This window comes from Petromyzon marinus, unplaced genomic scaffold, assembly GCF_048934315.1.
Source record: "Petromyzon marinus isolate PM22_M1 ecotype Great Lakes invasive population unplaced genomic scaffold, UKy_Petmar_22M1.pri1.0 PM_G_Scaffold_17, whole genome shotgun sequence".
NCBI classification, from domain to species: Eukaryota; Metazoa; Chordata; class Hyperoartia; order Petromyzontiformes; family Petromyzontidae; genus Petromyzon; species Petromyzon marinus.
Genome location: NW_027422728.1, coordinates 1496142 through 1568230, shown reverse-complemented (window position 1 = coordinate 1568230; position 72089 = coordinate 1496142). Strand labels below are relative to the sequence as shown.

The 72089-nt window shown below is 51.1% G+C and overlaps 1 protein-coding gene and 1 pseudogene across 2 annotated transcripts; one reads left to right on the top strand and one right to left on the bottom strand.

Annotated features, from left to right (window-relative positions):
• Window positions 1-28916: 28916 nt before the first annotated feature.
• On the bottom strand, window positions 28917-38737 carry LOC142911175 (large ribosomal subunit protein eL43-like; annotated as a pseudogene).
• Window positions 38738-42070: 3333 nt separating this feature from the next.
• LOC142911133 (uncharacterized) lies at window positions 42071-68806 on the top strand. 2 transcript variants are annotated; one of them, XM_076060212.1, is made up of 8 exons: window positions 42071-42265; window positions 44057-44142; window positions 44898-45105; window positions 52693-54139; window positions 57173-57300; window positions 61973-62169; window positions 64332-64844; window positions 67743-68806. In XM_076060212.1, the coding sequence occupies exons 2-8, from the start codon at window positions 44065-44067 to the stop codon at window positions 67815-67817; spliced, it is 2646 nt and encodes an 881-aa protein (XP_075916327.1). In that variant the 5' UTR covers window positions 42071-42265; window positions 44057-44064; the 3' UTR covers window positions 67818-68806. The 2 variants fall into 2 exon arrangements, with proteins under 2 accessions (XP_075916327.1, XP_075916328.1); XM_076060213.1 differs by lacking the exon at window positions 42071-42265 and adding an exon at window positions 43146-43507.
• The last annotated feature ends 3283 nt before the right edge of the window (window positions 68807-72089 follow it).

Below are 72089 nucleotides of genomic sequence, written 5' to 3'. Positions count from 1 at the left end.
ATTATGGCCAGGGATATTAGGGTCAGGGATATTAGGGCCATGGATATTAGGGCCAGGGATATTAGGGCCAGGGATATTAGGGCCAGGGATATTAGGGCCACGGATATTAGGGCCAGGGATATTAGGGCCAGGGATATTAGGGCCAGGGATATTAGCGCCAGGGATATTAGGGCCAGGGATATTAGGGCCAGGGATATAAGGGCCAGGGATATTAGGGCCAGGCATATTATGGCCAGGGATATTAGGGCCAGGGATATTAGGGCCTGGGATATTAGGGCCAGGGATATTAGGGCCAGGGATATTAGGGCCAGGGATATTAGGGCCAGGGATATTAGGGCCAGGGATTTTAGGGCCAGGGATATTAGGGGCAGGGATATTAGGGACAGGGATATTAGGGCCAGGGATATTAGGGCCAGGGATATAAGGGCCAGGGATATTAGGGCCAGGCATATTATGCCCAGGGATATTAGGGCCAGGGATATTAGGGCCAGGGATATTAGAGCCAGGGATATTAAGGCCAGGGATATTAGGCCCAGGGATATTAGGGCCAGAGATATTAGGTCCAGCGATGTTAGGGCCAGGGATATTAGGGCCAGGGATATTAGGGCCAGTAATATTAGGGCCAGGGATATTAGGGCAGGGATATTAGGTCCAGGGATATTAGGGCCAGGGATATTAGGGCCAGGGATGTTAGGGCCAGGGATATTAGCGCCAGGGATATTAGGGCCAGGGATATTAGGGCCAGGGTTATTAGGGCCAGGGATATTAGGGCCAGGGATATTAGGGCGAGGGATATTAGGGCCAGGGATATTAGGGCCAGGGATATTAGGGCCAGGGATATTAGGGCCAGGGATATTAGGGCCAGGGATATTAGGGCCAGGGATTTTAGGGCAAGGGATATTAGGGCCCAGGGATATTAGGGCCAGGGATATTAGAGCCAGGGATATTAGGGCCAGGGATATTAGGGCCAGGGATATTAGGGCCAGGGATATTAGGGCCAGGGATATTAGGGCCAGGGATATCAGGGCCAGGGATATTAGGGCCAGGGATATTAGGGCCAGGGATATTATGGCCAGGGATATTAGGGACAGCGATATTAGAGCCAGTGATATTAGAGCCAGGGATATTAGGGCCAGGGATATTAGAGCCAGGGATATTAGGGCCAGGGATATTAGGGCCAGGGATATTAGGGCCAGGGATATTAGGGCCAGGGATTTTAGGGCAAGGGATATTAGGGCCAGGGATATTAGGGCCAGGGATATTAGAGCCAGGGATATTAGGGCATGGGATATTAGGGCCAGGGATGTTAGGGCCAGGGATATTAGCGCCAGGGATATTAGGGCCAGGGATATTAGGGCCAGGGTTATTAGGGCCAGGGATATTAGGGCCAGGGATATTAGGGCGAGGGATATTAGGGCCAGGGATATTAGGGCCAGGGATATTAGGGCCAGGGATATTAGGGCCAGGGATATTAGGGCCAGGGATATTAGGGCCAGGGATTTTAGGGCAAGGGATATTAGGGCCCAGGGATATTAGGGCCAGGGATATTAGAGCCAGGGATATTAGTGCCAGGGATATAAGGGCCAGGGATATTAGGGCCAGGGATATTAGGGCCAGGGATATTAGGGCCAGGGATATCAGGGCCAGGGATATTAGGGCCAGGGATATTAGGGCCAGGGATATTAGGGCCAGGGATATTATGGCCAGGGATATTAGGGCCAGCGATATTAGGGCCAGTGATATTAGAGCCAGGGATATTAGGGCCAGGGATATTAGAGCCAGGGATATTAGGGCCAGGGATATTAGGGCCAGGGATATGAGGGCCAGGGATATTAGGGCCAGGGATTTTAGGGCAAGGGATATTAGGGCCAGGGATAATAGGGCCAGGGATATTAGAGCCAGGGATATTAGGGCCAGGGATATTAGGGCCAGGGATATTAGGGCCAGGGATATTAGGGCCAGGGATATCAGGGCCAGGGATATCAGGGCCAGGGATATTAGGGCCAGGGATATTAGGGCCAGGGATATTAGGGCCAGGGATATTAGGGCCAGGGATATTAGGGCCAGGGATATTAGGGCCAGGGAGATTAGGGCCAGCATTATTAGGGCCAGGGATATTAGGGCCAGGGATATTATGGCCAGGGATATTAGGGCCAGGGTTATTAGGGCCAGGGATATTAGGGCCAGGGATATTAGGGCAAGGGATATTAGGGCCAGGGATATTAGGGCCAGGGATATTAGGGCCAGGGATATTAGGGCCAGGGATATTAAGGCCAGGGATTTTAGGGCAAGGGATATTAGGGCCCAGGGATATTAGGGCCAGGGATATTAGAGCCAGGGATATTAGGGCCAGGGATATTAGGGCCAGGGATATTAGGGCCAGGGATATTAGGGCCAGGGATATTAGGGCCAGGGATATTAGAGCCAGGGATATTAGGGCCAGGGATATTAGGGCCAGGGATATGAGGGCCAGGGATATTAGGGCCAGGGATTTTAGGGCAAGGGATATTAGGGCCAGGGATATTAGGGCCAGGGATATTAGAGCCAGGGATATTAGGGCCAGGGATATTAGGGCCAGGGATATTAGGGCCAGGGATATTAGGGCCAGGGATATCAGGGCCAGGGATATCAGGGCCAGGGATATTAGGGACAGGGATATTAGGGCCAGGGATATTAGGGCCAGGGATATTAGGGCCAGGGATATTAGGGCCAGGGAGATTAGGGCCAGCATTATTAGGGCCAGGGATATTAGGGCCAGGGATATTATGGCCAGGGATATTAGGGCCAGGGTTATTAGGGCCAGGGATATTAGGGCCAGGGATATTAGGGCGAGGGATATTAGGGCCAGGGATATTAGGGCCAGGGATATTAGGGCCTTAGGGATATTAGGGCCAGGGATATTAAGGCCAGGGATTTTAGGGCAAGGGATATTAGGGCCCAGGGATATTAGGGCCAGGGATATTAGAGCCAGGGATATTAGGGCCAGGGATATAAGGGCCAGGGATATTAGGGCCAGGGATATTAGGGCCAGGGATATTAGGGCCAGGGATGTCAGGGCCAGGGATATTAGGGCCAGGGATATTAGGGCCAGGGATATTAGGGCCAGGGATATTATGGCCAGGGATATTAGGGCCAGCGATATTAGGGCCAGTGATATTAGAGCCAGGGATATTAGGGCCAGGGATATTAGAGCCAGGGATATTAGGGCCAGGGATATTAGGGCCAGGGATATGAGGGCCAGGGATATTAGGGCCAGGGATTTTAGGGCAAGGGATATTAGGGCCAGGGATATTAGTGCCAGGGATATTAGAGCCAGGGATATTAGGGCCAGGGATATTAGGGCCAGGGATATTAGGGCCAGGGATATTAGGGCCAGGGATATCAGGGCCAGGGATATCAGGGCCAGGGATATTAGGGCCAGGGATATTAGGGCCAGGGATATTAGGGCCAGGGATATTAGGGCCAGGGATATTAGGGCCAGGGATATTAGGGCCAGGGAGATTAGGGCCAGCATTATTAGGGCCAGGGATATTAGGGCCAGGGATATTATGGCCAGGGATATTAGGGCCAGGGTTATTAGGGCCAGGGATATTAGGGCCAGGGATATTAGGGCGAGGGATATTAGGGCCAGGGATATAAGGGCCAGGGATATTAGGGCCAGGCATATTATGGCCAGGGATATTAGGGCCAGGGATATTAGGGCCTGGGATATTAGGGCCAGGGATATTAGGGCCAGGGATATTAGGGCCAGGGATATTAAGGCCAGGGATATTAGGGCCAGGGATTTTAGGGCCAGGGATATTAGGGGCAGGGATATTAGGGACAGGGATATTAGCGCCAGGGATATTAGGGCCAGGGATATAAGGGCCAGGAATATTAGGGCCAGGCATATTATGCCCAGGGATATTAGGGCCAGGGATATTAGGGCCAGGGATATTAGAGCCAGGGATATTAAGGCCAGGGATATTAGGCCCAGGGATATTAGGGCCAGGGATATTAGGTCCAGCGATGTTAAGGCCAGGGATATTAGGGCCAGGGATATTAGGGCCAGGGATATTAGGGCCAGGGATATTAGGGCAGGGATATTAGGTCCAGGGATATTAGGGCCAGGGATATTAGGGCCAGGGATGTTAGGGCCAGGGATATTAGCGCCAGGGATATTAGGGCCAGGGATATTAGGGCCAGGGTTATTAGGGCCAGGGATATTAGGGCCAGGGATATTAGGGCGAGGGATATTAGGGCCAGGGATATTAGGGCCAGGGATATTAGGGCCAGGGATATTAGGGCCAGGGATATCAGGGCCAGGGATATCAGGGCCAGGGATATTAGGGCCAGGGATATTAGGGCCAGGGATATTAGGGCCAGGGATATTAGGGCCAGGGATATTAGGGCCAGGGATATTAGGGCCAGGGAGATTAGGGCCAGCATTATAAGGGCCAGGGATATTAGGGCCAGGGATATTATGGCCAGGGATATTAGGGCCAGGGTTATTAGGGCCAGGGATATTAGGGCCAGGGATATTAGGGCGAGGGATATTAGGGCCAGGGATATTAGGGCCAGGGATATTAGGGCCAGGGATATTAGGGCCAGGGATATTAAGGCCAGGGATTTTAGGGCAAGGGATATTAGGGCCCAGGGATATTAGGGCCAGGGATATTAGAGCCAGGGATATTAGGGCCAGGGATATTAGGGCCAGGGATATTAGGGCCAGGGATATTAGGGCCAGGGATATTAGGGCCAGGGATATTAGAGCCAGGGATATTAGGGCCAGGGATATTAGGGCCAGGGATATGAGGGCCAGGGATATTAGGGCCAGGGATTTTAGGGCAAGGGATATTAGGGCCAGGGATATTAGGGCCAGGGATATTAGAGCCAGGGATATTAGGGCCAGGGATATTAGGGCCAGGGATATTAGGGCCAGGGATATTAGGGCCAGGGATATCAGGGCCAGGGATATCAGGGCCAGGGATATTAGGGCCAGGGATATTAGGGCCGGGGATATTAGGGCCAGGGATATTAGGGCCAGGGATATTAGGGCCAGGGAGATTAGGGCCAGCATTATTAGGGCCAGGGATATTAGGGCCAGGGATATTATGGCCAGGGATATTAGGGCCAGGGTTATTAGGGCCAGGGATATTAGGGCCAGGGATATTAGGGCGAGGGATATTAGGGCCAGGGATATTAGGGCCAGGGATATTAGGGCCAGGGATATTAGGGCCAGGGATATTAAGGCCAGGGATTTTAGGGCAAGGGATATTAGGGCCCAGGGATATTAGGGCCAGGGATATTAGAGCCAGGGATATTAGGGCCAGGGATATAAGGGCCAGGGATATTAGGGCCAGGGATATTAGGGCCAGGGATATTAGGGCCAGGGATATCAGGGCCAGGGATATTAGGGCCAGGGATATTAGGGCCAGGGATATTAGGGCCAGGGATATTATGGCCAGGGATATTAGGGCCAGCGATATTAGGGCCAGTGATATTAGAGCCAGGGATATTAGGGCCAGGGATATTAGAGCCAGGGATATTAGGGCCAGGGATATTAGGGCCAGGGATATGAGGGCCAGGGATATTAGGGCCAGGGATTTTAGGGCAAGGGATATTAGGGCCAGGGATATTAGGGCCAGGGATATTAGAGCCAGGGATATTAGGGCCAGGGATATTAGGGCCAGGGATATTAGGGCCAGGGATATTAGGGCCAGGGATATCAGGGCCAGGGATATCAGGGCCAGGGATATTAGGGCCAGGGATATTAGGGCCAGGGATATTAGGGCCAGGGATATTAGGGCCAGGGATATTAGGGCCAGGGATATTAGGGCCAGGGAGATTAGGGCCAGCATTATTAGGGCCAGGGATATTAGGGCCAGGGATATTATGGCCAGGGATATTAGGGCCAGGGTTATTAGGGCCAGGGATATTAGGGCCAGGGATATTAGGGCGAGGGATATTAGGGCCAGGGATATAAGGGCCAGGGATATTAGGGCCAGGCATATTATGGCCAGGGATATTAGGGCCAGGGATATTAGGGCCTGGGATATTAGGGCCAGGGATATTAGGGCCAGGGATATTAGGGCCAGGGATATTAAGGCCAGGGATATTAGGGCCAGGGATTTTAGGGCCAGGGATATTAGGGGCAGGGATATTAGGGACAGGGATATTAGCGCCAGGGATATTAGGGCCAGGAATATAAGGGCCAGGAATATTAGGGCCAGGCATATTATGCCCAGGGATATTAGGGCCAGGGATATTAGGGCCAGGGATATTAGAGCCAGGGATATTAAGGCCAGGGATATTAGGCCCAGGGATATTAGGGCCAGGGATATTAGGTCCAGCGATGTTACGGCCAGGGATATTAGGGCCAGGGATATTAGGGCCAGGGATATTAGGGCCAGGGATATTAGGGCAGGGATATTAGGTCCAGGGATATTAGGGCCAGGGATATTAGGGCCAGGGATGTTAGGGCCAGGGATATTAGTGCCAGGGATATTAGGGCCAGGGATATTAGGGCCAGGGTTATTAGGGCCAGGGATATTAGGGCCAGGGATTTTAGGGCCAGGGATATTAAGGCCAGGGATATTAGGCCCAGGGATATTAGGGCCAGGGATATTAAGGCCAGGGATATTAGGCCCAGGGATATTAGGGCCAGGGATATTAGGTCCAGCGATGTTACGGCCAGGGATATTAGGGCCAGGGATATTAGGGCCAGGGATATTAGGGCCAGGGATATTAGGGCAGGGATATTAGGTCCAGGGATATTAGGGCCAGGGATATTAGGGCCAGGGATGTTAGGGCCAGGGATATTAGCGCCAGGGATATTAGGGCCAGGGATATTAGGGCGAGGGATATTAGGGCCAGGGATATTAGGGCCAGGGATATTAGGGCCAGGGATATTAGGGCCAGGGATATTAGGGCCAGGGATATTAGGGCCAGGGATTTTAGGGCAAGGGATATTAGGGCCCAGGGATATTAGGGCCAGGGATATTAGAGCCAGGGATATTAGGGCCAGGGATATTAGGGCCAGGGATATTAGGGCCAGGGATTTTAGGGCCAGGGATATTAGGGCCAGGGATATCAGGGCCAGGGATATTAGGGCCAGGGATATTAGGGCCAGGGATATTAGGGCCAGGGATATTATGGCCAGGGATATTAGGGCCAGCGATATTTGGGCCAGTGATATTAGTGCCAGGGATATTCGGGCCAGGGATATTAGAGCCAGGGATATTAGGGCCAGGGATATTAGGGCCAGGGATATGAGGGCCAGGGATATTAGGGCCAGGGATTTTAGGGCAAGGGATATTAGGGCCAGGGATATTAGGGCCAGGGATATTAGAGCCAGGGATATTAGGGCCAGGGATATTAGGGCCAGGGATATTAGGGCCAGGGATATTAGGGCCAGGGATATCAGGGCCAGGGATATCAGGGCCAGGGATATTAGGGCCAGGGATATTAGGGCCAGGGATATTAGGGCCAGGGATATTAGGGCCAGGGATATTAGGGCCAGGGATATTAGGGCCAGGGAGATTAGGGCCAGCATTATTAGGGCCAGGGATATTAGGGCCAGGGATATTATGGCCAGGGATATTAGGGCCAGGGTTATTAGGGCCAGGGATATTAGGGCCAGGGATATTAGGGCGAGGGATATTAGGGCCAGGGATATAAGGGCCAGGGATATTAGGGCCAGGCATATTATGGCCAGGGATATTAGGGCCAGGGATATTAGGGCCTGGGATATTAGGGCCAGGGATATTAGGGCCAGGGATATTAGGGCCAGGGATATTAGGGCCAGGGATATTAGGGCCAGGGATTTTAGGGCCAGGGATATTAGGGGCAGGGATATTAGGGACAGGGATATTAGGGCCAGGGATATTAGGGCCAGGGATATAAGGGCCAGGAATATTAGGGCCAGGCATATTATGCCCAGGGATATTAGGGCCAGGGATATTAGGGCCAGGGATATTAGAGCCAGGGATATTAAGGCCAGGGATATTAGGCCCAGGGATATTAGGGCCAGGGATATTAGGTCCAGCGATGTTAGGGCCAGGGATATTAGGGCCAGGGATATTAGGGCCAGGGATATTAGGGCCAGGGATATTAGGGCAGGGATATTAGGTCCAGGGATATTAGGGCCAGGGATATTAGGGCCAGGGATGTTGGGGCCAGGGATATTAGCGCCAGGGATATTAGGGCCAGGGATATTAGGGCCAGGGTTATTAGGGCCAGGGATATTAGGGCCAGGGATATTAGGGTGAGGGATATTAGGGCCAAGGATATTAGGGCCAGGGATATTAGGGCCAGGGATATTAGGGCCAGGGATATTAGGGCCAGGGATATTAGGGCCAGGGATTTTAGGGCAAGGGATATTAGGGCCCAGGGATATTAGGGCCAGGGATATTAGAGCCAGGGATATTAGGGCCAGGGATATTAGGGCCAGGGATATTAGGGCCAGGGATATTAGGGCCAGGGATATTAGGGCCAGGGATATCAGGGCCAGGGATATTAGGGCCAGGGATATTAGGGCCAGGGATATTAGGGCCAGGGATATTATGGCCAGGGATATTAGGGCCAGCGATATTAGGGCCAGTGATATTAGAGCCAGGGATATTAGGGCTAGGGATATTAGAGCCAGGGATATTAGGGCCAGGGATATTAGGGCCAGGGATATTAGGGCCAGGGATATTAGGGCCAGGGATTTTAGGGCAAGGGATATTAGGGCCAGGGATATTAGGGCCAGGGATATTAGAGCCAGGGATATTAGGGCATGGGATATTAGGGCCAGGGATGTTAGGGCCAGGGATATTAGCGCCAGGGATATTAGGGCCAGGGATATTAGGGCCAGGGTTATTAGGGCCAGGGATAATAGGGCCAGGGATATTAGGGCGAGGGATATTAGGGCCAGGGATATTAGGGCCAGGGATATTAGGGCCAGGGATATTAGGGTCAGGGATATTAGGGCCAGGGATATTAGGGCCAGAGATTTTAGGGCAAGGGATATTAGGGCCCAGGGATATTAGGGCCAGGGATATTAGAGCCAGGGATATTAGGGCCAGGGATATAAGGGCCAGGGATATTAGGGCCTGGGATATTAGGGCCAGGGATATTAGGGCCAGGGATATCAGAGCCAGGGATATTAGGGCCAGGGATATTAGGGCCAGGGATATTAGGGCCAGGGATATTATGGCCAGGGATATTAGGGCCAGCGATATTAGGGCCAGTGATATTAGAGCCAGGGATATTAGGGCCAGGGATATTAGAGCCAGGGATATTAGGGCCAGGGATATTAGGGCCAGGGATATGAGGGCCAGGGATATTAGGGCCAGGGATTTTAGGGCAAGGGATATTAGGGCCAGGGATATTAGGGCCAGGGATATTAGAGCCAGGGATATTAGGGCCAGGGATATTAGGGCCAGGGATATTAGGGCCAGGGATATTAGGGCCAGGGATATCAGGGCCAGGGATATCAGGGCCAGGGATATTAGGGCCAGGGATATTAGGGCCAGGGATATTAGGGCCAGGGATATTAGGGCCAGGGATATTAGGGCCAGGGATATTAGGGCCAGGGAGATTAGGGCCAGCATTATTAGGGCCAGGGATATTAGGGCCAGGGATATTATGGCCAGGGATATTAGGGCCAGGGATATTAGGGCCAGGGATATTAGGGCGAGGGATATTAGGGCCAGGGATATTAGGGCCAGGGATATTAGGGCCAGGGATATTAGGGCCAGGGATATTAAGGCCAGGGATTTTAGGGCAAGGGATATTAGGGCCCAGGGATATTAGGGCCAGGGATATTAGAGCCAGGGATATTAGGGCCAGGGATATTAGGGCCAGGGATATTAGGGCCAGGGATATTAGGACCAGGGATATCAGGGCCAGGGATATTAGGGCCAGAGATATTAGGGCCAGGGATATTAGGGCCAGGGATATTATGGCCAGGGATATTAGGGCCAGCGATATTAGGGCCAGGGATATTAGGGCCAGGGATATTAGGGCCAGGGATATTAGAGCCAGGGATATTAGGGCCAGGGATATTAGGGCCAGGGATATTAGGGCCAGGGATATTAGGACCAGGGATTTTAGGGCAAGGGATATTAGGGCCAGGGATATTAGGGCCAGAGATATTAGAGCCAGGGATATTAGGGCCAGGGATATTAGGGCCAGGGATATTAGGGCCAGGGATATTAGGGCCAGGGATATCAGGGCCAGGGATATCAGGGCCAGGGATATTAGGGCCAGGGATATTAGGGCCAGGGATATTAGGGCCAGGGATATTAGGGCCAGGGATATTAGGGCCAGGGATATTAGGGCCAGGGAGATTAGGGCCAGCGTTGTTAGGGCCAGGGATATTAGGGCCAGGGATATTATGGCCAGGGATATTAGGGCCAGGGATATTAGGGCCAGGGATATTAGGGCCAGGGATATTAGGGCCAGGGATATTAGGGCCAGGGATATTAGGGCCAGGGATATTAGGGCCAGGGATATTAGGGCCAGGGATATTAGGGCCAGGGATATCAGGGCCAGGGATATCAGGGCCAGGGATATTAGGGCCAGGGATATTAGGGCCAGGGATATTACGGCCAGGGATATTAGGGCCAGGGATATTAGGGCCAGGGAGATTAGGGCCAGCGTTATTAGGGCCAGGGATATTAGGGCCAGGGATATTATGGCCAGGGATATTAGGGCCAGGGATATTAGGGCCAGGGATATTAGGGCCAGGGATATTAGGGCCAGGGATATTAGGGCCAGGGATATTAGGGCCAGGGATATTAGGGCCAGGGATATTAGGGCCACGGATATTAGGGCCAGGGATATTAGGGCCAGGGATATTAGGGCCAGGGATATTAGGGCCAGGGATATTAGGGCCAGGGATATTAGGGCCAGGGATATTAGGGCCAGGGATATTAGGGCCAGGCATATTATGGCCAGGGATATTAGGGCCAGGGATATTAGGGCAAGGGATATTAGGGCCAGGGATATTATGGCCAGGGATATTAGGGCCAGGGATATTAGGTCCAGGGATATTAGGGCCAGGGATATTAGGGCCAGGGATATTAGGGCCAGGGATATTAGGGCCAGGGATTTTAGGGCAAGGGATATTAGGCCCACGGATATTAGGGCCAGGGATATTAGAGCCAGGGATATTAGGGCCAGGGATATTAGGGCCAGGGATATTAGGGCCAGGGATATTAGGGCCAGGGATATCAGGGCCAGGTATATCAGGGCCAGGGATATTAAGGCCAGGGATATTAGGGCCAGGGATATTAGGGCCAGGGATATTAGGGCCAGGGATATTAGGGCCAGGGATATTAGGGCCAGGGAGATTAGGGCCAGCATTATTAGGGCCAGGGATATTAGGGCCAGGGATATTATGGCCAGGGATATTAGGGCCAGGGATATTAGGGCCAGGGATATTAGGGCCAGGGATATTAGGGCCAGGGATATTAGGGCCAGGGATATTAGGGCCAGGGATATTAGGGTCAGGGATATTAGGGCCAGGGATATTAGGGCCAGGGATATTAGGGCCAGGGAAATTAGGCCAGGGATATTAGGGCCAGGGATATAAGGGCCAGGGATATTAGGGCCAGGCATATTATGGCCAGGGATATTAGGGCCAGGGATATTAGGGCAAGGGATATTAGGGCCAGGGATATTAGGGCCAGGGATATTAGTGCCAGGGATATTAGGGCCAGCGATATTAGGGCCAGGGATATTAGGGCCAGGGATATTAGGGCCAGGGATATTAGAGCCAGGCATATTAGGGCCAGGGATATTAGGGCCAGGGATATTAGGGCCAGGGATATTAGGGCCAGGGATATTAGGGCCTGGGATATTAGGGCCAGGGATATTAGGGCCAGGGATATTAGGGCCAGGGATATTAGGGCCAGCGATATTAGGGCCAGGGATATTAGGGCCAGGGATATTAGGGCCTGGGATATTAGGGCCAGGGATATTAGGGCCAGGGATATTAGGACCAGGGATATTAGGGCCAGGGATATTAGGGCCAGGGATTTTAGGGCCAGGGATATTAGGGGCAGGGATATTAGGGCCAGGGATATTAGGGCCAGGGATATTAGGGCCAGGGATATAAGGGCCAGGGATATTAGGGCCAGGCATATTATGCCCAGGGATATTAGGGCCAGGGATATTAGGGCCAGGGATATTAGGGCCAGGGATATTAAGGCCGGGGATATTAGGCCCAGGGATATTAGGGCCAGGGATATTAGGGCCAGCGATGTTAGGGCCAGGGATATTAGGGCCAGGGATATTAGGGCCAGGGATATTAGGGCCAGGGATATTAGGGCAGGGATATTAGTGCCAGGGATATTAGGGCCAGGGATATTAGGGCTAGGGATATTAGGGCCAGGGATATTAGGGCCAGGGATATTAGGGCCAGGGATATTAGGGCCAGGGATATTAGGGCCAGGGATATTAGGGCCAGGGATTTTAGGGCAAGGGATATTAGGGCCAGGGATATTAGGGCCAGGGATATTAGAGCCAGGGATATTAGGGCCAGGGATATTAAGGCCAGGGATATTAGGGCCAGGGATATTAGGGCCAGGGATATTAGGGCCAGGGATATCAGGGCCAGGGATATCAGGGCCAGGTATATGAGGGCCAGGGATATTAGGGCCAGGGATATTAGGGCCAGGGATATTAGGGCCAAGGATATTAGGGCCAGGGATATTAGGGCCAGGGATATTAGGGCCAGGGAGATTAGGGCCAGCGTTATTAGGGCCAGGGATATTAGGGCCAGGGATATTATGGCCAGGGAAATTAGGGCCAGGGATATTAGGGCCAGGGATATTAGGGCCACGGATATTAGGGCCAGGGATATTAGGGCCAGGGATATTAGGGCCACGGATATTAGGGCCAGGGATATTAGGGCCAGGGATATTAGGGCCAGGGATATTAGCGCCAGGGATATTAGGGCCAGGGATATTAGGGCCAGGGATATAAGGGCCAGGGATATTAGGGCCAGGCATATTATGGCCAGGGATATTAGGGCCAGGGATATTAGGGCCTGGGATATTAGGGCCAGGGATATTAGGGCCAGGGATATTAGGGCCAGGGATATTAGGGCCAGGGATATTAGGGCCAGGGATTTTAGGGCCAGGGATATTAGGGGCAGGGATATTAGGGCCAGGGATATTGGGCCAGGGATATTAGGGCCAGGGATATAAGGGCCAGGAATATTAGGGTCAGGCATATTATGCCCAGGGATATTAGGGCCAGGGATATTAGGGCCAGGGATATTAGGGCCAGGGATATTAAGGCCAGGGATATTAGGCCCAGGGATATTAGGGCCAGGGATATTAGGTCCAGCAATGTTAGGGCCAGGGATATTAGGGCCAGGGATATTAGGGCCAGGGATATTAGGGCCAGGGATATTAGGGCAGGGATATTAGGTCCAGGGATATTAGGGCCAGGGATATTAGGGCCAGGGATGTTAGGGCCAGGGATATCAGGGCCAGGGATATTAGGGCCAGGGATATTAGGGCCAGGGATATTAGGGCCAGGGATATTATGGCCAGGGATATTAGGGCCAGCGATATTAGGGCCAGTGATATTAGAGCCAGGGATATTAGGGCCAGGGATATTAGAGCCAGGGATATTAGGGCCAGGGATATTAGGGCCAGGGATATGAGGGCCAGGGATATTAGGGCCAGGGATTTTAGGGCAAGGGATATTAGGGCCAGGAATATTAGGGCCAGGGATATTAGAGCCAGGGATATTAGGGCCAGGGATATTAGGGCCAGGGATATTAGGGCCAGGGATATTAGGGCCAGGGATATCAGGGCCAGGGATATCAGGGCCAGGGATATTAGGGCCAGGGATATTAGGGCCAGGGATATTAGGGCCAGGGATATTAGGGCCAGGGATATTAGGGCCAGGGATATTAGGGCCAGGGAGATTAGGGCCAGCATTATTAGGGCCAGGGATATTAGGGCCAGGGATATTATGGCCAGGGATATTAGGGCCAGGGTTATTAGGGCCAGGGATATTAGGGCCAGGGATATTAGGGTGAGGGATATTAGGGCCAGGGATATTAGGGCCAGGGATATTAGGGCCAGGGATATTAGGGCCAGGGATATTAAGGCCAGGGATTTTAGGGCAAGGGATATTAGGGCCCAGGGATATTAGGGCCAGGGATATTAGAGCCAGGGATATTAGGGCCAGGGATATTAGGGCCAGGGATATTAGGGCCAGGGATATTAGGACCAGGGATATCAGGGCCAGGGATATTAGGGCCAGGGATATTAGGGCCAGGGATATTAGGGCCAGGGATATTATGGCCAGGGATATTAGGGCCAGCGATATTAGGGCCAGGGATATTAGGGCCAGGGATATTAGGGCCAGGGATATTAGAGCCAGGGATATTAGGGCCAGGGATATTAGGGCCAGGGATATTAGGGCCAGGGATATTAGGGCCAGGGATTTTAGGGCAAGGGATATTAGGGCCAGGGATATTAGGGCCAGGGATATTAGAGCCAGGGATATTAGGGCCAGGGATATTAGGGCCAGGGATATTAGGGCCAGGGATATTAGGGCCAGGGATATCAGGGCCAGGGATATCAGGGCCAGGGATATTAGGGCCAGGGATATTAGGGCCAGGGATATTAGGGCCAGGGATATTAGGGCCAGGGATATTAGGGCCAGGGATATTAGGGCCAGGGAGATTAGGGCCAGCGTTGTTAGGGCCAGGGATATTAGGGCCAGGGATATTATGGCCAGGGATATTAGGGCCAGGGATATTAGGGCCAGGGATATTAGGGCCAGGGATATTAGGGCCAGGGATATTAGGGCCAGGGATATTAGGGCCAGGGATATTAGGGCCAGGGATATTAGGGCCAGGGATATTAGGGCCAGGGATATCAGGGCCAGGGATATCAGGGCCAGGGATATTAGGGCCAGGGATATTAGGGCCAGGGATATTACGGCCAGGGATATTAGGGCCAGGGATATTAGGGCCAGGGAGATTAGGGCCAGCGTTATTAGGGCCAGGGATATTAGGGCCAGGGATATTATGGCCAGGGATATTAGGGCCAGGGATATTAGGGCCAGGGATATTAGGGCCAGGGATATTAGGGCCAGGGATATTAGGGCCAGGGATATTAGGGCCAGGGATATTAGGGCCAGGGATATTAGGGCCACGGATATTAGGGCCAGGGATATTAGGGCCAGGGATATTAGGGCCAGGGATATTAGGGCCAGGGATATTAGGGCCAGGGATATTAGGGCCAGGGATATTAGGGCCAGGGATATTAGGGCCAGGCATATTATGGCCAGGGATATTAGGGCCAGGGATATTAGGGCAAGGGATATTAGGGCCAGGGATATTAGGGCCAGGGATATTAGGGCCAGGGATATTAAGTCCAGGGATATTAGGGCCAGGGATATTAGGGCCAGGGATATTAGGGCCAGGGATATTAGGGCCAGGGATTTTAGGGCAAGGGATATTAGGCCCAGGGATATTAGGGCCAGGAATATTAGAGCCAGGGATATTAGGGCCAGGGATATTAGGGCCAGGGATATTAGGGCCAGGGATATTAGGGCCAGGGATATCAGGGCCAGGGATATCAGGGCCAGGGATATTAAGGCCAGGGATATTAGGGCCAGGGATATTAGGGCCAGGGATATTAGGGCCAGGGATATTAGGGCCAGGGATATTAGGGCCAGGGAGATTACGGCCAGCATTATTAGGGCCAGGGATATTAGGGCCAGGGATATTATGGCCAGGGATATTAGGGCCAGGGATATTAGGGCCAGGGATATTAGGGCCAGGGATATTAGGGCCAGATATATTAGGGCCAGGGATATTAGGGCCAGGGATATTAGGGCCAGGGATATTAGGGCCACAGATATTAGGGCCAGGGATATTAGGGCCAGGGATATTAGGGCCAGGGATATTAGGGCCAGGGATATTAGGCCAGGGATATTAGGGCCAGGGATATAAGGGCCAGGGATATTAGGGCCAGGCATATTATGGCCAGGGATATTAGGGCCAGGGATATTAGGGCAAGGGATATTAGGGCCAGGGATATTAGGGCCAGGGATATTAGTGCCAGGGATATTAGGGCCAGCGATATTAGGGCCAGGGATATTAGGGCCAGGGATATTAGGGCCAGGGATATTAGAGCCAGGCATATTAGGGCCAGGGATATTAGGGCCAGGGATATTAGGGCCAGGGATATTAGGGCCAGGGATATTAGGGCCTGGGATATTAGGGCCAGGGATATTAGGGCCAGGGATATTAGGGCCAGGGATATTAGGGCCAGGGATATTAGGGCCAGGGATTTTAGGGCCAGGGATATTAGGGGCAGGGATATTAGGGCCAGGGATATTAGGGCCAGGGATATTAGGGCCAGGGATATAAGGGCCAGGGATATTAGGGCCAGGCATATTATGCCCAGGGATATTAGGGCCAGGGATATTAGGGCCAGGGATATTAGGGCCAGGGATATTAAGGCCGGGGATATTAGGCCCAGGGATATTAGGGCCAGGGATATTAGGGCCAGCGATGTTAGGGCCAGGGATATTAGGGCCAGGGATATTAGGGCCAGGGATATTAGGGCCAGGGATATTAGGGCAGGGATATTAGTGCCAGGGATATTAGGGCCAGGGATATTAGGGCTAGGGATATTAGGGCCAGGGATATTAGGGCCAGGGATATTAGGGCCAGGGATATTAGGGCCAGGGATATTAGGGCCAGGGATATTAGGGCCAGGGATTTTAGGGCAAGGGATATTAGGGCCAGGGATATTAGGGCCAGGGATATTAGAGCCAGGGATATTAGGGCCAGGGATATTAAGGCCAGGGATATTAGGGCCAGGGATATTAGGGCCAGGGATATTAGGGCCAGGGATATCAGGGCCAGGGATATCAGGGCCAGGGATATGAGGGCCAGGGATATTAGGGCCAGGGATATTAGGGCCAGGGATATTAGGGCCAAGGATATTAGGGCCAGGGATATTAGGGCCAGGGATATTAGGGCCAGGGAGATTAGGGCCAGCGTTATTAGGGCCAGGGATATTAGGGCCAGGGATATTATGGCCAGGGAAATTAAGGCCAGGGATATTAGGGCCAGGGATATTAGGGCCAGGGATATTAGTGCCAGGGATATTAGGGCCAGGGATATTAGGGCCACGGATATTAGGGCCAGGGATATTAGGGCCAGGGATATTAGGGCCAGGGATATTAGCGCCAGGGATATTAGGGCCAGGGATATTAGGGCCAGGGATATAAGGGCCAGGGATATTAGGGCCAGGCATATTATGGCCAGGGATATTAGGGCCAGGGATATTAGGGCCTGGGATATTAGGGCCAGGGATATTAGGGCCAGGGATATTAGGGCCAGGGATATTAGGGCCAGGGATATTAGGGCCAGGGATTTTAGGGCCAGGGATATTAGGGGCAGGGATATTAGGGCCAGGGATATTGGGCCATGGATATTAGGGCCAGGGATATAAGGGCCAGGAATATTAGGGTCAGGCATATTATGCCCAGGGATATTAGGGCCAGGGATATTAGGGCCAGGGATATTAGGGCCAGGGATATTAAGGCCAGGGATATTAGGCCCAGGGATATTAGGGCCAGGGATGTTAGGTCCAGCGATGTTAGGGCCAGGGATATTAGGGCCAGGGATATTAGGACCAGGGATATTAGGGCCAGGGATATTAGGGCAGGGATATTAGGTCCAGGGATATTAGGGCCAGGGATATTAGGGCCAGGGATGTTAGGGCCAGGGATATTAGCGCCAGGGATATTAGGGCCAGGGATATTAGGGCCAGGGTTATTAGGGCCAGGGATATTACGGCCAGGGATATTAGGGCGAGGGATATTAGGGCGAGGGATATTAGGGCCAGGGATATTAGGGCCAGGGATATTAGGGCCAGGGATATTAGGGCCAGGGATATTAGGGCCAGGGATATTAGGGCCAGGGATTTTAGGGCAAGGGATATTAGGGCCCAGGGATATTAGGGCCAGGGATATTAGAGCCAGGGATATTAGGGCCAGGGATATTAGGGCCAGGGATATTAGGGCCAGGGATATTAGGGCCAGGGATATTAGGGCCAGGGATATCAGGGCCAGGGATATTAGGGCCAGGGATATTAGGGCCAGGGATATTAGGGCCAGGGATATTATGGCCAGGGATATTAGGGCCAGCGATATTAGGGCCAGGGATATTAGGGCCAGGGATATTAGGGCCAGGGATATTAGAGCCAGGGATATTAGTGCCAGGGATATTAGGGCCAGGGATATTAGGGCCAGGGATATTAGGGCCAGGGATTTTAGGGCAATGGATATTAGGGCCAGGGATATTAGGGCCAGCGATATTAGAGCCAGGGATATTAGGGCCAGGGATATTAGGGCCAAGGATATTAGGGCCAGGGATATTAGGGCCAGGGATATTAGGGCCAGGGATATCAGTGCCAGGGATATCAGGGCCAGGGATATTAGGGCCAGGGATATTAGGGCCAGGGATATTAGGGCCAGGGAGATTAGGGCCAGCATTATTAGGGCCAGGGATATTAGGGCCAGGGATATTATGGCCAGGGATATTAGGGCCAGGGATATTAGGGCCAGGGATATTAGGGCCAGGGATATTAGGGCCAGGGATATTAGGGCCAGGGATATTAGGGCCACGGATATTAGGGCCACGGATATTAGGGCCAGGGATATTAGGGCCAGGGATATTAGGGCCAGGGATATTAGGGCCAGGGATTTTAGGGCCAGGGATATTAGGGCCAGGGATATTGGGGCCAGGGATATTAGGGCCCCGGATATGAGGGCCAGGGATATTAGGTCCAGAGATATTAGGGCCAGGGATATTAGGGCCAGGGATATTAGGACCAGGGATATTAGGGGCAGGGATATTAGGGCCAGGGATATTAGGGCCAGGGATATTAGGGCCTGGGATATTAGGGCCAGGGATATTAGGTTCAGGGATATTAGGGCCAGGGATTTTAGGGCCAGGGATATTAGGACCAAGGATATTAGGGCAGGGATATTAGGGCGAGGGATGTTAGGGCCAGGGATATTAGGGCCAGGGATTTTAGGGCCAGGGATATTAGGGCCAGGGATATTAGGGCCAGGGATGTTAGGACCAGGGATATTAGGTCCAGGGTTATTAGGGCCAGGGATATTAGTGCCAGGGATATTAAGGCCAGGGATATTAGGGCCAGGGATATTAGGGCCAGGGATATTAGGGCCAGGTGTATTAGGGCCAGGGATATTAGGGCCAGGGATATTAGGGGCAGGGATATTAGGGCCAGGGATATTAGGGCCAGGGATATTAAGGCCAGGGATATTAAGGCCAAGGATAATAGGGCCAGGGATATTAGGGCCAGGGATATTAGGACAGGGATATTAGGGCCAGGTATATTAGGGCCAGGGATATAAGGGCCAGGACTATTAGGGCCAGGCATATTATGCCCAGGGATATTAGGGCCAGGGATACTAGGGCCAGGGATATTAGGGCCAGGGATATTAGGGCCAGGGATATTAGGACAGGGATATTAGGGCCAGGTATATTAGGGCCAGGGATATAAGGGCCAGGACTATTAGGGCCAGGCATATTATGCCCAGGGATATTAGGGCCAGGGATACTAGGGCCAGGGATATTAGGGCCAGGGATATTAAGGCCAGGGATATTAGGGCCAGGGATATTACGGCCAGGGATATTAGGGCCAGGGATATTAGGGCCAGGGATATTAGGGCCAGGGATTTTAGGGCAAGGGATATTAGGGCCCAGGGATATTAGGGCCAGGGATATTAGAGCCAGGGATATTAGGGCCAGGGATATTAGGGCCAGGGATATTAGGGCCAGGGATATTAGGGCCAGGGATTTTAGGGCCAGGTGTATTAGGGCCAGGGATATTAGGGCCAGGGATATTAGGGGCAGGGATATTAGGGCCAGGGATATTAGGGCCAGGGATATTAAGGCCAGGGATATTAAGGCCAAGGATAATAGGGCCAGGGATATTAGGGCCAGGGATATTAGGACAGGGATATTAGGGCCAGGTATATTAGGGCCAGGGATATAAGGGCCAGGACTATTAGGGCCAGGCATATTATGCCCAGGGATATTAGGGCCAGGGATATTAGGGCCAGGGATATTAGGGCCAGGGATATTAAGGCCAGGGATATTAGGCCCAGGGATATTAGGGCCAGGGATATTAGGTCCAGCGATGTTAGGGCCAGGGATATTAGGGCCAGGGATATTAGGGCCAGGGATATTAGGGCCAGGGATATTAGGGCAGGGATATTAGGTCCAGGGATATTAGGGCCAGGGATATTAGGGCCAGGGATGTTAGGGCCAGGGATATTAGCACCAGGGATATTAGGGCCAGGGATATTAGGGCCAGGGTTATTAGGGCCAGGGATATTAGGGCCAGGGATATTAGGGCGAGGGATATTAGGGCCAGGGATATTACGGCCAGGGATATTAGGGCCAGGGATATTAGGGCCAGGGATATTAGGGCCAGGGATTTTAGGGCAAGGGATATTAGGGCCCAGGGATATTAGGGCCAGGGATATTAGAGCCAGGGATATTAGGGCCAGGGATATTAGGGCCAGGGATATTAGGGCCAGGGATATTAGGGCCAGGGATATTAGGGCCAGGGATATCAGGGCCAGGGATAATAGGGCCAGGGATATTAGGGCCAGGGATATTAGGGCCAGGGATATTATGGCCAGGGATATTAGGGCCAGCGATATTAGGGCCAGGGATATTAGGGCCAGGGATATTAGGGCCAGGGATATTAGAGCCAGGGATATTAGGGCCAGGGATATTAGGGCCAGGGATATTAGGGCCAGGGATATTAGGGCCAGGGATTTTAGGGCAAGGGATATTAGGGCCAGGGATATTAGGGCCAGGGATATTAGAGCCAGGGATATTAGGGCCAGGGATATTAGGGCCAGGGATATTAGGGCCAGGGATATTAGGGCCAGGGATATTAGGGCCAGGGATATCAGGACCAGGGATATCAGGGCCAGGGATATTAGGGCCAGGGATATTAGGGCCAGGGATATTAAAGTGCCACAATAAGCCCATCCCTCTTGAAACAAGACCCGGAAGAAAATCCCAGCTTGGACACTTTTAAAGGTATCGAGGTGAAATATGAAGAGGTGATGGTGAAGAGGGAAGAAGTGAAGGTGAAGAGGGAAGAAGTGTACACATAGTGTACACACTGTACACACATACAGTGTACACACGTAGTGTACACACAGGGTACACAGTGGACACACACACAGTGTACACACAGTGACAGTGACACACACACAGTGTACACACAGTGTACACACACAGTGTAGATACACAGTGTACACACAGGGTACACAGTGACACAACAACAAACGCCATTCGCCACTAAGTGGCGGTGACGTCACCACGACGTTTGTGCCAGGCACAGTGACACACACACACAGTGACACAGTGACACAAACAGTGTACACACACACGCAGTGTCCACACTGTGTGTACACACACACAGTGTATACACACAGTGACACACATAGTGTACATACACAGTGTCCACACACACAGTGTATACACAATAATGTCCACGTTGTTGCTGAGCTCACACACCCAAGGGAGGGAGCAATGTAAAATGAATCTAAATCAACTTAGACTTCAACTCTGTGACGTCACCACTCTGCATTCCCTCATCGGCGTGAAACGCCAGGGGGAGGTGTACCTCGCTAGTGACGTCACTGCGCTCTTGAGCGTGACGTCACCTCTGCTTGTGTCACTGCCGATATCGTTCCAGTGGCAATCCTTATTAGGGCAAAGCAACGCCCAGTGACTGGCGGCTCATTAACATAATGTATCCGTTAAAGCCGTCGCGAGTTTATTGCGACAGGTTGAGCGACCACGCACCCAGCCCTCGACATATGTGCCGGCCTCATTAACATAATTTATTCAGTTACAGAGCCGCTCTTGGGAGAGAAGTGACGTTATACTACTTCCTGCTGTCGCGAGGTAACAGGAAGCTTCCGTGTGCGCGCTTGCACTGAAATCTGAGGTGAGAAATTCTCATCGTTGTGGTGGTGGTTGTGGTGGTGGTTGTTGTTGTTTACCAAAGTAGAGCCTCTCTCTCTCGTAGGGATGTCAGTTGAGTAGCAGCGAGCATGGGAATCGATGTCCAGGTTGGAACTTTACAACGCGGGGCCTAGCCACGCGGGGCCTTGCCTCCTGCCCTCGCCTGATTGCATTCACTTTAATTATCTCTCTTAAGTTTAATTTGTCTTCACCCGGCTTGCCACTTTGTAACTTTGTTTTATTGTAAATATTCACGGAGTTTTTTATTTTCTTTTGTTAGCAGGCCAAGCCCGCTTGAGCTGCTATACCGCTCTTGTTATCAGAAGCGACCTGCCCACAACAACACAAGGTGAGGCTTTGTCAACGTGTGTGAATGTTTTGACTTAAAACTTTGGTGACTGCAGGAATTAATATTCTTGGTTCTTTCGGTAAAGTCACGTAGATAGGAAATAAAATAAAAAATAAAATAAAAAATTAAAATAAAGCAAAAAACCCACGACGTTTCGATCGCAACACAAGTGGTCTTTATCTTATTGAATTTAATCTGTTATTTTTATTTTCTATCTACGTGACTTTACTGAAAGAACCAACAATACGTGCGTCAATGTATCTATCGGTCAAAGACGCTAAGCGCGTGCCGCTGTTGACTCTGAATGTGTGGAAGGGAACACCTTCACCAAGGGGAGAGAGAGACAGAGACACGGATAGCCTCGGCTATGTTGATTGATCCTCGATTCATTACTTGGTGGAGTGAGGAAGAATTAATGCTGAGCAGATGAAGGTGGCCAGGCATGGTTCTGGTCACACCACCACCTGTTTACTCATGGCAGTGTGTGACAGTGTCAAGTTTGTGTTTGCAGTAAAGTCTATTAACTCTGTTAAACACGGAGGTTATATCAAAACAATAGTTTATTTTTCGTTTTCCTCTGGAACTCTTATTAGAATGGAAACAGGAGGTGAACATAGCACACACATTCAGCTGATGTCGGATCTGTTCATCCCAGCATTCAAGGACATCTGAGCCTGGATTCACACCTCTAAGTTGTGATTGAACATTAATTTCTGCATAACACAAATAGTATTGTTTTCATATTCTTAGCTCTTTCGGTAAAGTCACGTTGAAGGAAAACAATAAAATAATAAAATATATATAAAACTATAAAAATTATCATGACGTTTTGACCATAACACAAAAGGTCGTCATCAGGTGTGGCAGTTTATTTTTAAAACGGTGTTTTTATTTATAAAAACGTCAGCGCCATGCGCAGCGATTTGGCAGTTTATTTAGAAGGACGAGTCCATCTATGTTCTGAAAAGAGGAGGGGGGAGACGAAAAATTAATGTATGCTGTCTGAAAGGCACCGTAAGCGTGAACAATAAATTAGGACCTGAAATCGTTTATCAAATCCTTTCAATAATTGCTAAGCCAGAATCCATCTTCTAGGTTGAAATTGTCTCTGTGCTTGTATATGTGGATAGCCTCATGAACGAATCTCTCATGGTAGCCAGATGGCTTACAAAGAACCCCTGTCTTGGAAAAGTCAATGTCATGTGAGCCTACTGAATTATAACAATGATCTGCCACGGCCGAGGTGTTGGTCCTACCGTGGTTAAGGTCTGCTTTGTGTTCACGAATGCGGTCCGAGACATGGCGTTTGGTTTCTCCAATGTAACTACTACCACAGAGGCAACTTAGTTTGTAGACACCAGGGTACTGTATGTCCGGAATCACATCTTTTACAGACGGAACCAGATCACGTATTTTATGTAATGTGTTGAAACGGACCTGGATCTTGTGTTTATTCAAGATTTTGGAGATCTTTTTGTGAGCCCCGCAATGTAGAGTAAAGTGATGGTTTTGAAATGCTCCTCAAGAGGGTCCTTCTTCATGATTTGAGTGATAGCTTTGCGGATTGTATAGGCGGAGTAACCATTAGCCTTAAGAGCTTGGTGTACGTGCTTAGAGCCCAATGCATATCCGACCAGGAACACATAGGCAGTCACTTTACCCTACATTGCGGGGATCACAAAAAAGATCTCCAAATTCTTGAATAAACACAAGATCCAGGTCCGTTTCAACACATTACATAAAATCCGTGATCTGGTTCCGTCTGTAAAAGATGTGATTCCGGGCATACAGTACCCTGGGGTCTACAAACTAAGTTGCCTCTGTGGTAGTAGTTACATTGGAGAAACCAAACGCCATGTCTCGGACCGCATTCGTGAACACAAAGCAGACCTTAAACACGGTAGGACCAACACCTCGGCCGTGGCAGATCATTGTTATAATTCAATAGGCTCACATGACATTGACTTTTCCAAGACAGAGGTTCTTTGTAAGCCATCTGGCTACCATGAGAGATTCGTTCATGAGGCTATCCACATATACAAGCACAGAGACAATTTCAACCGAGAAGATGGATTCTGGCTTAGCAATCATTGGAAGGATTTGATAAACCATTTCAGGTCTTAATTGATTGTTCACGCTTACGGTGGCTTTCAGACAGCATACATTAATTTTTCGTCTCCCCCCTCCTCTTTTCAGAACATAGATGGACTAGTCCTTCTAAATAAACTGCCAAATCGCTGCGCATGGCGCTGATGGTTTTTTAATAAGTAAATACACCTTTTTAAGAATTAATAAATTAATGCAAACCGACACTTCTTTCTAATGTTTCTTGCCATTGGTTTTTTCACACCTGATGACGACCGTTTGTGTTATGGTAGAAACGTCATGATAATTTTTTTTGTTTTATATATATTGTATTATTTTACTGTTTCCCCTCAACGTGACTTTACCGAAAGAGCTAAGAATATGAATTACTGCACTCACGAAAGCTTTAAATCAAAAAGTATTGTTTTCAACACCCTTTGCTATGTCAGCTGAATTTAGCTTTCATAAATATTCCTTTTGTAGCCAGACAGCCGAAATTGTGTGCTTAGAGTTTTGAGTTAACATTCATCTTGAAGATATGAAGGCTTCCAGGCATATTAATGACATTTTCCCTCTCATTGTGTGACATAACAGCCCGTGGAGAGAAACCCTTCAGGTGCACTCTGTGCGGGAAGGCGTTTGCACGTTCATCAAATCTGATGAATTTGGGAAACTTTTCACTACATCATGAATATATTAATAAGTATAGACGTGTAAGTCACGTGTGCATTCCTCTGTGCCTGACGTGTAGATGGTGTGGATATTATTTTTTTCTGTCTGCGGCTGACGCTTCCTCTGCAGATTTGGTCTGATGAAGCAAAGGCACTCAGCGCAGCTCGGTACGACAAGTCAACAATGCGACCGGCGTGCATACAGCACGGACCGGACTGGAAATTTGACACGGCACCAGAGAACTCGCACAGGAGAGAAACCCTTCAAATGTACTGTGTGTAACAAGGCATTTGCATGGCCATCAGTTTTTCAGAACCACCAGAGAACACACACGGGAGAGAAACCCTTCAGGTGCACGATGTGCGTGAAGGCGTTTGCACAGTCATCTGATCTTGTAAAACACCAGAGAACACACACGGGAGAGAAACCCTTCAGGTGCACGATATGCGCGATGGCGTTTACACAGTCATGTAATCTTGTAACACACCAGAGAACACACACGGGAGAGAAACCCTTCAAGTGTACTCTGTGTGGGAAGGCGTTTACACTTTCATCCTCTCTTGTAATACACCAGAGAACACACACGGGAGAGAAACCCTTCAGGTGCACTCCGTGCGGGAAGGCGTTTGCACAGCAACCACATCTTATAGAACACCGGAAAACACAGAAGCATCAGATGATCCACAAGGAGTGGAGTCTGAAATCAGCTTGTGAAAGTCAAAGTGCCACAATAAGCCCATCCCTCTTGAAACAAGACCCGGAAGAAAATCCCAGCTTGGACACTTTTAAAGGTATCGAGGTGAAATATGAAGAGGTGATGGTGAAGAGGGAAGAAGTGAAGGTGAAGAGGGAAGAAGTGATGGTGAAGAGGGAAGAGGTGATGGTGAAGAGTGAAGAAGTGAAGGTGAAATGTGAAGAAGATGAAACTCTAAAATGGGACCTTCACATCGATGGAGGCAACGTGAAGCAGGAGGAGAATTCTGACTGTGAGGCAGAGCGAGGCAACTCCCAGCAGTTTGTGGAAGTGGAGGTGTGGGTGGACTTCCTAGACAATACAAAGTCAAGTGGAGACCCGGTAGATGTGTAAGCCAGAGACAATGTCGCTACAATAGATGCACCTTTGTCACAGGCCTTTAATGACAAGAACGTGAAGTTGAACACTCTGCTCCTAGTAAGAGCGGCCAGTCTTTGTGGACCTGTGGGTTGGGTCAATCTCTCACCAGGAGCGAGAGACAATAAGCCCCCAAGCATTCACTATGTTATCATAATAATTGCATTTACACGGTGCTTGCTTAACTGCCTCAGCAACTCGGGAGTTTTGTACCTCGTCTGAAGCACTCGAAGAGCATCCCCAAGTAGCAGCTGCCCCTGTGTGGCACAAGGTGGTGGCCCTGCACCGGCCTGCATGTGAACAAGAGCCTGTCAGTAGGGGGCGATGATTGATGCGTCATCTCAGTTGTGTTGTTTATAGGCAATCTTGATTCGACGCTTTCGTGACTGCAGGAATCCACACTCTTGAGTTCTTTCGGTAAAGTCACCACGTGGGTAGAAACATAACAGATCACGGCGTTTAGATCACAACACAAGCAATCGTCATCAGGTGGGACAACCACAGCAAGAGAAACTGCTGAAGTAGTAGGCGCCTACTCCAGCAGTTTCTTATTGCTGCTGTGCTTGTCCCACCTGATGATGATTGCTTGTGTTGCCATTCGAAACGCCGTGATCTATTATTTGTAGCGTAATGTTTAGAATTTGCTACATTTTGACCCAGACGCCAGCATGCAACGGCCTTCTCGTTTTGAATGACGCAACAATAGTTTGTTGTACATACACTGTTAAGCAGACGGTGCGTATTTGTAAAATTACTTCTTGTTAATACGATGTAACGTGATGCAGTCAATTTCGCTGCAGTAATTCAATGTTGTTAATATGCCCGTCAATGATTTAGAATGAATACTTGTCTGATTGTGCGCGTACATGTATCATTTTGTCTGAGGTCACACATTGAATAAGTGATGTTAGGACAAAGTGTGTGTGTGTGTTTTGGAAGTAACCTGTACAGAGAAGTCAGGTGAGACCCGTTGTTCTTGTGATACAGGTCAAAGGGTACTTTTGTGTTTCACGAAGCGTTTGCCTCTGGAGCAACTCATTTTCCTTGAAATAGGGAGCACGCTCGGATCATTCATCAGTTACAAGGCATACCACTTGAAGGTTACACGTATAGGAGGAGGTACATTCTCTACAACACAAATTGTAGTTTTGTCTTACGTGTTGACGTTGATTTTGTCTAACTGGGACTAGATATGGTCCTTGCTGATTCACGTCTGGATGTTCGTAACCATCGGTTGAAGCAAACCCCACTGCTGTTGTTGAGACGCTGTGCACCAATAAAGGTCCAACACGTTGACGGCCTTCAGGCCAGGAAAGTCACAACATTTGCACACGAAGGACGCATTCAACATTTGCACACGAAGGACGCATTCACGCAAGTACCCCATGCTCCGTTTTGAAGTTTTAGAATGAAACATCTTTGAATTGTGTTGTGTTTTGAGTTAGATGATTTTATTTCTTCATTAAAAGCTTGTATCAATTTACATCTGGAAGACTTCATTTCGTGTGAATTTTCTCTCGTCATTAAGTAGATGGCCTTGCCGGGGGTTCGGTTCAATGCGGACACACACTGTATACACACACACAGTATACACACACAGTGTACACACACACAGTGTACACACACAGTGTACACACAAACAGTGACACAGTGTACACACACACAGTGTACACACACAGTGTATACACAATAATGTCCACGTTGTTGTTGCTGAGCTCACACACCCAAGGGAGGGAGCAGTAGAAAATGAATCTAAATCAACTTAAACTCCAACTCTGTGACGTCACCACTCTGCCATACCTCATCGGCGTGAAACGCAAGGGGGAGGTGTACCTTGCTAGTGACGTCATGTCACCAAGGTATTCACCCCTCCTCCGTCCACCGAGCTCTTGAGCGTGACGTCACCTCCGCCTGGGTCACTGCCGATATCGGTCCAGTGGCAATCCTTATTTGGGCAAAGCTACGCCCAGTGACTGGCGGCTCATTAACATAATGTGTTCGTTAAAGCCGTCGCGAATTTATTGCGACGGGTTCAGCGCCCACGCCCCCATCCCTCGACGTATGGTCTGGTCTCATTAACATAATTTATTCACTTCGAGAGCCGCTCGTGGGAGGGAAGTGACGTCATACTACTTACTGCTGTCGCGAGGCAACAGGAAGCTGCCGTGTGCGCGCTTGCACTGAAATCCGAGGTGAGAAATTCTCATCGTTGTGGTGGTGGTGGTTGTGGTGGTTGTTGTTGTTTACCAAGGTAGAGCCTAGCTCTCTCTCGTAGGGATGTCAGTTGAGTAGCAGCGAGCATGGGAATCGATGTCCAGGTTGGAACTTTACAGCGCGGGGCCTAGCCACGCGGGGCCTTGCCTCCTGCCCTCGCCTGATTACAAAATCTAAACGTGTTGGTTTGTGATGTTTCAAATACTTGTTCATTACCAATGTCCTCAACACTTAATACAACTCTGCAGTACAACTTGAGATGCCTTGCACCAGCTCACCCAAGTGGCACCATGTGAATGAACGCAGCATCACTGGTCACTAAGTGGGCATTAGCGATGTGAGGGGGGGGGTGGCAGCAATGGTGCTTTGTCATTTCCCAATTCGCGAGCAATGATGCAGAAATGAAGAGCACACTGCACAGAACAAAAAACGCACAGGCACTGATGCTGGTTCATATACACTTTATTGTGATCTCCCTGGTGTGCTAGGACGGTGGTGTGAGCAGTGTGGGAAGGGTCCCTCGCTGGTCCTTCAGCTCACGCAGGCGGCGGATGGCAGACCTCACTGTGACAGCCGAGGTCGTGCTGAAGGAGGAACGGGCGGTTACACACATTGGGTGACATCGTAATAAACACTTCTAAACCTTCATCCTAATAATACACACCTTGGTCATTTTCAAAATAATTACCTTTGAAAATATTACAGAAAACGATAAGGAACGGTAAAAGCATCTTAGGCTTTGGCTCAACATAGCGTGCAAGACGTACTTGTAGGTCCATGCACCTCCTGCCACGGTCTTCGTGCACGAGCCGCAGTGCCAGATGCCCACCACCCTCCTCTTCATCTTGGTCTGGCTTTCACAAGGACAACACGAGCACCACAGGTACACTGAGCGGAAATCACCGGTCAAGGCACACAGTTAACAAGCGTGAGCACAACACGTGTGCGTGTACTAAAACACGAGGACCCCAATTTGTTAAGGACAACACGAGGGCAATTTATGGGAATTGTGGATGGAAATCTTCACTGGTAGTGCATTTATCATGAGCAACCACGGCAAATTGGTAGGGCAGAGGAAGCGATGGGAGTTGTGTCTAGCAAATGAGAATGTCTAGAAGAGTGTTTAATGAACAGTGATCGGTGTACACAGGCGACAAAACCCTGGGTTAGTCACGTGTAACGTCTGAAATTAAAATTGAAAGAAGCCATATCCCATTTACCCAGACAGAAACAGCCACTGCCACTCCTTGGGGTAACGACGTTTAACTTTTTATCGGTCCTTTAAAGTCTTGCTTTATTAGCCGATGACCTGTTATTGTAGTCGGTTTAAGGGTCGAGGCAGTCGTACCTGAGACTGCTTTTTCTGCCCTGCAACTCCAAGGACAGTAGTCCAGGCCCAATTTTATTCGCAAAAAAACCTATTGAGGCAACCATTGCCGGTGACGACCACCACCCAATTGCAATCTTGACCTTTGCAGGCTGGCACTCACAACTTGACCCAACCAGCGCGAGCCACCGGATAACGCCCAGACGTGCCCCTATTGCCACGTGGGTTGGCGCCCCTCACCTTGCCGCAGAAGGAGCACGTGTACTTGGCGTGCTGGCTGATCTAGATTTTCTTCACCATCTTACGCAGGGACGCGCCGTACCGCGTGCCATACTTGCCCACAATGCCAACCTTCTTCGTGCGCTTTGCCTAACGGAGAAAGAGAGCCGAAAGCAAAGACCACACAAAACGTCATTTTCCTGGACACGCAGCGTTTTATATCCGCTCAGATGCTTCGCACCAAGGTCACATTACGACAGACTTCCCAAACAAAACAATATTCAAGTTTATATTTTACTCGCCCTTATAAGAACAATTGCCACCCATAAGTCTACAATTACCTATGGCACGCTTTCAGCACGAAGAGGTTGGGCAAAATCGAATAGGTCGCAGTAGACAAAGGCTAAAGGATAGTTTAACGAACCACACCACCAGAACGGTTTACGTACAACAGTAAACATTAAGGTCTGGTGGCGTGGAATACCCTACACATCGGCAATTTACTGCATTGCAGATTAAACATTAAGTTTAACACGTAGGCTTTCGCGACCACTATCATCCATAGTAGAGTGTTTTGGGTTAGATGGCGTAAATATATAAAAGTGTCGATAAAACCCGCCACCACCCGACAGCCAACTAGTAAGGGTTGTCACGTAAACTGAACATGCCAATTCGTTACTAGTACAGCACTAGTGTATTGTATAGTGTAGTGTATTGTGTAGTATACTAGTACAGCACATCAGTGTTGGAGAGCCAAGCCACAACATTTACAATCTGAGTACGACGTTTTGCCAGTAATTACACCTAGCTTCATCAGGTGACAACCAGATTTGTGCCGTACTAGTAACGAATTGGCATGTTCTGATTACGTGACAAACCTTACTAATCGGCCGGTGGCAGGTTTAACGATACATTTGCATATTTACGCGATCTAATCCAAGAAGACCTGTACGGAGATTAAACATTGTCAACACTCGGGAAATTATTTAAATCCGCACAAAAACGTTAAATATATTATTCAGATGCCTGGTCTCGTGTGTTGAGCCATGTGCACATAAAACCAATCAAGAACCCAGCGAGGAATATTTTTGAAGGGAAACCTGCGGCAACTCTCCAAGCAGGTTTGGGACGCCAACAGTCATCAGGTCAATACACTGCTGGATCAGAGAATGACCGCGCCAACACGCACGTCTCGTGCTGCTGCTACTCTCCCACACCAAGTTGGAAGGTGTCGAGGCATCACAAGCACCGTACAAGGGTAGTACTACTGCACCGATCCCCAACCGAGTCCCGCGGCCTATATGATGCTTATGGCGTTTTCTGTCCACAGCTGCTGGACACGCGGTTTCTTAAGACGCCATCACTTGCGGTGCAACCTGCAGCCAAACCGGCTACTTGCGCGAGCTCGGTGGCGGGTTGAATACATGCTCGTCCAACCGATGAAATAGATCGACACCGTGGCCGTCTAAGCCACACTCGCAACCCAGCGAAGGCGTCTGTCACCATCAATCGTTTCGCCGCGCAACACAAACAGGCGAGTCGCAAGGTCGTTAAAAAGAGGCGGACTGCTTTCATCTAACAGTGGATAGACCACGGCAAAAACAACGCACATATAAAACTCGCACCAATGAATAAAGCAGCGCGGAACGTAATCGGCCCTAATATCCCTGGCCCTAATATCCCTGGCCCTAATATCCCTGGCCCTAACATCGCTGGACCTAATATCCCTGGCCCTAATATCCCTGGGCCTAATATCCCTGGCCTTAATATCCCTGGCCCTAATATCCCTGGCCCTAATATCCCTAGCGAGTGTCCATGTTGGTTAGGTCATTTTTCTAGTGTCCATGTTGGTTAGGTTATTTAGTGAGTGTCCATGTTGGTTAGGTTATTTAGCGAGTGTCCATGATGGTTAGGTTATTTAGCGAGTGTCCATGATGGTTAGGTTATATATTGAGTGTCCATGATGGTTAGGTTATTTATTGAGTGTCCATGATGGTTAGGTTATTTAGCGAGTGTCCATGATGGTGAGGTTATTTAGCGAGTGTCCATGTTGGTTAGGTTAGTTAGTGAGTGTCCATGATAGTTAGGTTATTTATTGAGTGTCCATGATGGTTAGGTTATTTAGCGAGTGTCCCTGATGGTGAGGTTATTTTGTGAGTGTCCATGATGGTTATGTTATTTAGCGAGTGTCCATGTTGGTTAGGTTATTTAGCGAGTGTACATGATGGTTAGGTTATTTTGCAAGTGTCCATGATGGTTAGGTTATTTAGCGAGTGTCCATGATGGTTAGGTTATTTAGCGAGTGTCCATGTTGGTTAGGTTATTTAGCGAGTGTACATGATGGTTAGGTTATTTTGCAAGTGTCCATGATGGTTAGGTTATTTAGCGAGTGTCCATGATGGTTAGGTTATTTAGCGAGTGTCCATGTTGGTTAGGTCATTTTGCAAGTGTCCATGTTGGTTAGGTTATTTAGTGAGTGTCCATGATGGTTAGGTTATTTAGCAAGTTGTCCCTGATGGTTAGGTTACTTATCGAGTGTCCATGTTGGTTAAGTTATTTATCGAGTATCCATGATGGTTAGGTTATTTAGCGAGTGTCCATAATGGTTAGGTTATTTAGCGAGTGTCCATGATGGTTAGGTTATTTAGCGAGTGTCCATGATGGTGAGGTTATTTAGCAGTGTCCATGATGGTTAGGTTATTTTAGCGAGTGTCCATGATGGTTATGTTATTTAGCGATTGTCCAAGATGGTTAAGTTATTTAGCGAGTGTCCAAGATGGTTAAGTTATTTAGCAGTGTCCATGATGGTTAGGTTATTTAGCGAGTGTCCATGATGGTTAGTTAATTTAGCGAGTGTCCATGATGGTTAGGTTGTTTAGCGAGTGTCCATGATGGTTAGGTTATTTAGCGAGTGTCCATGATGGTGAGGTTATTTAGCAGTGTCCATGATGGTTAGGTTATTTTAGCGAGTGTCCATGATGGTTAGTTAATTTAGCGAGTGTTTCATGATGGTTAGGTTATTTAGCGAGTGTCCATGATGGTGAGGTTATTTTGCGACTGTCCATGTTCGTTCGGTTATCTAGCGAGTGTCCATGTTGTTTAGGTTATTTAGCGAGTGTCCATGTTGGTGTGTATGTTGAACTTCTATCACACCGTACATAGCCATCCATGATCATCGGAGGTGCGGGGGAAGGACAACAAACTAAGCACAAAAGCAGTTCTCAAGAAAATTTATTTTCGATCGAGATTTTAAAAATGCGTAGCTCCAGTAACTTCCTAATATCGGAAGAACATTCCAGATGGCTGCAGAAGTGCATCTGAAAACGTGCAATGCAGCGACCGTCTTTATTCGACGACTAGCCAAAAGCTGGTGCGAGGATGACCAGAGTTTGCATGAGCGTTTATGCTTTTTGATGATACCAGCAAGGTATTGTGGTTCATTTGTGGCAAGCGCTTTGTGTGTAATGGGTGCAACCTTATAATGAATGAGTTCGGGAACAGGAAGCCAATGCAGTTCAGTGAGCACTGGACAAACATGGTCGGATTTTGCAGTTCCCGTCATGACGCCTGCCAAATAATTTTGTACACACTGCAGCTTGGCAATGTTTTTTGGCAGATGTGCCTAACCCCTAACCTTAAACCCTAACCGCCGACCTTAACCCCTAACCCTAACCTCTAACCCTACCCATAACCCTAACAGCTAACGTTAACAGCTAACCTTATCCCCTAACCATAACCCCGAACGCTAACTCCTAAGCATAACCCTCTAACCCTAAAAATTAACCCTAACCCCTAACCCTTTCCCAACCCCGAATCCAAATGAACCCTAACCCCTAACCGCTAACCCTACTGTTGTATATATAGGTGTTATGAAAATTGATGAAAATAATGAAAATTAAATGAAATTTGAAATGTGCCTAATTTATCCGAAATTATGTTAATCAGTGTAATTATGCACATAAATTATGCAGATTCGAGAGATAATCGTATTAATTTATGCGAGTGGGCGTGGGTATGATAATGCAGGTCGTTATGGATTATGTGGTCGAGCCTCGGTGACGAGGTTTGGTTATGAATTGGAATAACGCAATTGATCGTATGCAGTTCTGTAGGTGTTGTGAGCATGAATGAAAGGGAGTCGATTCATGGTTTTAGTCGCCGGACGTTGACCACCATCTCCCGGCCTCTCTCCCCCCCTTGAATCAGTACCGTCCAGGGGGAGATCTGTCGTCCCACGGTCCAGGGTCCCCGCCAGTAGGTGGTTAGCTTCCCCGCCTGCCCGGCCCTGACGCGAGGGGTGTGCAGCCATACCTTAGAGCCCGCCGAGTAGAAGGAGGGCTCCATTCGGGGTCGGGTCCCCTGCTCCTGCCTCTGGTGTGCGGCCTCGCCTTGCGGGTAGGCCCGGCCCCTCGCTCCTCGTAGGGTCTCCATCAGATGCTCCACGGGGCGGCTCCCTTCCTCCCATTGCGGCGGAGGGACACCGAACAGCAGATCTGTGGGTAGGCGAGACTCACGACCAAACATCATTAGGAACGGGGTCTGTCCCGTAGATGTGTGTACCGTGGTGGTGTAGGCGAACAGAGCATAGGGGAGGTGTTCGTCCCAGTCCCGTTGATTCGGGGCCGCCATGCGTTTAAGCTTCCCGGCTAGAGTCTGGTTCATCCTCTTTACCATCCCATTTGCCTGGGGGTGGTACGCCGTAGTTGGTCCTTCTGGATCCCGAACTCCCGGCACAGCGCCTGGAATAGCTCTGCCTCGAACTCACTACCCTGGTCGGTAATGACTCGTTCGGGGATCCCGTGCTTCAGTACGTAGTGTTCCACGAACGCTCGGGCCACTACGAGGGCTGTCTTATCGGGGATGGCCACCGCTACGGGATAGCGTGTGAAGTACTCCACCGCTACGAGAATATATCGGTTGCCCCGGTGGGATCGCGGGAATGGCCCTTGCAGGTCGATCCCAACCAGCTGATTCGTTCGACTGATGCGGAACGGTCTCAGGGGTACCTGGTATCGCGCTGGTTTCGGCCCGCATTGCTGGCACGCGCGGCAGCCCTGTACCCAGGCGGGCACGTCTTGTGCTAACTTGGGCCAGAGATACTGGCGACGCAGGGTTTCCCGAGTGCGCCATTCCCCATCATGGCCTCCGAGCGGGTGGTCGTGCACCAGTCTTAGCAGCTGGGGTCGCACCTGGGCGGGAACACAGATGCACCCAGGCTGGCCGGCTTCAGTCAGCTCTCGTACTACCCCGTTCTGCATGCACAACCGGGCATACAAACCACTCCAGGGTCCTGGTAGGGCGTCCTTCTTCTCCCGTAGGGCCGCTTCCACCGCCGCCAGATCCGGATCCCGCAGCTGGGTCCGTCTCAGCTGCACGTCGTCCAGGCCCGGAAAGGCGCAGCCGACGTCCTCCTGGATCCGATCGGGTGGGGTTGCGCGACCCGTCGGGCCCCGGGGTGTGGGCCCCGTGCCCGCCGAGTGGTCCGCCAGGTCCCTGGTTCCTCCTACCGGGGTGTCTGTGGCACATACTGCACTGCCTCTCACCGGGGGAGGGTTAGTCTCGGTGCGCTCCTGGGGGCCTGCCACCTGCCGGCAACGCCCCCCCGTGAAGCACGGGCAGACTTCCTCCAACCTTGTCTCGGCGCACACCGCGGGCCGCCTCGACAAGGCGTCCGCGTTTGCGTGCGTACGCCCAGCTCGGTACTCTATTTGCAGGTTGTACTCCTGCAACTGCGCCAGCCATTGCGCCATCTGCCCCCCCCACCCTGCACCTGTGACAGCACCGCGGCCAGCCCACTGCTGCAGGCGTCGGTGTCCAAGATAAAGTCCGTGGTGAAATCTGGGAAAGCTAGGGTGGGGGTGTGGGTGAGGTGGTCTTTGAGGGCGGTGAAGGCCGTCTGGCAGGCCTCCGTCCATCGATAGGGGTTCTTAGGGGAGGTGAGTTGGGTGAGGGGAAGTGCAATCTCGCTGAATCCCTTTACAAATCGACGATAATAGGTGGCGAGTCCCAAGAATGACCTGATCTCCGTCAGATTCCTGGGCCGTGGCCATTCCACTACGGCGCGCACCTTTTCCGGATCGGTGCGCACCCCCGCCTCGCTGACTCGGTGTCCGAGGTACCCTACCTCGCACTGCGCAATGTAGCACTTACGCGGCTTGAGCTTGAGATGGGCTGCTCGTAGTCGCTGGAACACCTCTCGCAACCTGGACCAGTGCTCGGACAGAGATCTGCTGAACACTATCACGTCATCCAGGTAAATCAGGCACTGTTCCCACTGTAAGCCCCGCATTACCAACTCCATCAACCGCTGGAACGTCGCGGGCGCGTTAGTGAGTCCGAACGGAAGCACTCGAAACTCGAACAGCCCCATCGGGGTGGTAAACGCGGTTTTCGGCCGATCCTCCTCCGCCATCTCCACCTGCCAGTACCCGGACGCCAGATCGAGGGTGGAAAAATACCGTGCTCCTGCGAGGCTGTCAAAGGTGTCGTCGATGCGCGGTATGGGGAAGGCGTCGCCGAGGGTGACTGCTTGTTTCGTCACTAGCACCACCGGGGCAGACCAGGGGCTCGTCGAGGGGTGAATTATGTTATCACGTAGCATGTCCACGACTGCCTCCTTGATCTGGGTCCGTTCGGGCACGCCCACCCGGTATGCGGGGAGTTTGATCGGTCGGGCTGCACCTGTGTCAATTTGGTGCTTAACAAGGTCTGTTCGGCCTACATCTGAATCGTGCTCGCTGAACACGTCGGTGTACTCCCGTAACAACCCACACAGCTGATCGGCCTCCCCCTTAGGTAAATCTGCCCAAGGCACATGTAACGCATCATGCAGGGGAGCAATCTCGGCCCGGGGGGTTGGGCCAACCTGCCAGGCCAGATCCTGGTTGTCCTCGGAGTGGCCAGGGTCTTCCGAGTCGTTAGAGTGGCGCGCGTGCAGGGGGTGTATGGTGGCTACTGTGGCGCGTCGTCGTAGCAACGCCGGGGTACTGTGTGGGTTAAACACCCGCATAACGTATATGAACAGTCTAGGACGTATATAAACAGTCTAGAACGTATATGAACAGTCTAGAACGTATATGAACAGTCTAGAACGTATATGAACAGTCTAGAATGTATATGAACAGTCTAGAACGTATATGAACAGTCTAGAACGTATATGAACAGTCTAGAACGTATATGAACAGTCTAGAACGTATATGAACAGTCTAGAACGTATATGAACAGTCTAGAACGTATATGAACAGCCTAGAACGTATATGAACAGTCTAGAACGTATATGTTTGCAAGTTGAGGCTTTGCTACCCTGCAACTTTCACGCAAGGCGCTGCAGCGGCTGTTGCTGCCCGCTGCCAAATTCAACTCCCGCTTGCTCGAGTTGCATGAAGACCAAAACAACGAGAACTGATTGCTCTGTTTATGGCCAAAACGCTGCCGTGATGGCAAGCGTCATTCAATTCCTCGCCGTGTTCGCGGTAGCAACTATGTAACGCACGCGTTAACACGTTTGTAATCTTTCACCCTGTCCTGAAATTGTATTTAAATAAAATAATAATAAAATTTACATAAGTGCTTCCGAAATGCTCAATTTTACCAACGCTTACAATGCTGCCTCATTGAGGCCAGACTAACGTGAATTTAACGACTCCATTAAAGTAAAACAGTTGCCGTCCAACAGGAGCAATTTCCATTCGACCGTCGGGTTTTTCTCGCTGGGAAAGACGCAAACGCCTCGCTCGCACAGAGAGGTTCAAAACATTAACAAAGCACCGACAGGCCCCACAGAACGCGACCGACGGTTTGGCACCACGCACCCCGGCGGCCCGTCGCTCCCGTGCGGCAGGTTTTAACGAAACGGAAACTTAACGGGACAGCGAAGATCGGCACGCAAAACAAAAAAGCTGCATTTTAATTGAAAGCTTTCGTGACTGCAAGGATTCATCTTCTTTGGTTCTTTCGGTAAAGTCACGTAGAATGAGAATATTATTGTGTTATTTTATTTTATCAATTTATTATTTTATTCTCATTCTACGTGACTTTACCGAAAGAACCAAAGAACAAAAAAGCTGCATTTGCAAGCTGCATCTTTGCAAAGACTCCACCGCCACGGTAACGTTGAGCACCACAATTTAACTTTGCAGGGGAGGGGGGGGACGAGTGCCGCGTCCGTTCAGAGTCTCGATGTTTTTCCCCGCGGTCGCGGTAGCGGTGCTCCGTTTAGCTCGGCCGGAGGCGACGACGCCGTGGGGCACGCCGTGCACGGGAGCCGGACACGATTGGGGCCTAGTCCCGCTTGGAAGGTTCAGCAGAATCCGCCGAGGATCTTGCAAATGTATGTAGAAATACAATAAGATTATATTGAAACAAAAAACAATCACGACGTTTCGATCACAACGCAAGCGATCTTCATAAGGTGTCAAGAACAAATCACGGCGGTAAATACAGCAAAAAGATGAGAGACGAGAATTCAACAAACCTGAAAAATATTACGTGAAGCACATCCAGTCAGGCCAACAACACAGCTAGACACTTCCTGGCGGACCACGAATTTCAGAAGAGTGTTACATTTCGTGTTCAACCAATGAGTAATTTTATGCAGTCACGAAAGCTTTAATACTTTATGATCTTGCGAACGCCCAACGCGGCCAGACCCGCCACGGCCCCGAACCCCGCGACGGCCACCGGCGTGTTTCTGAGCGAGCTGCCGGGCAGTCCCCCGCCCATACTCCCGCACGAACCACCCGTCCCGCGTCCGGGGGAACGCGAGCGCAGTCCGCCGTCAGTACGGTCGTGCGTGTGCACGGCGTCGGTCCCGGAAATGGCAGTGGCACGGCTAGCGATTGTACAGGCGGTGCAACTGGCGCGCTCAAGAGGCAGATGAAGGCCCAGCTGCCGAAGTTCGAAAAGAGGAGAGTGGGACACATTTGCTCTGCAACGGCGTTTTCGCAAACTTAATATGCAGGTCTTGGATTGACGAATTGGGTTATTTTTTTTGGAAACATTTGACTGCTTCGAACAAACGCTTCTCCTAAAACATGGACCCGCTGAAGACCCCACAGGCAATGGCGAGAAACATATACAGATGGTATAAACGACGGGGCGATTTCTGCCGTCCGAGAGAGGGGATTAGGCGTCTCTCACGATTTAACAAACACACAAGCCGCTCGCTCCCCTGCCAGTCGCTCACTACTCTACACAGAAGCGCCAAGCTGTCTAAGCCGACGACATCTCGCAGCAACTTGGCAAAACTCAAATAAAAAACCAAATTAAATTTCTCTTCAGTCTCGCCTGGTAACAAAAACAACAACCCCCACCTGTTGTATATGAGCCTTTTCGAAAATTGATATTAACAATAATATTTGCCGTTATATATATCATATATTTTTTTAACAAACGAAAAAAATAATCAATAAAACCCGTAAGCCAGGCGCACGAAAAACCAGATGTCGGTCATAAACAGGCCATTAATAAATAAAGAAATAATAAAACTCTCGAAGCGAGGATGTTAGCAGCTATCTGCGAAGATCTCCAGATTAACAAGAGTTTGATGTGCCCTAAGGGAGGTCACGCAGAGGGAAGCCCTCCGCAAGCCAGAAATGAGGACGCCCACGGGTTAAACCATTTTTTTTTAAACAACAGTTAAAATTTAAAATGCAATAACAAGAATAAGCTAAAGTTAGCGGTCCTCGTGCTCACTCCAATTAAGACCAGGCCACCAGATACATCAGTGAATTATTATCCAATAATTAATTCGCTATCAAATGATTTTCACCTTTAATACTTTTACTCTTAAAACAAAGCTTGGAGACAAAATACAGTCACATCAAAGGTTTTCGAGAAGGAATGAGGCGAACGGGCAAACTTACGAAAGAGTTTAAACAATATCCCAAGCAACCCCGACCACCTTTGTCTCTCCCGAAGAGCGCGAGAGCCATCTGTACACACACACGAACTCACACACACAAACCCCACCCCCCTCCCCCCCTTTTCCACTGCGCAGAGAGAATTGTCTTTGAATATAACGGTCAGCCGCATTTTCAAAAGTCAGAGAAGTCAACAGTCAAGAGTGAAGACAGATCAGCGAGTCAAGACGTCCACAGGACGAGCAGTCGCATGGAGCGGCTGGCTCCGAGCCTCGCTGAGTAGCGAGGATCGCATGAGTCGCCATGTATCAACGAAAGTGAGTCATACAGCAGTGGAGAGAAACTGCTATCAGCGAATCAGCGCTGAGAGCGCTCGAGCATCTCCAAAAAGAAAGCACGTGCAACGTGGCTCAACCAGCAGCGGAAAAGCTTGGGCAGCCGCCAACAACTTCAGCTAACCAGTGACCAAGCGCGTGCGACTTGAGTCATACAGCAGTGGAGGAAACCTGCTGTCAGAGAGCCGCCAACAACCTCAACAAAGAGAGCGCGTGCGAATCGGCTCACTCAGCAGAAGAAAAAATTGACCTGTCGCCGGCGAGCGCAGCGTCAGATACTACAGCAGCGGAAAGAGCGCGCGCCGGCGTAGCTCATCCAGCAGTGGAGGAAACTGCTGTCAGCGAATCAGCACGGGCGCGTTCGCGCATCTTCAAGGAGAGGGAGCGCGCGCCACCAGCGTGCCATCAGCACCAGCATCAGCACCAGCGCGTGCCAACAGCGCGCCACCAGCGTGCCATCAGCATCAGCACCAGCACGTGCCAACAGCGTGCCACCAGCGTGCTACAGCACGCAACTTCGCGTCACCGTCGTCGGCGCGACGACGGCGAGCGTCGTGCTGACTCATCCAGCCAGCGGTGGACAGAAACTGGCAGTCGTTCGTATGCCCCTCCCCCACACTCCCTTCTCACTCCCCCACCGCTACACAACGAACAAACATTTTTTTTGGCAAGGAAATCAACCTAGGCGTTTGCTCAACGCAAGAAATCAACAACACTCCCATTAAACATACAAGACTCATGATAACTGCGTCAACTATTAGCTGATAACGAAAAACATCCCCACCCATTGAGTTACGTTGATGAGGCAATCATAATTATTTCAGTAGAACGCTTTAATTGCATAATCGTTGATGAATCAATGAACGAACATCGCCGTGGTACTGTGCTGACGATTTCAAGCATAATAATTTCGCATATCAGAATGTGTTAAGGATTGGATACGAATCAAAGACCGAGTGCCGTGTTGTGTAATCATTCAAGAATACGAGTTTGCATATTATAAGGTCAAGGTTTTGATAGAATAGTTCGCTTGTTTTTAATCTCTCTCTCAACAACCGATCGATTGCGTTACGCGTCGGGAATTAACCACAGGTGCCGCTATCGAGGTGAAACAACGCAATCGTGATGGTATCATGTTAACGCTGTGTTGAAATTCCAACATCCCGAGATTGAGTTTTCATATTATCCAAAAATTTAAGTTAGCTAGAAAATAAAATTGATCAAAGCAGGTTTGTGTGTGATTCTTCCTGAAATTCTGCATAATATTGTTCTGCGTATGAGATCTGAATCCTGGGGACCTATCATAAGCACACTATCACCACACATAATCCATAACACATAATTCATAATGTTCAATCGAGAGTAATCGTATCCTTATCGATAATACGGAATTAAAGAGCAGAGTGGAATCGACTCTCTCTCATTCACGCTCACAACGCCTGCGTCACTGCATACGATTAATTGCGTTATTCCAAATCATAACACAATCCTCGTCACCGAGGCTCGACCTTATAATCCATAATGACCTGAATTATCATAACCATGCCCACTCGCATAAATTAATACGATTATCTCTCGAATCAGCATAATTTATGCGCATAATTACACAATTAACATAATTTCGGATAAATTATGCAAATTTCATTTAATTCTCATTATTTTCATCAATTTTCATAACACCTATATATACAACAGGGGGATGACGTGACTCCCCCCTCCCCCCATCCCCAACGGCTAGAGCGCTCCTAACGGCCGCAAAGAGGATTCGATTGGATGCGTGGGATGACGTCACATGACCCGGGGGGGTTGGGGGGCGGGGTTAAGGGGCTTGCTACATATATAAGTGTGGTGCAGGAGGGAGAATTTGTGGCAGAGTCCTTCTGGAGCGGCGGCAGCGGAGAGAGAGAGGAGCTAGCCGTCCTCAGGGTCCGCGCTCGGGACGCCTGCAGGGTGGAGCTGAGAGCGATCGACGACACAAAGTCCCCCAAGGCGAGAGAGAGAGAGAGAAACATCTCCCTCGGCCCCGTCGGGCAGCGGCGGCAGCGGCCGCAGAGGTGAGCGGCAGACACGGACAAAGGAGGTCAGTTCGGTCGGCTCGGGCTCAGGCAGTGGACGCACTCTGAGACGGGTAGGTGAGAGAGGAGGAAGGGCTGCTGCTGGCTGGAGGGAGACATACACGGGAAATAAATTTTAGCGCAGACTGACTTTGTGACGCGTGTGTGCGTGCGTGTGTGTGTGAAGAGCGGTTACGGCCTTCATAGGTGCTGCTCGCTAACAGCACTTGCCCCTACAGTCTGTTAAGGCTATATGGGGGATCTTTGTGAAGAGCGGTGGGACAGCGATTGGCGTACCACGCTGTGCGTGTGTGTGGGTGGCTTTAATCAGCATAGGCACCCGTAAATAAATAATTAAACAGAGGGACGTTTGACTTTCACCGCAAGCGAGCGCGCAGAGATTAATTAATTAAGTGCTTACCGAGCGCGTGCAGAGATTAATTAATTAATTGCTTACCGAGCGCGCGCAGAGATTAATTAATTAATTGCTTACCCAGCGCGTGCATATTAAACTACCCTACTACGGCTGCCCGCACCCACGCGCGTGGGTGGTCGCGCGCGTGGGTGGGGGGGTCACGTGGGTGGGGGAGGGCCGTCCAGCCCCCGTTGGCTGTTGACACAACGGCTTAGTATAAATAAATAATTAACTCTGAGCAGCCGCCAGCGGCGAGTGGGGGGGGTGGAGGGGTGCTGACGTCACACCCCACCCGCTCGCGGGGGAGGGGGGAGGGGAAGATCAGTCCCCCCCCACCTAATGGGGAGTGGGGAGGGGGAGATCAGTCCCCCCCACCTAATGGGGAGTGTGGAGGGGGGCACTAGCCCCCCACAGATGGAACCAGGGGGGTCGGTGTGTACTGTGAGGCTGTGTGTGTAGTGTGAGGCTGTGTGTGTGGTGTGAGGCGTGTGTTGCCCTGGCTTGCCCTGGCTTGCCCCAGCAACGTCACGTGGTGTGCCTCGTCACTGCTGCTGCTGCTGCTGCCACCACAACACGCTTAGGGCTTTAAGGCTTTTCTGTTTATTATGAATCTGTCATTTTCCATGATTAGTCTGTGGTTTTCATTATTAATCTGTCATTGTTGATTATGAGCCTGTCATTAATATGTCATTTTTCATTATTAACCTAATTTGTGTGTATTATTAATCTGTCATTTTTCATTATTAACCTAATTTTTGTTTATTATTAATCTGTCATTTTACGACGGCAAAAACGTGGTAGTCACGGCGACATTTGTCATCAGTGTTGTGAGTAGCCCGCACTGAGAGCACGACTACACACACAGACATACACAAACACACAGGTTGTGTGTCTGTGTGTGTGGGGTGAGGTTGCACAAGAGACACACACACAGACACACACAGACACACAGACACACAGGTTGTGTGTGTGTGTGGGGTGAGGTTGCACAAGAGACACACACACAGACACACACAGAGACACACACACACAGGTTGTGTGTGTGGGGTGAGGTTGCACAAGAGACACACACAGAGACACACAGAGACACACACACAGACACACACAGGTTATTGTGTGTGTATGTGTGGGGTAAGGTTGCACCAAAGACACACACAGACACACACACACAGAGACACAGGTTGTTGTGTGTGTGTGTCTGTGTGTCTGTGTGTATCTGTGTTTGTGTATCTGTGTGTGTGTCTGTGTGTGTGTGTGTCTGTTTGTGTGTCTGTGTGTGTGTGTGTCTGTGTGTGTCTCTGTGTGTGTGTCTGTGTGTGTGTATGTGTGTGTGTGTATCTGTGTGTCTGTATGTGTCTGTCTGTGTGTGTGTTAAGGTTGCACCATGTCGAGCCCATTGAAGCTGATCGTGAGCGCCGATTCCAACCGTGGGGGGCGGCGCTACATGGAGGACATCACAGAGGTGGGCGGAGTCTCTGTGTGTGTGTGTCTCTGTGTGTGTCTGTGTGTGTCTCTGTGTGTGTGTCTGTGTGTGTGTCTCTGTGTGTGTCTGTGTGTGTGTGTCTGTGTGTCTGTGTGTGTGTCTCTGTGTGTGTGTGTCTCTGTGTGTGTGTCTCTGTGTGTCTCTGTGTGTGTCTGTGTGTGTCTCTGTATGTCTCTGTGTGTGTATCTGTGTGTCTGTGTGTGTCTCTGTGTGTGTCTGTGTGTGTCTCTGTGTCTCTGTGTGTGTGTCTCTGTGTGTGTGTGTGTCTGTGTGTGTGTCTGTGTGTCTCTGTGTGTGTGTCTCTGTGTCACTGTGTGTGTCTCTGTGTGTGTCTCTGTGTGTGTGGGGAGCGATAGTGTAGCGGTTAGCGCGCTGCACTATGAACCTGGCGACCCCGAGTTCGATTCCCGCTCACGGCCAACACCCAGTGGCGATTATCTGAACCGGTCCTGGGCCTCCCCCTAGGTCGATTCGGCCTCAAACGAGTACCCGGTGCGGTGCGTGAACATCGCCACCGGGGAGACAAAGGCGGCCGGGCGTGGTGCCGGCCACCCACCCCCTCGTGTGCCCTCGCGGCCATCGCTGGCGCCGCTCGCTAACGGCACTCGCCTCTACGGTCCGCCAAGGCTGCACGGGGGATCTTTGTCCGCCGGGTCGCCGGTCGAGGCCTAGGACCGACCCACAATGCACCGCTCGCGTCACGTGACGTTCCCCTCGCCGCCCCGTGCCCGCAGGTCTCCACCGAGGGCGACGGGGACGCCATCTTCCTGGCCGTGTTCGACGGCCACGGCGGCCCCCAGGCCGCTCGATTCGCCCGCCGCTGCCTCTGGCCCTCGATCCGTGCCCAGCCCGGGCTGTGGGGCGCCACCGACCCCGCGGGAGTTTGCCACGCCATCCGTGACGGCTTCCTGGCGTGCCAGCGTGCCATGTGGGAGGAGCTGGGTGGGTCTCACGCGTGCTGCGTTATACACTACACTATACACTACTATACTATACACTACACTATACACTACTAGATATACTACACTATACACTACTATACTATACACTACACTACTATACACTACTATATACACTACACTATACACTACACTATACACTACACTATACATTACTATACACTACACTATACACTACTATACACTACACTATACACTACACTATACACTACACTACTATACACTACACTACTATACACTACTATACACTACACTATACACTACACTATACACTACACTACTATACACTACACTATATACTACACTATACACTACACTATACACTACTATACATTACTATACACTACACTATACACTACACTACTATACACTACTATACACTACACTATACACTACACTATACACTACTATACACTACACTACTATACACTACACTATACACTACACTATACACTACTATACACTATTATACGCTACACTACTATACACTACACTATACACTACACTACTATACACTACACTACTATACACTACACTATACACTATACACTACTATACACTATACACTACACTATACACTACTATACACTACACTACACTATATACTACACACTACACTACACACTACATTACACTATACACTACACTATACACTACACTAAATTAACGTTTTGTTCCACCATTGGAACCTCGTTTGCCTGTAACACAATATGATAATTATTTTTTTTTAACCCTTTCATCTGGCAACAAAACTGACACCATTTTTTTCGTATACAAGGAGTCATTGTTTGTGCATTGAGCACAATACCTGCGGTCGGAATGCAAACACAAAACACGCAGCTCTGATAATGCATTGGCGGTGGAATTGATAAGTCCACACCCGAGACAGCTTCCCTTAGAGCCTCGTCTCACACGCGGTGTTAGACCAGGTGATGATGATGACGTCTCACACGCGGTGTTAGACCAGATGATGATGATGACGTCTCACACTTGCGGTGTTAGACCAGGTGATGATGACGTCTCACACGCGGTGTTAGACCAGGTGATGATGACGTCTCACACGCGGTGTTAGACCAGATGATGATGACGTCTCACACTTGCGGTGTTAGACCAGGTGATGATGACGTCTCACACTTGCGGTGTTAGACCAGGTGAAGATGACGTCTCACACACGCGGTGGTAGACCAGATGATGATGACGTCTCACACTTGCGGTGTGAGACCGGATGATGATGATGTCTCACACTTGCGGTGTTAGACCAGGTGATGATGACGTCTCACACTTGCGGTGTTAGACCAGGTGATGATGATGTCACACACTTGCGGTGTTAGACCAGGTGATGATGACGTCTCACACTTGCGGTGTTAGACCAGGTGATGATGACGTCTCACACTTGCGGTGTTAAAGCAGATGATGATGACGTCTCACACTTGCGGTGTTAGACCAGATGATGATGACGTCTCACACTTGTGGCGTTAGACCAGATGATGATGATGACGTCACACACTTGCGGCGTTAGACCAGGTGATGATGACGTCTCACACTTGCGGTGTTAGACCAGGTGATGATGACGTCTCACACTTGCGGTTTTAGACCAGGTGATGATGATGTCACACACTTGCGGTGTTAGACCAGGTGATGATGACGTCTCACACACGCAGTGTTAGACCAGATGATGATAATGTCTCACACTTGCGGTGTTAGACCAGGTGATGATGACGTCTCACACACGCAGTGTTAGACCAGGTGATGATGACGTCTCACACAGGCGGTGTTAGACCAGGTGATGATGACGTCTCACACTTGCGGTGTTAGACCAGGTGATGATGACGTCTCACACTTGTGGCGTTAGACCAGATGATGATGATGACGTCACACACTTGCGGCATTAGACCAGGTGATGATGACGTCTCACACTTGCGGTGTTAAAGCAGATGATGATGACGTCTCACACTTGCGGTGTTAGACCAGATGATGATGACGTCTCACACTTGTGGCGTTAGACCAGATGATGATGATGACGTCACACACTTGCGGCATTAGACCAGGTGATGATGACGTCTCACACTTGCGGTGTTAGACCAGGTGATGATGACGTCTCACTCTTGCGGTGTTAGACCAGGTGATGATGACGTCTCACACTTGCGGTTTTAGACCAGGTGATGATGATGTCACACACTTGCGGTGTTAGACCAGGTGATGATGACGTCTCACACACGCAGTGTTAGACCAGATGATGATAATGTCTCACACTTGCGGTGTTAGACCAGGTGATGATGACGTCTCACACACGCAGTGTTAGACCAGGTGATGATGACGTCTCACACAGGCGGTGTTAGACCAGGTGATGATGACGTCTCACGCTTGCGGTGTTAGACCAGATGATGATGATGACGTCTCACACTTGCGGTGTTAGACCAGGTGATGATGACGTCTCACACTTGCGGTGTTAGACCAGGTGATGATGACGTCACACACACGGTGTTAGACCATATGATGATGACGTCTCACACTTGCGGTGTTAGACCAGGTGATGATGACGTCTCACACTTGCGGTGTTAGACCAGGTGATGATGATGTCTCACACACGCGGTGTTAGACCAGATGATGATGACGTCTCACACGCTGTGTGAGACCAGGTGATGATGACGTCTCACACTTGCGGTGTTAGACCAGGTGATGATGACGTCTCACACTTGCGGTTTTAGACCAGGTGATGATGATGTCACACACTTGCGGTGTTAGACCAGGTGATGATGACGTCTCACACACGCAGTGTTAGACCAGATGATGATAATGTCTCACACTTGCGGTGTTAGACCAGGTGATGATGACGTCTCACACACGCAGTGTTAGACCAGGTGATGATGACGTCTCACACAGGCGGTGTTAGACCAGGTGATGATGACGTCTCACACTTGCGGTGTTAGACCAGGTGATGATGACGTCTCACACTTGCGGTGTTAGACCAGGTGATGATGACGTCTCACACTTGCGGTGTTAAAGCAGATGATGATGACGTCTCACACTTGCGGTGTTAGACCAGGTGATGATGACGTCTCACACTTGCGGTTTTAGACCAGGTGATGATGATGTCACACACTTGCGGTGTTAGACCAGGTGATGATGACGTCTCACACACGCAGTGTTAGACCAGATGATGATAATGTCTCACACTTGCGGTGTTAGACCAGGTGATGATGACGTCTCACACACGCAGTGTTAGACCAGGTGATGATGACGTCTCACACAGGCGGTGTTAGACCAGGTGATGATGACGTCTCACGCTTGCGGTGTTAGACCAGATGATGATGATGACGTCTCACACTTGCGGTGTTAGACCAGATGATGATGACGTCTCACACTTGTGGCGTTAGACCAGATGATGATGATGACGTCACACACTTGCGGCATTAGACCAGGTGATGATGACGTCTCACACTTGCGGTGTTAGACCAGGTGATGATGACGTCTCACTCTTGCGGTGTTAGACCAGGTGATGATGACGTCTCACACTTGCGGTTTTAGACCAGGTGATGATGATGTCACACACTTGCGGTGTTAGACCAGGTGATGATGACGTCTCACACACGCAGTGTTAGACCAGATGATGATAATGTCTCACACTTGCGGTGTTAGACCAGGTGATGATGACGTCTCACACACGCAGTGTTAGACCAGGTGATGATGACGTCTCACACAGGCGGTGTTAGACCAGGTGATGATGACGTCTCACGCTTGCGGTGTTAGACCAGATGATGATGATGACGTCTCACACTTGCGGTGTTAGACCAGGTGATGATGACGTCTCACACTTGCGGTGTTAGACCAGGTGATGATGACGTCACACACACGGTGTTAGACCATATGATGATGACGTCTCACACTTGCGGTGTTAGACCAGGTGATGATGACGTCTCACACTTGCGGTGTTAGACCAGGTGATGATGATGTCTCACACACGCGGTGTTAGACCAGATGATGATGACGTCTCACACGCTGTGTGAGACCAGGTGATGATGACGTCTCACACTTGCGGTGTTAGACCAGGTGATGATGACGTCTCACACTTGCGGTTTTAGACCAGGTGATGATGATGTCACACACTTGCGGTGTTAGACCAGGTGATGATGACGTCTCACACACGCAGTGTTAGACCAGATGATGATAATGTCTCACACTTGCGGTGTTAGACCAGGTGATGATGACGTCTCACACACGCAGTGTTAGACCAGGTGATGATGACGTCTCACACAGGCGGTGTTAGACCAGGTGATGATGACGTCTCACACTTGCGGTGTTAGACCAGGTGATGATGACGTCTCACACTTGCGGTGTTAGACCAGGTGATGATGACGTCTCACACTTGCGGTGTTAAAGCAGATGATGATGACGTCTCACACTTGCGGTGTTAGACCAGGTGATGATGACGTCTCACACTTGCGGTTTTAGACCAGGTGATGATGATGTCACACACTTGCGGTGTTAGACCAGGTGATGATGACGTCTCACACACGCAGTGTTAGACCAGATGATGATAATGTCTCACACTTGCGGTGTTAGACCAGGTGATGATGACGTCTCACACACGCAGTGTTAGACCAGGTGATGATGACGTCTCACACAGGCGGTGTTAGACCAGGTGATGATGACGTCTCACGCTTGCGGTGTTAGACCAGATGATGATGATGACGTCTCACACTTGCGGTGTTAGACCAGGTGATGATGACGTCTCACACTTGCGATGTTAGACCAGGTGATGATGACGTCACACACACGGTGTTAGACCATATGATGATGACGTCTCACACTTGCGGTGTTAGACCAGGTGATGATGACGTCTCACACTTGCGGTGTTAGACCAGGTGATGATGATGTCTCACACACGCGGTGTTAGACCAGATGATGATGACGTCTCACACGCTGTGTGAGACCAGGTGATGACGACGTCTCACACTTGCGGTGTTAGACCAGATGATGATGACGTCTCACACGCGGTGTTAGACCAGATGATGATGATGACGTCTCACACTTGCGGTGTTAGACCAGGTGATGATGAAGTCTCACACTTGCGGTGTTAGAGCAGATGATGATGACGTCTCACACTTGCGGTGTTAGACCAGGTGATGATGACGTCTCACACTTGCGGTGTTAGACCAGGTGACGATGACGTCTCACACTTGCGGTGTTAGACCAGGTGATTATGACGTCACACACTTGCGGTGTTAGACCAGGTGATGATGACGTCTCACACTTGCGGTGTTAGACCAGGTGATGATGACGTCTCACACTTGCGGTGTTAGACCAGATGATGATGACATCTCACACTTGCGGTGTTAGACCAGATGATGATGATGACGTCTCACACTTGCGGTGTTAGACCAGGTGATGATGACGTCTCACACTTGCGGTGTTAGACCAGGTGATGATGACGTCTCACACACGCAGTGTTAGACTAGATGATGATGATGTCTCACACTTGCGGTGTTAGACCAGGTGATGATGACGTCTCACACAGGCGGTGTTAGACCAGATGATGTCTCACACTTGCGGTGTTAGACCAGATGATGATGACGTCTCACACTTGCGGTGTTAGACCAGGTGATGATGACGCCAAAAGGCGCAACGTTTTGTCGTGTATGATTGGGGCCAAATGTAGCTGATAGAGGCAAAATAAACATTGAAATTGGTTTAATTTGTTGATCAGGGAAGTCTTCTGTATCTTCCACAATAGACGAAGGGGGAACATTCTCTGTGCCTGCTGCGCAATTTGAACAACCCCCCCCCCCCCCGTAACTTCACCTTAGCGCTGTTTTCAATCACCCGAAGCTGTTAACTGACGAATTTGATCTTAGTATAGGAATAGGTTTTACCCTTTTAACTGGCACAAAAACTGACACCTTTATTCAAGGCATCATGTTTGCAATAACCACAACACAAGCAGTCAAAATGCAAACAAAAGAGACAACTCTGATAATAAAAAGGGTAAAAACTATTACTAGGTTGTAAATGCTCACCCCGAGCCCTCAATACTCTGATAGTACGCTGTTTTTGAGTTGTACGCCTTTTGGCGTCTTCTGGTCCAACACCAGTGGAGACTAGGCTCTAAGAAAAGCCGTCTCGCGTGTGGACCAATCAAATTCAAGGACAGTGCCAATATTATTATCAGAGTTGTCTCTTTTGTTTGCATTTTGACTGCTTGTGCTGTGGTTATTGCAAACATGATGCTTTGAATAAAGGTGTCAGTTTTTCTGCCAGTTAAAAGGGTAAAACCTATTACTATATATTGTTACTGGCAAAGGAGGTCTCATAATGAATTTGATCTTCTCCGATGGACGCTGCTTGATAGCGGAGAGTGAAGAAACGTGAGTGTGGCTGATGCTGTCTGAAGTTACCTAGGAAATAACGAAGAGCAAAGAGAAGCGGTAGAGTTACCAATAAATTGATCAGAGTCTAATTTTATTTTGTCTCAATGTAATGGCAGGGAATATTGACAGAAATAACGTCATCAAACACTTCGCTGCATTTCACTGTAGCACTGCATTAATGGCAGTGAATGTTGCACGATACATTTATTTCGCCCATGGCTAATGTGTAAGAGATTCTCGCAACATTTTTCATATTTGATATATTTTTGTTCAATAACATTGAAAATTGTAAAACGTTTCAAAATACAAAAAAAACTTTTACAATTTAATTTTTGTTATAACAAATTTAATAACATAAAATTCCTAGCAACAATTGTCCATCTTACCTTCCAGAGGTTTTTTTTGGCACACTCACCCACCCACTCAATCACTCACCCACCCACCCACTCACACAGTCACTCACCCACACAGTCATTCACCCACCCACCCACTCACACAGTCACTCACCCACTCAGTCACTCACCCACCCACACAGTCACTCAATCACTCACCCATCCACTCACACAGTCACTCACCCACTCAGTCACTCACTCACCCACTCAATCACTCACCCACCCACCCACACAGTCACTCACCCACTCAGTCACTCACCCACACAGTCACTCACCCACCCACCCACTCAATCACTCACCCACCCACTCACACAGTCACTCACCCACCCACCCACTCAATCACTCACCCACTGACAGAGTCACTTCCCACTCAGTCACTCACCCACCCACTCAATCACTCACCCACCCACCCACTCACACAGTCACTCACCCTCTCAGTCACTCACCCACCCACTCAATCACCCACCCACCCACTCACACAGTCACTCACCCAGTCAGTCACTCACCCACCCACCCACTCAGTCACCCACCCACCCACCCACACAGTCACTCACCCACTCAGTCACTCACCCACCCACTCAATCACCCACCCACCCACCCACTCACACAGTCACTCACCCAGTCAGTAACTCACCCACCCACTCAATCACCCACCCACTCAGTCACTCACCCACTCAGTTACTCACCCACCCACTCAATCACTCACCCACCCACCCACTCACTCACCCACCCACTCAATCACTCACTCACCCACCCACCCACACAGTCACTTACCCACACCCCTGTCTAACTCCCCCCCCCCCCCTACAGGAGGCAGCTGGTCGCGCACACGGCAGGGCCATCCCAGCACGACAGGCACCACGGCTTGCTGCTGCCTCATCAGGGGCGGTGACGAGCTCTACGTCGCCCACGTGGGAGACTCGCGAGCCGTCATCGCCCAGCGCCACCCCCGAGGGGGGGGCACCCCCACAGACGGACCCCCCCCCCCTTCAACGCACCCCGTCTATTCATTGGCCCCCCCTTCCTCACTGCGACCCATTTATTCAGCGGGCCCCCCTTCTTCCTTGCGCCCCATTTATTCAGCGGACCCCCCTTCGGACATGGGCCCCCCTTCTGTGAAGGCCCACCTAGCCTGGGACGGAACCCCACCTACGCATGGCCAAGTCGTGGCGGACTTCATAGCGGCCATCGGCCAAGCCGTGGCAACACCGCAACCACCGCCACTGTCACAACCACCACAACTACAACCACAACCACCACTGTCACAACCACCACAACCACAACCACCACTGTCACAACCACCACCACCACTGTCACAACCACCACCACTGTCACAACCACCACAACCACAACCACCACCACTGTCACAACCACCGCCACTGTCACAACCACCACAACTACAACCACAACCACAACCACCACTGTCACAACCACCACAACCACCACCACCGCCACCACCACCACTGTCACAACCACCACCACCACTGTCACAACCACCACCACCACCACTGTCACAACCACCACCACCACCACGGCCACCACTGTCACAACCACCACCACCACCACTGTCACAACCACCACCACCACGGCCACCACCACTGTCACAACCACCACCACTGTCACAACCACCACCACCACCACCACGGCCACCACTGTCACAACCACCACCACTGTCACAATCACCACCACCACCACGGCCACCACCACTGTCACAACCACCATCACCACCACCACGGCCACCACCTCTGTCACAACCACCACCACCACTGTCACAACCACCACCACTGTCACAACCACCATCACCACCGCCACCACCACCACTGTCACAACCACCACCACTACAACCACCGCCACCACCACGGCCACCACTGTCACAACCACCACCACCACTGTCACAACCACCACCACCACTGTCACAACCACCACCACCACTGTCACAACCACCGCCACCACCACGGCCACCACTGTCACAACCACCACCACCACCGCCCCGGCAGGAGGTGGACAAGGAGGAGGTGGTGGACGAGGTGGAAGAGGAGGAGGTGGACAAGGAGGTGGTGGTGGACAAGGAGGTGGATAAGGTGGTGGAGGTGGACGAGGTGGTGGAGGAGGTGGACGAGGTGGTGGATGAGGAGGTGGACGAGGTGGAGGAGGAGGTGGTGGACGAGGTGGTGCCGCTACTTGCCGTGGCGTTGACGCGCGACCACAAGCCGGAGGATCCAGTGGAGAGGGAACGCATCGAGAGGCTGGGCGGGCGGTAAGACATTCGTGTGTATGTGTGTGTGTGCCTATGATACCATCAGTAGGCCTGGGCTCTGGGTCGTTCTTCGTGCTTTTGGAGTACCTGACCCTCTGCTCACGATCATTAAGGACCTTCATGATGGTGAGCGGGCCCGGGTAAAACTACGTGGCCGGGAGTCAGAGCCATTCCCTGTACACCTTGGGGTGCGACAGGGATGTCCTCTGGCTCCCACATTATTTAACATCTATTTTGACCGCGTAGTTCGTGAAGCCTTCAATAGCTGTACCGGGGGAATCTCCATATGGTACAGATATAATGGGAGGCTGATCGATGCCCGGGTGCGGTCAAGGGATGGCTCCCTATTGCTCAACCACGTTATGTCTGCTGATTTGGTAATAGCTGCTCATTCAGAGGAGGAGTTGGAGACGCTGCTGCTGAGACTGGAGCGTGCCACTAAGAGGTGGGGCCTTACCATCAGCCCCACCAAAACTAAGCACCTGCCTGGGTATTTTGTACCATCGGACACTCCACCCCCACAACTCCCTATCAGGGATGGGGCAGTTGTGGAGAGTGTGGAGAGTTTCCCATACCTGGGCAGTGTGCTTATGACTGGCTCCAGTTTAACAGCAGAGGTCTCACTCCGAATCAGTCGAGCAGCAATATCTTTTCATCGGTTGCGTAACGCTGTGTGGAAGCTACCTGGTTTGTCGCTCCGCACTAAGCTTCAGGTCTTCTCGGCCACGGTCATTCCCTCCCTTCTATACGCTTGCGAAACATGGACCCCCCTAATGGAACATCTTCGCCGGTGTGAAACATTTAGGCTGGCCTGCCTACGATCCATCCTGGGTTTAACCAGACTGGATTGTGTGAGGAGCTCACAAATCCTTGAAAGATCTGGACAAGGTCCCATCGGTGAGCTCCTCCGGCGGGCAAGGCTGCGATGGCTGGGTCATGTAGCCCGCATGCCCAGCCACCTCATACCGAAACAGCTTTTGTTCGGCCAGATTGAGGGGGCTAAGCGGGCGCGGCACGGGCTAGAGAAGAGATGGAGTGATGTGGTACAAGAGGACGTGGAGCTGAGTGGACTTGCCGATGACTGGTACCAGCGGTGTCAAGATCGGCCTCTGTGGAGGAGGCTCGTGAAGGACGCTACTGGGCAGTTGGAGGCAGTCGCCCACCAACAACAACGGAGGGCAGAGGAGCGACGCTCACAACAACGAGCGGAGCGCCGGGTGGCTAAAGCACAGCAGGTTGGCACAGTAGGGGGCACAGGTGCTGCATCAGCCAGTCATCTCAGTCAGTCGACCCGTGGCACCTGGGTCTGCCCCGTGACCTCCTGCCAGCGGGCGTTCGACACTTCACGTGGCCTCAGGGTGCACATAGCCTGGCACAAGCGTCGTGGTGACGTCACCGCCACTTAGTGGCAAATGGCGGTTGTTGTTCTTGTGTATGTGTGTGTGTGTATGTGTGTGTGTATGTGTGTGTATGTGTGTGTGTCTGTGTGTGTATGTGTGTGTCTGTGTGTGTGTGTGTGTATGTGTGTGTGTATGTGTGTCTGTGTGTGTGTATGTGTATAATACCCAGGCACCTGCCTGGGTATTTTGTACCATCGGACACTCCACCCCCACAACTCCCAATCGGTGATGGGGCAGTTGTGGAGAGAGTGGAGAGTTTCCCATACCTGGGCAGTGTGCTTATGACCGGCTCTAGTTTAACAGCAGAGGTCTCACTCCGAATCAGTCCAGCGACAATATATTTTCATCGGTTGTGTAACGCTGTGTGGAAGCTACCTGGTCTGTCGCTCCACAGTAAGCTTCAGGTCTTCTCGGCCACGGTCATTCCCTCCCTTCTCTACGCTTGCGAAACGTGGACCCCCCTAATGGAACATCTTCGCCGGTGTGAAACATTTAGGCTGGCCTGCCTACGATCCATCCTGGGTTTAACCAGGCTGGATTGTAGTGAGGAGCTCACAAATCCTTGAAAGATCTGGGCAAGGCACCATCGGTGAGCTCCTCCGGCAGGCAAGGCTGCGATGGCTGGGTCATGTAGCCCGCATGACCAGCCACCGCATGCCGAAACAGCTTTTGTTCGGCCGGATTGAGGGGGCTAAACGAGCTCGGCACGGGCTAGAGAAGAGATGGAGTGATGTGGTACAGGAGGACGTGGAGCTGAGTGGACTTGCCGATGACTGGTGCCAGCGGTGTCAAGATCGGCCTCTGTGGAGGAGGCTTGTGAAGGACGCTTCTGGGCAGTTGGAGGCAGTCGCCCTCCAACAACAACGGAGGGCGGAGGAGCGACGCTCACAACAACGAGCGGAACGCCGGGTGGCTAAAGCACAGCAGGTTGCCACAGTAGGGGGCACAGGTGGTGCATCAGCCAGTCGTCTCAATCAGTCGACCCATGGCACCTGGGTCTGCCCCGTGACCTCCTGCCCGCGGGCGTTCGACACTTCACGTGGCCTCAGGGTGCACATAGCCTGGCACAAGCGTTGTGGTGACGTCATCGCCACTTAGTGGCGAATGGCGGTTGTTGTTGTGTGTGTGTATATATGTGTGTGTATGTGTGTGTGTATGTGTGTGTGTATGTGTGTATGGGTGTATGGGGAGGAGTAGTGTAGTGGTTAGCGCGCTGTGCTACGAACCTGATGACCCGGGTTCGATTCCCGCTCACAGCCAACACCAGTCACGATTATCTGAACCGGTCCAGGGCCTCCCCTAGGTCGACTAAGCCTCAAATGAATACCTGGTACGGTGTGTAAACATCGCCACTAGGGAGACAAAGGCGGCCGGGCGTGGTGCTGGGCACCCACCCCCTCGTGTACCGTTCCGGCCTCCGTAGGTGCTGCTCGCTAACAGCACTTGCCCCTACAGTCTGTTACAGGCTACACGGGGGATCTTTGTGTGTGCTCGCTAACAGCACTTGCCCCTACAGTCTGTTACAGGCTACACGGGGGATCTTTGTCTTTGTGTGTGCTCGCTAACAGCACTTGCCCGTACAGTCTGTTAAGGCTACACGGGGGATCTTTGTCTTTGTGTGTCTGCCCACCAGGGTGATGAGGAAGCCAGGGGGGCCTTGCCGTGTGGCCTGGAGGAGGCCCCTTGTGGCTCACTGCGGCCCTGGGCAGCAAAGCTCAGCCACGGAGGACATCCCCTTCCTGGCCGTGTCACGCTCCCTCGGTACACACACACACACCTACACACACACCTACACACACACACAGCTACACACACACCTATACACACACCTACACAACAACAACAACAACCGCCATTCGCCACTAAGTGGCGGTGACGTCACCACGATGCTTGTGCCAGGCTATGTGCACCCTGAGGCCACGTGAAGTGTCGAACGCCCGCTGGCAGGAGGTCACGGGGCAGACCCAGGTGCCACGGGTCGACTGACTGAGATGACTGGCTGATGCACCACCTGTGCCCCCTACTGTGCCAACCTGCTGTGCTTTAGCCACCCGGCGCTCCGCTCGCTGTTGTGAGCGTCGCTCCTCCGCCCTCCATTGTTGTTGGAGAGCGACTACCTCCAACTGCCCAGTAGCATCCTTCACGAGCCTCCTCCACAGAGGCCGATCTTGACACCGCTGGTACCAGTCATCGGCAAGTCCACTCAGCTCCACCTCCTCCTGTACCACATCACTCCATCTCTTCTCTAGCCCGTGCCGCGCTCGTTTAGCCCCCTCAATCCGGCCAAACAAAAGCTGTTTCGGCATGCGGTGGCTGGGCATGCGGGCTACATGACCCAGCCATCGCAGCCTTGCCCGCCGGAGGAGCTCACCGATGGTGCCTTGCCCAGATCTTTCAAGGATTTGTGAGCTCCTCACACAATCCAGTCTGGTTAAACCCAGGATGGATCGTAGGCAGGCCAGCCTAAATGTTTCTAACCGGCGAAGATGTTCCATTAGGGGGGTCCACGTTTCGCAAGCGTAGAGAAGGGAGGGAATGACTGTGGCCGAGAAGACTTGACGCTTAGTGCGGAGCGACAGACTAGGTAGCTTCCACACAGCGTTACGCAACCGATGAAAAGATATTGCCGCTCGACTGATTCGGAGTGAGACCTCTGCTGTTAAACTGGAGCCGGTCATAAGCACACTGCCCAGGTATGGGAAACTCTCCACTCTCTCCACAACTGCCCCATCACCGATTGGGAGTTGTGGGGGTGGAGTGTCCGCTGGTACAAAATACCCAGGCAGGTGCTTAGTTTTGGTGGGGCTGATGGTAAAGCCTCACCTCTTAGTGGCACGCTCCAGTCTCAGCAGCAGCGTCTCCAACTCCTCCTCTGAATGAGCAGCTATTACCAAATCATCAGCATACATGACGTGGTTGAGCAATAAGGAGCCATCCCTTGACCGCACCCGGGCATCGATCAGCCTACCATTATATATGTACCATATGGAGATTCCCCCGGTACAGCTATTGAAGGCTTCACGAACTACATGGTCAAAATAGATGTTAAATAATGTGGGAGCCAGAGGACATCCCTGTCGCACCCCAAGGTGTACAGGGAATGGCTCTGACTCCCGGCCACGTAGTTTTACCCGGGCCCGCTCACCATCATGAAGGTCCTTAATGATCGTGAGCAGAGGGTCAGGTACTCCAAAAGCATGAAGAACAACCCAGAGCCCAGGTCTACTGATGGTATCATAGGCCTTGACCAGGTCAAGAAAGCAGATATGTAGGTCTTTTTGGAATTCCCTACACCTCTGCTGTAGCAGACGGACAGAAAATATGGCATCTTTGCAGGACCGCCCTTTCCTGAAACCGCATTGGGGCTCCGCAAGCCTCTCCTCAGCGTGCCTGGCAAGGCGATGTTGAATAATCCTTGCCAGGACCTTTCCCGGCACACTGTAGTTGTTACAGTCTGTGCGGTCCCACTTCTTAAAAAGGGGGACCACCAGGGCATCCTTCCAATCCTGCGGACCCCGTCCAGTGGTCCAGACTGTTGTTATGATGTCATATAGGGCAGTCTGTGCACAAACGCCGCCCTCCCTCAGCATTTCGCTTGGGAGATCATCTCTGCCCGCTGCCTTTCCTGGTCTCAGACTCCAGATCGCCTTCAGTACTTCCTCAACAGATGGCACCTTAGCCAGCCACTCACAGGGGGTGACTTCTTCCAATATTTGAGGCACCGTAGCCTCAGCAGGGTCATCCTCACTTTGTGCCACGATGTTTTCCCGATTGAGGGATTTTCCCTCCCCCAGGACCTCACAGAAATGCTCAGCAAATCTGCAAACCTGTTCCTGGGGGTCGAAGATTGGGTCACCGTTTTTTTTCCTAATGATGGTAATAGGTGTGGCGCTGCAGATTACTTTTTTGATGGAGTTAAATAGAGATTTGTGATCACGGGCCACTGAGGCAGACTCCATCTCCTCAGCAACCCGCGACCACCACCCATCCTTGCAGCACCTCATGGCTCTCCGAACCTCCGAGCGAAGGCTGCGGTAAGCCTCCTCATTCTCTGACATGGGATTCTGTAACTGATGACAGTGGGCCTGTCGTTTTTTCTCAACCATCCTGAACACCTCCTCTGTCAGCCAGGGTCTCTGGGGAGGTCTGGACCGCGTACCCAAAGCAGCCATTGCAGCTGCATGAGTCACAGTCCTAAACCTCGCCCATTTACCCTCGACATCAGGAGGAGTCGGGGACGATGCCAATCCCAGCCGCAAGCGATGATGAAATTCTCGCTTGCAACTTTCATCAGATAACTGAGACCAGGCCACTTTAGGTTGGAATGGGGTCCTGGGTGTACACCCACCACCGGAGTTGAAGAATAGCAGGCACATCTTACAGATGACTAGTCGGATGGTCAGAAGGCAGATCAGCTCCACGGTAGGTCCTGGTGTCAAGGACATGGGCTCGCATCCGCTGGTCCGTCACTATCTAGTCCAGCAGATGTTCTTGCTTGGACTCGGCATGCATCCATGATGTTGTGTGGATGCGCCGATGCCGGAACAGCGTGTTGGTAATTACTAGCCCATGGGCTGCACAAAAATCTAGCAGCCTTCTACCGTTGTTATTGAGCTGATCTGGCCCATGCCCTCCAATCACTCCAGACCAGGTGCCAGTATCATGACCAACTCGGGCATTGAAGTCACCCAACATGATGACTCTATCCCGAGGGGCCACTTTAGCCAGCACCTGTGACAGGAGGTCATAGAAGTCATCTGACTCATCGGCTTTGCCTGCATCCCTCCACGGATGTTCATCTTCGGTGGGGGCATAAGTAACCACGACCACCATTCCTCGCCTCCAGTTGATGGGAAGGCGAGCCCAAAGTAGCCTGGGACTTACAGCTTCCCACACCTCACCGCCATGTTCCCACGCCCCTTTATTCTTTTGTTCAAAAGAAGAGCCACACCCTGTTGTTTGGCAGTCTGCTGCCCCGAGTAGAGGACTGTCCACCCCTCATAGTGGCAGGAGCCAGAGCCGGTCCACCGGACCTCCTGAATGCCACATAGATCCAGGCGGTACCGGTCCAGCTCCCGACAGAGGAGTGGCAGCCTCTCCTCCGCAGTGAGTGTTCGAACATTCCACGTGGCCACCCGTAGTGGTTTTTCGTTGTTTCTGGAGGAGCCCCGAGGGTAGATATTCAATCTCCTGGCTCCGCCAATTGGGGTTTGGCCAGGAGACGTCATAGACGCCTGGCCTCCCGGGGCCTCCGGCACAAGCTTATTAGTTATATATTCTTAATTCGTGGTTTAGTGGTAATTAATTGAAGGTGGAGGGGTTACCAGCCCCTCGCATCCATCCAGAGCCCCCGTTTAGCCCCTGTGTGTGTATGTAGAGGAGCCAATCAAAATTGGACCTCCCCCCACAGCACTGTCCACGACAGAGTTGCCCGTCCGGCACACACACCTACACACACACCTACACACACCTACACACACACCTATACACACACCTACACACACCTACACACACCCCTACACACACACCTACACACACACACTTACACACACACACCTACACACACACCTACACACACCTACACACACACCTACACACACACACACCTATACACACCCGTGGCACCTCCTGGCGACCTCCTGCCAGCGGGCATTCGACACTTCATCTGGCGTTAAAAGTGCACGTAGCCTGGCACAGGCGCCCTGGTTATGTCATCGCCACCTAATGGCGAATGGCGGTTGTTGTGAAACGTGTGTTCATGTATATGTGTGTGTACGCATAGGTGTGTTTACGTGTGTGTTTACGAGTGTGTGTACGTGTGTGTACGTGTTTGTGTGTACGTGTGTGTGTACGTGTGTGTACGTGTGTGTGTACGTGTGTGTACGTGTGTGTGTGTGTACGTGTGTGCGTGTGTGTGTACGTGTGTACGTGTGTGTGTACGTGTGTCCGTGTGTGTACGTGTCCATGTGTGTGCGTACGTGTGTACGTGTGTGTGTACGTGTGTGTACGTGTGTGTGTACGTGTGTAAGTGTGTGTGTACGTGTGTGTACGTGTGTGTGTGTATGTGTGTGTGTACGTGTGTGTGTACGTGTGTGTACGTGTGTGTGTGTACGTGTGTGTGTGTGTACGTGTGTGTGTGTACGTGTGTGAGTGTGTACGTGTGTGTGTGTACGTGTGTGTGTGTACGTGTGCACGTGTGCGTGTGTGTACGTGTGTGTGTGTGTGTACGTGTGTGTGAGTGTGTACGTGTGTGAGTGTGTACGTGTGTGAGTGTGTGTGTGTACGTGTGTACGTGTGTGTGTACGTGTGGGTGTGTGTACGTGTGTGTGTACGTGTGTGTGTGTGGTACGTGTGTGTGTGTACGTATGTGTGTGTACGTGTGTGTGTACGTGTGTGTGTGTGTACGTGTGTGTGTGTTGGCGATATCCCACAGGGGACCTCTGGAGCTACGACTTTGCGAGCGCCCAGTTTGTGGTCTCCCCCGAGCCGGACGTCAGCGCCTACAGGCTGGACCCAGGGCACCACCGCTACCTGGTGCTGGCCACCGACGGAGTCTGGGATGTCCTCACGCCCACAGAGGCCGTGGCGCTCTGTCATCGTGCGGACGCACAGCAGCAGCAGCGAGCACGGGCACGTCTACATACACACACACACGTCTACATAGACACAAACGTCTACATACACACACACACGTCTACATACATACACACACACGTCTACATACACTCACACACGTCTACATACACGCACACACATATACACACACACACACGTCTACATACACACACACACACGTCTACATACACACACACACATATACACACACGTATACATACACACACACACGTCTACATACACACACACGTCTACATACACACATACGTCTACATGCACACACACACACGTCTACATACACACACACGTCTACATACACACACACACGTCTACATACACACACACGCCTACATACACACACGTCTACATACACACACACTATACACTTACACACGTCTACATACACACACACGTTTACACACACACACACGTCTACATACACACACGTCTACATACACACACACACGTCTACATACACACACACGTCTACATACACACGTCTACACACACACACGTCTACATACACACACACGTCTACACACACACACACGTCTACACACACACACTATACATACACACACACACACACGTCTACATACACGCACACACGTCTACATATACACACACGTCTACATACACACACACATCTACATACACACACACACGTCTACATACACACACACACGTCTACATACACACACACACGTCTACATACACACAAACGTCTACATACACACACACACGTCTACATACACACACACACATCTACATACACACACACGTCTACATACACACACACACGTCTACATACACACACACACGTCTACATACACACACACGTCTACATACACACACGTCTACATGCACACACACACACGTCTACACACACACACACGTCTACACACACACACACGCCTACATACACACACACGCCTACATACACACACACACGTCTACATACACACACACACACGTCTACATACACACACACTATACACTTACACACGTCTACATACACACACACACGTTTACACACACACACACGTCTACATACACACACACACTATATATACACACACACACACACGTCTACATACACACACACGTCTACATACACACGTCTACACACACACACGTCTACATACACACACACGCGTCTACATACGCACACACGTCTACATACACACACGTCTACATACACACACACGTCTACATACACACACACGTCTACATACACATGTCTACACACACACACGTCTACATACACACACACGTCTACACACACACACTATACATACACACACACACGTCTACATACACGCACACACGTCTACATACACACACACATCTACATACACACACACACGTCTACATACACTCACACACGTCTAAATACACGCACACACGTCTACATACACACACACACGTCTACATACACACACACACACGTCTACATACACACACATATACACACACGTCTACATACACACACACACGTCTACATACACACACACGTCTACATACACACACACGTCTACATGCACACACACACGTCTACATACACACACACGTCTACATACACACACACACGTCTACACACACACACGCCTACATACACACACACACGTCTACATACACACACACACGTCTACATACACACACACTATACACTTACACACGTCTACATACACACACACACGTCTACATACACACACACGTCTACACACACACACTATACATACACACACACACGTCTACATACACGCACACACGTCTACATACACACACACATCTACATACACACACACACGTCTACATACACACACACACGTCTACATACACACACACACGTCTACATCCACACACACACATCTACACACACACACGTCTACATACACACACACACACGTCTACATACACACACACGTCTACATACACACGTCTACACACACACACGTCTGCATACACACACACACGTCTACACACACACACTATACATACACACACACACGTCTACATACACGCACATACGTCTACATACACACACACATCTACATACACACACACACGTCTACATACACACACACACGTCTACATACACACACACACGTCTACATCCACACACACACATCTACACACACACACGTCTACATGCACTTACACGTCTCATCCTGCAGGCCAGCGGTGGTGGTGGTGCCGGTGGTGGTGGTGGTGATGTCGGTGGTGGTGCCGGTGGTTGTGCTGGTGGTGGTGCCGGTGGTTGTGCTGCTGGTGGTGCCGGTTGTTGTGCCGGTGGTGCCAGCAGCAGCAGCAGCGGTGTAGACCTGACGCTGGCGCAGGCGCTGGTGGCGGAGGCGCTGTCCCGCTGGCACCGGCTCGGCACCAAGGCCGACAACGTGAGCGCCGTGGTGGCGCGGCTGTGCCCGTCGGCGGCGTCGCCGGCGCCCCGGCTCGGTGCCGACGGCGCCGCCGGCGCCGTGCTCGTTGCCGGCGGAGGAGGAATGGTCGCTGGTGGTAGTGGTGGTGGCGCCGTCCGTGCGTCAGCCCTGGCCAGGAGTGGAACCGAGGTTCTACGAGGGCCGGGCACCGAGGAGCTACCCAGCAACAACAGCAGCAGCAGCAACAACAACAGCAACAGCAGCAGCGGCAACAGCAGCAGTGGGAAGTTCACTCCACTGCTGGCTGACCTGGTGAGGGCACCGTTACGATGCGTGGTGTGTGTGTGTACATGTGTATGTGTGTATGTGTGTGCGTGTGTACGTGTGTTTGTGTGTATGTGTATTTGTGTGCGTGTGTATGTGTGTTTGTGTGTATGTGTGCGTGTTTGTGTGTGTGTACGTGTGTACGTGTGCGTGTGTGTGCGTGTGTTTGTGCGTGTGTGTACGTGTGTTTGTGTGTATGTGTGTACGTGTGTGTGTGTTTGTGTGTATGTGTGCGTGTTTGTGTGTGTACGTGTGTGTGTATATGTGTTTATGTGTGTTTGTGTGTATGTGTGCGTGTTTGTGTGTGTACGTGTGTGTGTGTGTGTATATGTGTTTGTGTGTGTATGTGTTTGTGTGTATGTGTGTTTGTGTGTATGTGTGTGTGTTTGTGTGTACGTGTGTGTGTGTGTGGATGTGTACGTGTGTGTGTACGTGTGTTTGTGTGTAAGTGTGCGTGTGTTTGTCTGTCCAGCGAAACGATCCCCTACCTCATTGGTGTCGGACGGTAATGCTGTGACTCTGTGTGTGGTGAGTCTATGGGTCTTTGTGTGTGGTGAGTCTATGGGTCTCTGTGTGAGTGAGTCTATGGGTCTCTGTGTGTGGTGAGTCTATGGGTCTCTGTGTGTGGTGAGTCTATGGGTCTCTGTGTGTTGTGAGTCTATGGGTCTCTGTGTGTGGTGAGTCTCTGGGTCTCTGTGTGTGGTGAGTCTATGGGTCTCTGTGTGTGATGAGTCTATGGGTCTCTGTGTGTGGTGAGTCTATGGGTCTCTGTGTGTGGTGAGTCTATGGGTCTCTGTGTGAGTGAGTCTATGGGTCTCTGTGTGTGGTGAGTCTATGGGTCTCTGTGTGTGGTGAGTCTATGGGTCTCTGTGTGTGGTGAGTCTATGGGTCTCTGTGTGTGGTGAGTCTATGGGTCTCTGTGTGTGGTGAGTCTATGGGTCTCTGTGTGTGGTGAGTCTATGGGTCTCTGTGTGTGGTGAGTCTGTGGGTCTCTGTGTGGTGAGTCTATGGGTCTCTGTGTGTGGTGAGTATATGGGTCTCTGTGTGTGATGAGTCTATGGGTCTCTGTGTGTGGTGAGTATATGGGTCTCTATGTGTGGTGAGTCTATGGGTCTCTGTGTGTGGTGAGTCTATGGGTCTCTGTGTGATGAGTCTATGGGTCTCTGTGTGTGGTGAGTCTATGGGTCTCTGTGTGTGGTGAGTCTGTGGGTCTCTGTGTGTGGTGAGTCTATGGGTCTCTGTGTGTGGTGAGTCTATGGGTCTCTGTGTGTGGTGAGTCTATGGGTCTCTGTGTGTGGTGAGTCTATGAGTCTCTGTGTGTGGTGAGTCTATGGGTCTCTGTGTGTGGTGAGTCTATGGGTCTCTGTGTGTGGTGAGTCTATGAGTCTCTGTGTGTGGTGAGTCTATGGGTCTCTGTGTGTGGTGAGTCTATGGGTCTCTGTGTGTGGTGAGTCTATGAGTCTCTGTGTGTGGTGAGTCTATGGGTCTCTGTGTGTGGTGAGTCTATGGGTCTCTGTGTGTGGTGAGTCTATGGGTCTCTGTGTGTGATGAGTCTGTGGGTCTCTGTGTGTGGTGAGTCTATGGGTCTCTGTGTGTGGTGAGTCTATGGGTCTCTGTGTGTGGTGAGTCTATGGGTCTCTGTGTGTGGTGAGTCTATGAGTCTCTGTGTGTGGTGAGTCTATGGGTCTCTGTGTGTGGTGAGTCTATGGGTCTCTGTGTGTGGTGAGTCTATGGGTCTCTGTGTGTGATGAGTCTGTGGGTCTCTGTGTGTGGTGAGTCTATGGGTCTCTGTGTGTGGTGAGTCTATGGGTCTCTGTGTGTGGTGAGTCTATGGGTCTCTGTGTGGTGAGTCTATGGGTCTCTGTGTGTGGTGAGTCTATGGGTCTCTGTGTGTGGTGAGTCTATGGGTCTCTGTGTGGTGAGTCTGTGGGTCTCTGTGTGTGGTGAGTCTATGGGTCTCTGTGTGTGGTGAGTCTGTGGGTCTCTGTGTGGTGAGTCTATGGGTCTCTGTGTGTGGTGAGTCTATGAGTCTCTGTGTGTGGTGAGTCTATGGGTCTCTGTGTGTGGTGAGTCTATGAGTCTCTGTGTGTGGTGAGTCTATGGGTCTCTGTGTGTGGTGAGTCTATGGGTCTCTGTGTGTGGTGAGTCTATGGGTCTCTGTGTAGTGAGTCTGTGGGTCTCTGTGTGTGGTGAGTCTATGGGTCTCTGTGTGTGGTGAGTCTATGGGTCTCTGTGTGTGGTGAGTCTATGGGTCTCTGTGTGTGGTGAGTCTGTGGGTCTCTGTGTATGGTGAGTCTATGGGTCTTTGTGTGTGGTGAGTCTATGGGTCTCTGTGTGTTGTGAGTCTATGGGTCTCTGTGTGTGGTGAGTCTATGGGTCTCTATGTGGTGAGTCTATGGGTCTCTGTGTGTGGTGAGTCTATGGGTCTCTGTGTGTGGTGAGTCTATGGGTCTCTGTGTGGTGAGTCTATGGGTCTCTATGTGTGGTGAGTCTATGGGTCTCTGTGTGTGGTGAGTCTATGGGTCTCTGTGTGTGGTGAGTCTGTGGGTCTCTGTGTGTGGTGAGTTTATGGGTCTCTGTGTGTGGTGAGTCTATGGGTCTCTGTGTGTGGTGAGTCTATGGGTCTCTGTGTGTGGTGAGTATATGGGTCTCTATGTGTGGTGAGTCTATGGGTCTCTGTGTGTGGTGAGTTTATGGGTCTCTGTGTGATGAGTCTATGGGTCTCTGTGTGTGGTGAGTCTATGGGTCTCTGTGTGTGGTGAGTCTATGGGTCTCTGTGTGTGGTGAGTCTATGGGTCTCGGTGTGTGGTGAGTCTATGGGTCTCTATGTGTGGTGAGTCTTTGGGTCTCTGTGTGTGGGTAACTCCCCACCCCCTCCCTTTCCAGGGCTGCAGCCAGGAGGAGATTCCCAGCAAGCGCAGCCGCAGGAGCGGTCCTCACGAGGGCACCGCCTCAGACTAGCACCTCAGACTAGCGCCGCAGACTAGTACCTCAGACTAGCGCCTCAGACTAGCACCTCAGACTAGCGCCTCAGACTAGCGCCTCAGACTAGCGCCTCAGACTGGTGCCTCAGACTAGCACCTCAGACTGGCGCCTCAGACTAGCGCCTCGGACTAGCGCCTCAGACTAGTGCCTCAGACTAGTGCCTCAGACTAGCGCCTCAGACTGGTGCCTCAGACTAGCACCTCAGACTAGCGCCTCAGACTAGCGCCTCAGACTTGCGCCTCAGACTAGCGCCTCAGACTAGCGCCTCAGACTAGCGGGGACCCTGGTAGAGGGACCCCGGTAGATGGACCCTGGGACCCTGGTAGAGGGACCCTGGTAGAGGGACCCTAGTAGTGGGACCCTGGTAGAGGGACCCTGGTAGAGGGACCCTGGTAGTGGGACCCTGGTAGGGGGACCCTGGTAGAGGCCTGGTAGTGGGACCCTGGTAGTGGGACCCTGGTAGTGGGACCCTGGTAGTAGGACCCTGGTAGAGGGACTCCGGTAGAGGGACCCTGGTAGTGGGACCCCGGTAGAGGGACCCCGGTAGAGGGACCCTGGTAGAGGGACCATGGTAGAGGGACCCTGGTAGAGGGACCCTGGTAGAGGGACCCTGGTAGTGGGACCCTGGTAGAGGGACCCCGGTAGAGGGACCCCGGTAGAGGGACCCTGGTAGAGGGACCCTGGTAGAGGGTCCCTGGTAGAGGGACCCTGGTAGAGGGACTCCGGTAGAGGGACCCTGGTAGTGGGACCCCGGTAGAGGGACCCCGGTAGAGGGACCCTGGTAGAGGGACCATGGTAGAGGGACCCTGGTAGAGGGACCCTGGTAGAGGGACCCTGGTAGTAGGACCCTGGTAGAGGGACCCCGGTAGAGGGACCCCGGTAGAGGGACCCTGGTAGAGGGACCCTGGTAGAGGGTCCCTGGTAGAGGGACCCTGGTAGAGGGACCTTGGTAGTGGGACCCTGGTAGAGGGACCCTGGTAGAGGGACCCTGGTAGAGGGACCCCGGTAGAGGGACCCTGGTAGAGGGACCCTGGTAGAGGGACCCTGGTAGAGGGACCCTGGTAGTGGGACCCTGGTAGAGGGACCCTGGTAGAGGGACCCCGGTAGAGGGACCCTGGTAGAGGGACCCTGGTAGTGGGACCCTGGTAGGGGGACCCTGGTAGAGGGACCCTGGTAGAGGGACCCTGGTAGAGGGACCCCAGTAGAAGGACCCCGGTAGAGGGACCCCGGTAGAGGGACCCTGGTAGAGGGATCCTGGTAGAGGCCTGGTAGTGGGACCCTGGTAGTGGGACCCTGGTAGAGGGACCCTGGTAGAGGGACCCTGGTAGAGGGACCCTGGTAGAGGGACCCTGGTAGTGGGACCCTGGTAGAGGGACCCTGGTAGAGGGACCCTGGTAGAGGGACCCTGGTAGTGGGACCCTGGTAGAGGGACCCTGGTAGAGGGACCCTGGTAGAGGGACCCTGGTAGTGGGACCCTGGTAGAGGGACCCTGGTAGAGGGACCCTGGTAGAGAGACCTCGGTAGAGGGACCCTGGTAGAGGGACCCTGGTAGAGGGACCCTGGTAGTGGGACCCCAGTAGAGGGACCCTGTTAGAGGGACCCTGGTAGTGGGACCCCAGTAGAGGGACCCCGGTAGAGGGACCCCGGTAGAGGGACCCTGGTAGTGGGACCCCAGTAGAGGGACCCCGGTAGTGGGACCCCGGTAGAGGGACCCTGGTAGAGGGACCCTGGTAGAGGGACCCTGGTAGGGGGACCCCGGTAGAGGGACCCTGGTAGAGGGACCCTGGTAGAGGGACCCTGGTAGAGGGTCCCCGGTAGAGGGACCCTGGTAGTGGGACCCTGGTAGAGTGACCCTGGTAGAGGGACCCTGGTAGGGGGACCCCAGTAGAGGGACCCTGGTAGTGGGTCCCCCTCGTCCGCGTGCCACTCTCGTCACGTCCCGGTCGTTGGCGGCGATGGCGACGACGTCGCGAGTGAAGGTTTTGTTTTTGGCGTGAGGGAGAGCTGCCCAGGTCCTGGGGGGCTGTCCCCCCTCCTCCTCCCCCCCCAATCCTCCCCCCCCCCCGGTTGCCGTAGCCCCCCACGAAACTCTTTAGTCGGACGTGGCGGCGGTGTGGACGACGACGGTGGCGAAGGTGGCGAAGGTGGCGAAATTGGCGAAGGTGGCGAAGGTGATTCACGCGAACACGGAGGAGCGCGATGATGGGTGGTGGCGGCGTCTCTCTCCAGGGCGATGTCTCGTCTCTCTCTGGGCGTACGATCCGCATGGCTAGCGCATCGATGTTAGGGGTTTGATCGCTGTGTGTGTCTGTGTGTGTGTCTGTGTCTGTGTGTGTGTCTGTGTGTGTCTGTGTGTGTGTCTGTGTGTGTGTGTGTGTCTGTGTGTGTGTCTGTGTGTGTCTGTGTGTGTGTGTGTCTGTGTGTGTGCGTCTGTGTGTGTGTCTGTGTGTGTGTGTGTCTGTGTGTGTGTCTGTGTGTGTGTCTGTGTGTGTGTCTGCGCGTACACTTATTTGTTAATTGTTTTAAATAAGTATTAAATAGTTGTTGACGATTTTGCTGCGTTTGAAATTGTTCATTTGTTTGGGCTGCCAGAATTGAGGCCCATTTTGCTTAGTCGTAACGTGTGTAAGTTAGACCTTACGTATCGCTTGATTGATGAATGATCGCGAGCGTTATCGGTTCTAGTTAACGTAAGCTCTGCAGTGATTCTCACAGTGCTAAGATATTCGTATTGTCCCTCTCAGTCACGGCGGGGCTGTTTAGTGCTTATCATAGACGTGATAAGTCGGGCAATACAAATGATAGCCAGGATAAGATTCAGACTTTAAATCCTAGTCTGGATAGGTAATATAATGAATTTCGTAGATAGAATGAGTATGGTAATACAAATGATAGCTGAAACATGTGTTAAGGGGCCGTCCATAAATGACGTAACCCAGCTGGGGGGGTGGGGGAGAGGTCAGACATTTGTGACGATGTGTGAGGAGGTGGGGGGGGTGTTTGAGAAATGTGACGTCACGTCAAAATGCGCAACTTTAAATAAACACGTCCTGCTGAATTAAAGAGTAAACAGACTTCTTAATAAACGTTTCCTGATGACAGTGAACACACACCCAGCATGCACGTGCCTTGACACTCACTACAGTCAGGACACAGCAAGAACATTTATTTGATGAAGTGGGAGAGAGATGCTGTGGTAAGAGGTTATACAGTTTTGATTTAAAGCTTTCATGACTGCAGTAATTCATATTCTTAGTTTTTTCGGTAAAGTCACGTTGAAGAGAAACAACAAAATAATAAAATATATATAAAACAATAAAAAATTCTCACGACGTTTCGACCATAACTCAAACGGTCATCTTCAGGTGTGTTGGTTTGCATAAACACCTGAAGATGACCGTTTGAGTTATGGTCGAAACGTCGTGAGAATTTTTTATTGTTATATATATTTTATTATTTTGTTGTTTCTCTTCAACGTGACTTTACCGAAAAAACTAAGAATGTAGGTTATACAGTGTCGGTAAGAGAGGGGGGTAGGGGGAGGGGAGCGTCCACGCAATTCTTGCTGTGGTTTTCCCAATGATGATGATGGACGCTTGTGTTACAATCGAAACGTCATTTATTTTATTTGATTACCTACGTGACTTTACCGAAAGAACCAAAGAGCATGTTTCCTCTTTGCGATAAGATATCATTAAACCTGGGTACAATGTATATGTGTGTGTGTGTGCACCCTAGTGGAGATAATGCATACTAGAATTTAAATAAAAACCTAGTGGCATTTGGTACGCTTCGTACCAAGACAGTTATATATCCATACGGTTTTATTTTCTGGGTGAGATCACTTCAATACAAATGTGCCGTTAAACCCGCCAACCAATTGGTATGGTGTCACGTAAATAGAACGTGGACAATTCCTTACTAGTACAGCACAGCGGTATGTTTCAGTGTAAATAGAACGTGGACAATTCCTTACTAGTACAGCACACCGCTGTGTTTGAGGGTAAATAGAACGTGGACAATTCCTTACTAGTACAGCACAGCAGTATGTTTCAGTGTAAATAGAACGTGGACAATTCCTTACTAGTACAGCACACCGCTGTGTTTGAGGGTAAATAGAACTTGGACAATTCCTTACTAGTACAGCACACCGCTGTGTTTGAGGGTAAATAGAACGTGGACAATTCCTTACTAGTACAGCACACCGCTGTGTTTGAGTGTAAATAGAATGTGGACAATTCCTTACTA

Excerpts from the sequence above, each read along its gene's own strand:
- LOC142911133 (XM_076060212.1), top strand. The coding sequence starts at position 44,065 with ATGTCGAGCCCATTGAAGCTGATCGTGAGCGCCGATTCCAACCGTGGG. Across the intron at positions 44,143-44,897 it reads ACATGGAGGACATCACAGAG|GTCTCCACCGAGGGCGACGG; the intron begins GTGGGCGGAGTC and ends CCGTGCCCGCAG. Across the intron at positions 64,845-67,742 it reads CTCCACTGCTGGCTGACCTG|GGCTGCAGCCAGGAGGAGAT; the intron begins GTGAGGGCACCG and ends CTCCCTTTCCAG.